General features: G+C 38.3%; 2 pseudogenes, besides 2 other annotated features; one reads left to right on the plus strand and one right to left on the minus strand.

Moving 5' to 3' along the window:
- LDHAL6CP (lactate dehydrogenase A like 6C, pseudogene) lies at positions 242 to 1,869 on the plus strand (annotated as a pseudogene).
- Positions 21,616 to 22,117: an enhancer, noted in NCBI's record as "H3K4me1 hESC enhancer chr12:63418609-63419110 (GRCh37/hg19 assembly coordinates)". NCBI's record gives its function as "activates a minimal SCP1, AML or CMV promoter by ChIP-STARR-seq in naive H9 embryonic stem cells {active_cell/tissue: H9 hESC(naive)}" and the evidence as "EXISTENCE:reporter gene assay evidence [ECO:0000049][PMID:30033119]".
- Positions 42,102 to 42,302: a silencer, noted in NCBI's record as "peak1754 fragment used in MPRA reporter construct". NCBI's record gives its function as "represses an SCP1 promoter by STARR-seq MPRAs in K562 erythroleukemia cells {active_cell/tissue: K562}" and the evidence as "EXISTENCE:reporter gene assay evidence [ECO:0000049][PMID:32103011]".
- RSL24D1P5 (ribosomal L24 domain containing 1 pseudogene 5) lies at positions 51,862 to 52,599 on the minus strand (annotated as a pseudogene).

Below are 72,089 nucleotides of genomic sequence, written 5' to 3' on the forward strand. Positions count from 1 at the left end.
CTTGACATTCATACTAAAAATAGAAAACACTAGTAATTCCAGGGATCTGGGTTAGTCTCTTAAGCATGTCAACTATTGATGAGAATACTCTTTGTAAAACTAACTCCAGAAATCACTTGCTAGAGAAGCAGCCCTTCATTGCCTTAGTCTGAGCACCCACGGAAAGCACGTGTTGGAGGCGCTGGCAAGGGCCGCGCAGCCGCAGTAGAGGGCCAGGGGGCGGGTGGTGCGCACCCGCCACAGAGGGCTGAAGGTGCTGCCCACGGCTTTCTTGGCGTCTCGACGTTTTGGTCAGCGGCTTTTTTCCATTCTTTCCCTCCACTTCTTGAGTGAGCAGCCATGAGTTGGACTGTACCTGTTGTGTGGGCCAGCCAGAGAGTGAGCTCGGCAGGAGCGAATTTTCTGTGCCTGGGGATGGCCCTGTGTCCCCGTCAGGCAGCGTGCATGCCACTCATGGGCACCTGGCTCTTCACCTCCGTGAGCAAGATGGCGACTGTGAAGAGTGAGCTTATTGAGTGCTTCACTTCCGAGGAGCCCTTTCATCACAGAAAGGTCTCCATCACAGGAACTGGATCAGTGGGCATGGCCTGCGCTACCAGCATCTTATTAAAAGGCTTGAGTGATGAACTTGCCTTTGTGGATCTTGATGAAGGCAAACTGAAAGGTGAGACAATGGATCTTCAACATGACAGCCCTTTCATGAAAATGTCAAATATTGTTTGTAGCAAAGATTACCTTGTCACAGCAAACCCCCATCTAGTGATTATCACAGCAGGTGCACGCCGAGAAAAGGGAGAAATGCGCTTTAATTTAGTCCGGCAAAATGTGGCCATCTTCAAGTTAATGATTTCCAGTATTGTCCAGCAGAGCCCCCTCTGCAAACTAATTATTGTTTCCAATCCAGTAGATATCTTAACTTACGTAGCCTGGAAGTTGAGTGCATTTCCCAAAAACCGTGTTATTGGAAGCGGCTGTAATCTGGATACTGTTCGTTTTCAATTCTTCATTGGACAAAAGCTTGGTATCCACTCTGAAAGCTGCCGTGGATGGATCCTCGGAGAGCATGGAGACTCAAGTGTTCCTGTGTGGAGTGGAATGAACATAGCTGGTGTCCTTTTGAAGGATCTGAACTCTGATATAGGAACTGATAAAGATCCTGAGAAATGGAAAAATGTCCACAAAGAAGTGATTGCTAGTGCCTATGAGATTATTGAAATGAAAAGTTCTACTTCGTGGGCCATTGGCCTATCTGGAGCTGATTTAACAGAAAGTATTTTGAAGAATCTTAGGAGAAAACATCCAGTTTCCACCATAATTAAGGGCCTCTACGGAATAAATGAAGAAGTCTTCCTCAGTATTCCTTCTTTGGAGAGAAGGGTATTACCAACCTTATAAAGAGAAAGCTGACCCCTGAAGAGGAGGCCCATCTGAAAAAGAGTGCAAAAACACTTTGGGAAATTCAGAAGGAGCTTGAGACTTAAAGTTGTCTAAAACTACCATTCCGAAATTATTGAAGAGATCATAGATACAGGATTATATATCAAAATTTTCAATAAACTTGAATTCCTGAAAGATGGAAACAGGAAAGTGGGTAGAGTGACTTTCCTTTTTATTTAGTCTTCCAGCTCTTTTATTTAGCATCCAGGTGCTGGATGATACTTATTTACAATTCCTAAAGAAAGTGTTTTTGGTAATGCTGATATAGCAGTACTTACCTTGTTATATATATGTAGTTGGCATTTGGTTCCTAAAAAGTAGGATGTAGGTATTTACTGTGTTTGAGAAATTCTGATTCTTTTCACTAGATATATGCTATTTATTCTTGCTGGCTTATACCTATGTTCATTTATATGCTGTAAAAAAGTGGTAATTTACAATGTAAAAATAAAAGTATGCATATACAAAAAAAAGAAGACATTTATGCGGCCAACAAACATGAAAAAAGCTCATTATCACTGGTCATTACAGAAATGCAAATCAAAACCACAATGAGATACCATCTCATGCCAGTTAGAATGGCAATCACTAAAAAGTCAGGAAACAACAGATGCTGGAGAGAATGTGGAGAAATAGGAACATATTTACACTACTGGTGGGAGTGTAAATTAGTTCAACCACTGTGGAAGACAGTGCGGTGATTCCTCAAGGATCTAGAACCAGAAATATCATTTGACCCAGCAATCCCATTACTGGGTATATACCCAATGGATTATAAATCATTGTACTATAAAGACACATGCTTTCTCTTTTTTCTAACTTGCTCTTCAGACTTAATGCTCAGTATTACCTTCCTCACTATGAGTTTGTCTCCCCTAGAAGATAGTCTATGTATTCCATTTGGCTGTGGATCTGATTCTGCTTGGGGCATGTATTTCTCTTGAATACTTGAATACCATGGGACCCACCCATGTTTTCTGGGACTCAGGCATAAGGCAATCACCTCAATTTTCTATGTCCATGTAATGACTCTTGTGCTGGTGTTATCTAACATGTTAACTAGATTGTAGTTGTAGTTCTCTGCATGTAAGGATCAATGCTTTTTTTTCTGCTGATTCCCCAACAACCTTATATAATGTTGAGTTCCTATAAGATGCTTAGAAACTAGTTGTTAATTTGTACATTCCCACTTTTTGGATCTTTACCAAGCTTATCTTTTGTTGGAGGATTTTGTAAAAACAAAAAGGGGAAGAGTAGACACTGCTGAAGGAAAGAACTTAAAAGTCAGGAACTGCCTTGGTTTCCCCTTTTATTTTCTTCCTCTTGCTTTTGTTATCTCCTCTTTCTAATATAGCAATATGAGTGTATGGCTACCACATATATTTGTTTAAATTTAACTTAAAATATCCATTCTAGATAATCTGCCTTTAGCCCTTTTCTATCAGGGTACTATATTTTATCATTAATTAATTCCTTATAATTAACTTCATTTATTTCTTATTAATCTCATAATGGACAAGGAGTACCAGTGCCTGGTTGAATAAAGAGGGGAATCACTTTGTTGTCAGAACAGAAACTCATTCAAACCAGCTCAGGTCAGAAACAAAAAGTGGGGAATGTATTGAATGTCTGATGGTATCTCTAATAACTGTAGAGTAATAATTATAGAGATCTGTCATTTGGTACTGGATCCAGGACCCAGAAAATTTGAATCCAAGGTTATTTGCTTTGTTTTTTTCAGAAGAGTTGATCTCTTGGCTCTGCTCCTATTGGTACATCAACTTTATTTTTCCTGGGTCTTACTGTAGATTATCTTACTGTGCTCCGGCCCGCACATGTTGGTCCCAGCCTCTGCGTTTCCAGATCTCCTAACTCAAACACTCATCAGAAATTAAGTGCAGTCTAGTTTCTGTGTTCCAATTCTAAATTCCAAGAAGAGATTCTGATTGTCCAGCTTTGCTAAGATACAGACCCCCCATCCTGTCAGCAGGGGTTAGGGTGTAGAAGAGTCATGTCCTACAAACATGGGTACAAATATGGGCATCAGCACGGGGGAGGTGCTTACCCCTGAAAGTCCCTAAGTGTTGGCGTGAACAGTTTCGCAATATATACTGGCTGATTTTACTATGGCAGGCTCACAAAGTTTATACAGAATAGACCTTTCCAATCTCCTTGATTTCTTTGTTTTGAAATGTGGCTGATGTCTGAATACAGTATCCAACAAAATAATTAAAGTGCTGTTTGGAGATTTAGCTTGAAGGGCAATCACTTTTTAACTGAATACGTTTCTTAGATCTTGATTTAACTGTCTTTTTTTGGGGTGAAAATTTGTTTGATCTTGTCTTATCATTAGAAAAGATACAGCATGGGAATTCTATGCATTCCTGTAAAGTTCAAACACATTTCCTTTTGTTGACAGGTAGTAATTTGTATGAGGCAGGCAAAGGAAGAATGGCTTCAAACAAATGATTCAAGTTCAGAAATATGCAAATAAATGGATTTTCTAATTGTTTTTTCTTTTTTTCTTTTTTTAAACTTTTACCTTAAGTCTGTTCATTAGTTGTGATTGCTTTGTAACAAGAATCTGGAGGGCATCTAAGGACATCATCACTGATCTGGGGAAACAGGACCTGCTTTGGGGAATTGATCTTACAAGATCAAGGCAGCACTGTCCAACATAAATGTAATGTGAGCCACATATGAAACTTGAAATTTTCTGGTAGCCACGTTAAAAAGTTGGTAAAATAAATCAATAAATTAATTTTAATAATTTTACTGAAACTGATATATTCAAAATATTATTTCAGCATGTGATCAATATAAAAATTATTAATATTTCACACTCTTTTTATATTAAGTCTTTGAAATCTGGTGTGTATTGTACACTTAGAGCACAACTCAATTCAGATGTTAATTTTTCAGTGATTAAAGCGAAATGCAGACCTACCAAAACACGACATTTGTGTTTAATAGAAAAATATTTTACACTGCTTCAGTTTTTTTATTTTAATGCGTTTACATAAAATAAATTCAATTTGTCAATCTGCAGTAACTTCATTGCAAATGATCAGTAGCATTTAGTGATTTCCTATTAAATAATCTCATAGCGGACAGTGGCTTGTGGCCATTGTATTGGATAGCACAGTTTTAGAGAATGGGATTCACGAGATTTGAGACCAGAGTTTATCTTTCACCAGTGAAGCTTAACCTAAGAGGGAATTTTGTTATGAATTGGCGTCCACTGTGTCGCTGCTCAAGTGGGCAGGGTCACCACTTTGCAGCCCTGAAACTTGTCTGTCTCTTGCTCCGGGGCAGACTTTCTTGCAGTCTTGTTCTGCTGGCAATAGTCTTAATGCCTTAATGCTTTAATGACATTACATGAGCTTGGCACAAGTTGCAAACTTGGAGATTATTGTGTTAAAAACTGAAAACTACTGTAGCTAAAGGACTTGCTTTATTTCGATTAACCCTGTGTTTTCTAAGCTTAGTTGACCACAAGTCTCTTTTAAAAGAATAACATTAAGTTACTGCAGGAGACCAAAAATATGTCAAAAATATGCATGAAGACTCTGTAGGAGACCAAAATATGCCACCCCAAAATATTTGTTTGGCATGAAGCTTATTTTGAGCGGATTAATTTGAGAGACTGCAGACACAGGGGAAGCTCCGAAAACAGAGTAGAAGTTGTCCTTTCATAAGGGAAATTTATATTTGTAAAGGAAATCTCTATTAGTAAGGATGTCACTCTATCTCTACCAAGAAAAGGAAGACTGAATTGCTGGAGACTCATCAATGAAGAAGGCACTGACTTAAATCTGCATAACTACCCTTAACCTTTGATATGGTTTGGCTGTGACCCCACCCAAATCTCATCTTGAATTGTAGCTCCCGCAATTCCCATGTGTCATGGGAGGGACCCCATGGGAGACAATTGCATCATGGGGGCAGATCTTTCCCATGCAGTTCTCACGGTAGTGAATAAGTCTCACGAGATCTGATAGTTTTATAAATGGGAGTTCCCCTGCACAAGTTCTCTTGCCCACTGCTATGTAAGAAGTCCCTTTGTTCTTCCTTCATCTTCTGCCGTGATTGTGAGGTCTCTCCAGCCATGTGGAACTGTGAGTCCCTTAAACCTCTTTCCTTTATAAATTACCTAGTCTCGGGTATGTCTTTATTAGCAGCATAAGAACAGATTAATACACCCTTGTTTACTTTGCTTTTCTGGGCATCTCTCCATAACTACCCTTTTCCCACACCGTCCTTTCTTTGTTTCAGCAGATGACGGTACTTAAGCCTGAACTCAAAACCATGCCTTTGAGATTTACTTATTTCTTTGGGTTATCTCCCAGGTATATATGAGGTATACATGTTATTAAACTTCTGTTTATTTTTCTAATTAATCTGTCTTTTGTTACAGGGATCCATCCCAACTAACAACTATGAAGGGTAGAGATAAAATTACTTTTCCTCCCCTACATTACATACTACTGAGGTGTTCTGAAACACACACTATCAGAAATACTGCCTGGTTGGCTAGAGAGTGCTTGATTCTGAGACCTGCTCTTTTGACCATGCTTGACTTCAACATGTCCTTGAATGTACCATTCTGTACTTATCTGTAGAGGACATCTGTTATTTTTGCCTGAACATATCTGTTCCCTGTTTTCTGGTATCAGAATCCTCCTTTCCATGGGGAATTCATTCTACATGGGTTGGATGTGACATTTGTCACCTCTTCCTAGCTACAGAGTTGGGTCCATGGTGTGGAGATTGTTATTATGCATACTCCCTTTTTTTACCTGGGCACATAGCTAGACTATATTTTCCCAATTCCCTTGCATTTAGCATTGGCCATGTGACTAAGGTTGGACCAATGGACAGTGAGCAAAATTAATGTATACAAATTCTAGGCTGAGGCCTGAAGACAACAGAAATGGTTCGTTGGTGCTCTATTTTCTTTCCCAGAAGCTGGAGCATGAATTTGCTTTCCTCCAGGTTCAACCACACAGACACTAGGGGCTGATAGGAAAACAAAGTAGAAGAAATCTAGATTTCCGAATGACTCCATGGAGCAGAGCCCTTACTATTATGGAATATAACCTCAGGTTATAATATGTGAGAGAAGTATGCCTCTATTTTCTTGAAGCCATTGAATTACTATTTTTAAAAGTTTCTTTGCTATGGAAGCATAGCCTTATTCTGGAAAATATAGTACATGCACTGTTATAATCCCACTTCTGCTGGCCATGATGAATGTTCCAGGAACTGGACCTAACCCAGATCAAAGTCATTCTTTGTATGTTTATGCCAAAGCTAGCTGAATTCTTCCTTTTTGTAGTTAACTTGTGGAATGTATATTCACACTATCTTTTTCTTTTTCTTTTTTTAACCACTGGGAGATGGCTGGCTTGAGAATGAAGCCACTTCTCTTAGAGAAACAGTTTCAGGAAATGGTGAGAAACAGGACCTCCAGATCCAGCTGTGCTTCAAATGGGACTCATCATTGGACTTGATAATTGAATGAAATAGTTACCAGTTTTGCTTAACTTAACCTTAATTGGATTAATGTTACTTGCCATAAGTCTGGAAAAATACCCTACATGTTTCCTTCTTATTCTAACACTGTCCTTTGCCATTAGGCCACTTGCTGGTGCCATGCTCTTTCTTGGTTGCCGGAGCAAATTAAGGCAGAGTTTGCTCATCCTGCACTGAAGATTCAGGAGACCCAGTTGCTCTTTGGGTAAAGGAGGAGGTGAAATAAACGTAGGACATGCTATCATGAGAGCTCTGCCCATACTAGAGGAAGAGCCAGAAACTATCTACCTCATTGGCTTAGAGAATTAAGCTTCTTTTCAGCCTTCTTCATTTCTCTTCCTCTCTGTAGATATAGGAGGAATGCTAAGATAGACAAGGGAGCTTCCTGGACCAAAGGAGAAATCACTACTTCCTAGATGAACAAGGTCCCATTTAGAGTAGAAATGACTTTATTAGTCGAGGAAGCACAATTACCATGAGTATATGGAATAAAAGACCTTACACAATTGTGGGAAGAGCTGGGGAAGCAAGGGTCCAGAAGGAGTTGGAGATCAGAATTAAAGGAATAATCAATCTTCCTGAAACCCTGGTGCAGGTGGACAAGACAGGATGTACAGAGCAGTCAAGGACATCCTGTTCCTGAAGTGGGAACACAAAGGGAAAGTTCATGGGGAAGTCTATGGGAAGGTGTTGATTTTATGTAGCTACCTCCTCATTGGGTCTGTAGCTGGGCTTCTGGTGGTGGGCATGGGGCCTCTGGTAAGCAGTAGTGCCAGCGGTCATGAAGAAGAGTTGGACAGGGAGCAGAGGAGAATGTGAGCAGACTGGATCGTCTGATGCAGATGGGCACCTCTGCATCAGTCTGTCATGCTATGTGACTGCAAAGACCTTTGGAAAATAATAGCTGCTACTTTATTTCTGTCTCCCAAATCCTAAGTTCTTTTAGTCAATGGTAACCTGGAAGCATATAGAGCAGGAAATTTGGAAAATGTAGTTTGTAGCTTGATCAAATTGGCTTTAGAAAAACCCAGCACAAGGTCCATCCCTGGGTGGTGATACCAAGGCAAATCATGAGTGATCTGTCAACATGGTGCAGTTGGCACAACTCACTCTTGGAAAGTGATTCAGGCTGCTACGTCAGGTCAGTGCTTTCTCTGTAGCATCTGACTCTTTCGTTCTTTATATAGATCATGTTTAAACTGTTCCCACCACAGAGGGGTTCCTGACCCTGCCCATCACCCTGTTTCTTCCCTGCCATTGGATTGTCAAGGCTTCACATCTGGTTGCTTCCTGTTATTCCTACCAAATTGTTCAGTGGTGATACTTGCCCAAGCCCTAACATACTCCCGTTGCTTGTAATTATTCAATGTGAACCTAGGCAGGCTTGGAAGGCCCAAGACTCTTGCCAGGCTGGGTTCCTGGCTCAGCCCCATCCGCTTCCACAGCCACCTCTGGTTCAATTGCCTTAACTTCTGGGGAGGCCAGTCTTGGTCTTCCTTTGGTGACATCGAAACCCCAAAACTATTATTGTGATTTTTTGTAGTCAGCAGACTTCTTCTCACTTGACTAAAGGTTTTTCTGTGTTTTAATATGAACCAAATGGATTGATTTGGGGAAATATTTGGATCTGAGGAAAGCATATGGATTTAGTGCCAACAGACTTGCTTTCATAAGCATATTGTGTTAGATAAACAAAAACAAATAAAAAACAAATGAGCAAAATGCTTGCAACAATACTGGGGGGGGGGGGCGGTGTCTGGCCCTAGACACACCTGTAGGGTAACTGCACCTGATAACAATAATTTAAGCATACCCTTAGAATTACTCTCTATGGCAGATGCACCTGAAAGTGTTTTCTAAGCTAGATAATCTGGTAGTGGCCAACCCAGAGATTCATCCCTTATCTATGATAAACATCTGAGCCCCATCCCATCCCATGGAACATGGGCCATACAGGAGATTGAAGCCCTGAGTTTTCAGTTAAATGAAGAATGCCAGGTGGAGGTCGTTGGGGGGGGTGTTAAGTGAAAATGCTATAAACTGCATGATGTTTACAGGCAGTTGCAGTTTTCCTGACCAGCCTGTTGCCACTGGACCCTCTCCCCTATATGTTAGCATCTGATAAAGCCGCATGTCTCGTTTACTAGCTCTGGGTCTCTTCTTTGGCCTCTTGAGCCTGGTGGCTTCCCTATTGAGGTTAGGGGTTTGATACAATATCACCCTTCAGGTTAGGATATGAATGAGAATTCAGAGGTGGGATTAGCTTTCTGACAGCAGAGGTCCAGCTGGGAAGGCAAGGAGTGACATACTGCTAGTCTGCCTAGAAGTTTGTACCTTCCCCACACACAGTTTACTCAACCTAGATAATGACTGGATTTGAATCATAATCTAGCCTTTATTTGCATTGTCATTTTGGACACCTCATTTAATCTGAATCTCAGTTTCTTCACTTATTTAAAAAATGGAATGAAGATTTCCTGCCTTACAATGTTGTTGTAAGCATTAGATATTAGAACTAAAGCTTCTAAAGTGCAGGACACAGTAGTTTGTGATGAATAAATGGAAACTCTTACTGCACTATTAAATTCTAGACCCTAGCCCCTAGCATGGTCATTACTGAAGCTTTGTTACTAAGTTTAAGCAAACTTCCAAAGAGCTACAGCAAGAGGAGTCTGTCAACTACAAGTCCTGGCAGTTCTCTTGATTATACAAGCTTGTTCTTATTGAATGTTCAGGGTCTAGATAGGAAGAAATTGCCCTAGTGGAACAAACCTAGGAGAGATTTAAAGCTCCATTTTGACATGAACTCTTGTAACCTCACCTAAGCGAATAAACCAAAATTTAAGGACTGAAGGTGGTTGAATCTGGGGCCTGGGGTCTTCTCATCAACAGATAGCAACCAAAATCATAGTGTTTCTCTCTACATTTAGAATGCCTGAACAGATTAACCCCTAATGACTTAATGACACTCCAGTACCAGCCCTGGATGGTTAGCTTTTGAATTTCTTACCAGTAATTTGCTTAAGCCAGTTTTCTGAACCTCTATTAATAGCGGCTGAACACAAATGCCACCTGCAAGATGCGGGGATCCTATTCTTAATTCTCCTGTAGAAGCTTTCTGGAGCCGAATTCTCCCATGTGTTAGAAATGTCTTTGCAATTTAGGCAACATTTGGATCCTGGAGGCTCAGAAGGAACCAGATGCTTGTAGTTGTCTGTCCATACCTATGTGAAACTTTGAGCATCTCTACTCTGTGTGCAAATGCGAGGGTGAGCTGACACTGCCTTTAGAATAAAAAAACCAGTGCCACCGACAAAAGCAGACTTCTTACCATGGCCTGGAGAAGCTCAGTCAGCATTTTTGGGCATTGTCTAACTCAGAACCATGTGCCTACAGACATTTGACAATTTCTATAAAAGGGTGATGGCAGCATAGCTTTTATTAATGTCTTTTATTACCTCTTGGTCTCATTGTCATTGAATTTTAAACTGTTAACCTTTGTGATTCATATTTAATGAATATTACTATGAACTTGGTGGTCTCACATACTTCTTTTGTGTTTTTTGTAACAATCCTGGGGGGTAGGTCATAATTATTGTAATAGCCAACACACACACATGCACACATAATATTTACTATGTGCCAGGCATAGTTCTAAGCATTTTATTAATTCATATACTCCATATAACACCCCTATGAGGTAGTTCTTAATAATATCATCATTGTCATCCACACTTTTTAGGCAAGGAAATTAAAGTATGGAGGTAAGTAGCTTGTCTAAGATCACAAGCCAGTAAGTGGTAGTACTTGAGTTCAGACCCAGGCAGTCTGGCTCCAGGGTTCATAGTCTAATTATTATACATACTGCCTGCAAGTTTTAGATGAAAAGCCAAGACACAGAGAGTGAGTGAATCATCCAAGTTTCCACTGCTGTTAATAAGAAGAACCATTATTTCAACTCAGGTTTTTGGATTCTTAAGGCTCATATCCTTTCTCACTATTCCATATTTTTTCCATTGGCTACAGGGTATGACCTTGGACAAGTCACTTGATTTGCTTCATTTTTCACCTATAAAATGGAGGGTAATAATGCTTACTTCACTTAGTTGTTCTATGGATTAAATATAATTGGATAAAGCCATGTTTAACTCAGTCCCTGGCACATCATAAATGCTCGGTAAATATTGACTTATTAACAGATAGATTCCCTAGAAAGGCTCTTTATTCTCAGTACTTGATAAGACTAGACTTACTATGAACATGTTATCCTTGGTAAGTAGAATATACATAAAGCAAAGTTGATGGTTTTACATCATTTCTTCCCTAAACCTCAATAACTGTGTTTATATTTGATCAGCTCTAGAACCAAGTGTTGTGTCCATGGAAATGCTTCTTGTTGGGGCAAAGAAGTTATTGTGTAGATCCTTAAAAACCCATTCTAGTTAAGTTTCTTTTTAAAAATTTTAGATATTCATGATCCGTGTCTAATTGCTGTCTTAAAATAGCATGCTTTTATTTCCATATCAAAATTTTAAGGTGAGTTAATGCGAGAACATTGTTTTCTCATTCTAAAATAAGGTCTGATGACCTGATTTGATCTGTTTTCCTATTGTTTGTTGATGCTTTTATTGACAGAATTAATGAAAATTACAAGGTTAAGTCATAAGGTTCTTTCTTTTTTCCTCTGAATAAAATTGTGATGACTTTTATTGTCAGACTTTTTAAAGATATGATGGATCATGGTGTAAATATGCCCTAGATAATAGTACTCTGGAAAGTAAAAGGTCTAGATGGTGAAAGGTAAGAGCCAAGATTATTATGTACTCAACGTGGATAAGATATTTTTGTAATGTAGTTAATTGGAAATGAATCAATAGAGTAAGAATGTTAGTGTTTTTTGGAGCATGGTGTCCATTACAATGTGTATCTGGGATTACATGCAATATCTTTTGCATATCTAGGCCCATTTCTGTTCACTCCCACTACCATTTTCACATCCCAACTCTTACCCGTGCTAGGACATTAACATGTCAAACCTCATCATTTAGATAACATTAGGCTCCCACTCAAATATATTAATTGATTATCCATTGCCTTCAAGATGACAACCAGGCTACTTAGTCTGACATCAAGGTGTGCCGTCTTTGTGAGCATTTTGCAAGATAATATAAATTGAGATCATGAAGATCTCCATGATAGAGATCATGGTTCTTGCCCTCAAAACAGAGTTTACCTTTGGAGGGGGAGACAGATAAGCAAAACATCATTCACAGTGCAATATGGTGAAGGTGTAATAGAAGTGAGCTGAGGATGCTGGGGAAGTTCACAGAAGGGCACCAACTTTTCCAGCTTACCTCCCACTACTTCTTTATTCAAGTCGTCTGTGCTAGACTGATTTATTTTTAATTCTCCTAAATATCATGCATATTCCCATCTCTGTAACTTAGATCATATTGGTTTTTTCATGCTTAATCTCATTTTCTGCTTATTCATTCAACCAACATGTATTGAAAGTACACTGCATGCTGGAAAATGAACTATTCACTCTGGTAAGTGAAGCCGAGAAGCACAGTCCTACCCTTATGAAGCTGACAGTGTTGCCTTCTCAGTCTCTCCTGCTGCCTCCAATCCATCTTCTCTGACTACTCAGCCTGTGATTTCTTTCTTCTTATTCTTTTTTTAAAATTCTTTCTTCTTATTCTTTTTTTTTGAGACGGGGGTCTCATTCTGAAGCTTAGGCTGGAGTACGGTGGCATAATCATGGCTCACTGCAGTCTTGACCTCCCCGGGCTCAGCTCAGGTAATCCTCCCACCTCAGCCTCCTGAGCAGCAGGAACTACAAGCACATGCCACCAAACCTGGCTGTTTTTTTTTTTTTTTCGTAGTTTTTGTAGAGATAGGGTTTTGCCATATTGCCCAGGCTGGTCTCGAACTCTTGGGCTCAACTGAGCCACCTACCTTGGCCTCCTAAAGTGCTAAGATTACAGGCATAAGCCACTGCACCCAACCAATCTCTTTCTTCTTGAGCTCCAGCAAACTTATATCTGTCACATGTAAGAACTTATAAATTATCAGAGGATCAATCAGCACTTAGTGGTTGGTTAATTTATCACGTTGATGCAAATATCATGGAAAAATAATCATTTTAGATTGTTTTAAAACTTGTGCTGTTATTCCTTTAGTTGAATAATGGTTGGTAATGCCTGAGACTCAGTCTTCTCATCTGTTAAATGAGCAGAATAAATGAGAAATTTAAGTTCTCTTCCAAGTATGCAGTTATAGTTTTTTTTCAATCCAAAACTTTGGTATGAATTTAATATACTAGGCTGGATGTGTTTACATTTTATTTCTAATGCTCATGGGTATCTAGAGGAAGAAAAGGAGTCCAAGGTGGAAAGACAAGAGGGAAGCAGTTGAAGGAGAAAAGAAAAGGAGAAGAAGCAAGAGGAAGCAACCAGGAAGAGGGCTGGGGATGTTCTGAAATATGGGCAAAGATCTTTCTTTGCAGAAAATATTCCCCATTAAGGGTTTCTTTCTTCCCACTCCCCAGTCAAATCTTGTAAACAATTTCTATTTGTTATTAGCCCTTTGTGTAAAATTCTATATTGAAAAGCAATGGCTGGACTGTGCAGTGAAAATTGTATGACTGACCTCCTAATCCTTTCAATATATTTCTTAAATAGATGAGTAAAAGAAATTTTTAAAAAAGGCCCAGACTATATCTTTATAAATATATTTTAATAAAGTTCAATGTTAAAACCTCCAAAAACAAACAATATACCCCGGATTCTCATGTATTTCTGATATCATAGTCAAAGGGTCATGAATGAACTCCATTTTTTTCCTTGGATATATTGCTTTAGACTGGGTGTACTGGGTAACTCACATTATTGTAACAATTACTTTATTGAGTACCTACTGTATGCTGGGCAAAATGTTTATAATAGACAAATGGAAGGTAGTTCCCACTGTCAAAGAGTTTACAATTATTGGGGGTACCTGTTGGTAGTGAGAAAATTTATAAGACATACATTTCTACATTTATTTTAAATTTATTCATGCTTATATCTGTATGTAGATGCATGTACCCACCTAGACATACACAGTTATTCATTTATAACATTCTAGTATGTATATACATACATATACAAGCATGGGAAAAATTTTCTTCTATATGCCTATGCAAAAAGGAAACTTTAAACATACAAGAGATTACATCTCTGAGAAAAGTTCCAAAAGTTATACATGATATTGTCTGTGATTCTACATTATTTTGGGTCATGACGCCAGCTGAAAGTCTAAGGAAAGCTGTGGAAGCTCTTCTAAGAAAATACCCAATGATGTGAAATTTTAGAAACCTCAGGCATAAGAAAAGGCAGACTTTCCTATAGAAAATTTTGAAATTTCAGGATATTGTTCCATCCAACAACTTGACGCCAACTTTTAAACATCAAAATGCCTACAAATGCCAGTTAAAGTACAAATGGAAAAACCTATATTCTGCACAGTTCAAAACTCTCTGTAGTGAATTCAAGTGAATGTAAACAGCCAGTGAATTAATCATTCACAGGCTTATTTGAATATCATATCATCATCTTTTAAAATTATTAATACATTAATCTTATTTTTCCATATAGCGAATCAGGCGAGCAGTCATGGGTAGACTCTTACAGTTATTGTTGAAAAGGTTTTTCCTTAGGGGATGGATAACATCCCTTGATGGTGTTTTGGGAAGCTGATCTGCTGGCTATTTTGCTGCCTTCTTTTCCATAAGTTTTCCTCTATGAGATCTAAGCCCTAGAAGTCAGATTGTTAGTCCTTTTGTTTTTCTAGCAGCAACTGCTTCCTTGAACTGTCATTTCAGTGCCAGCAGTGTAATTTTGATCTTTGATGTTATGCAAAACATATCAGCCTTTTAAATTGCCTGATCCAAATCTCATTTGCCATGCGTTTTCCACCCTTTGATCCGTCTCTGCATTGCTGTTTATCAATATCAAAAAGACAGCTGAAAAGTGGGCAAATTCAAAGGTACCCAGCATTGCTTTTGGCCTGGAATCTATAAAATCAAGTCTTTCACAGGTCTGGTGTGTTTTCTGTAACTGGACAGCATGCATCACAAGAGCACGACTCTCTATTTTGTTTACTGAGTCATGTAAAGGATTGAATGAAGTTTGTCTTGAAAATAATGGGTAACTTTCCCCTCTAACCATAGCACACAGCCACTTAGTCATCCACATGAGATCCTTTTCAAAATATCACTGCATCACTTTCCTTCTTAACAATGATGCCAGTTTCAATTTTACATTATATTTTGTGACTATTTAATAGCTGTCTTCCCTGTTGTATTGTAAGCACCGCAAGTCAGCAAATACATCTAGCTGACTCATCTTTCTATCCCTAGTAGCTAACACGGTACCTGGCATATAGTCGGTGATAATTAGTATGTTTTGGATGAATTTAACCTCACCCAAATATTTTGGGAGTCTCTCCTCTAGAATTGTCTTTGGAGTCAGTTTCCCAGCAATGAAGAGAAAATGGATTTCTCAATTTGCTTTGAAGATCATGAAAGCGTTGTCTCTTGACAACGCGAAGTTACCTGGCACTGCTGTGCTGATTTTGACCCAGACCCCAGAAAGGGACCTCTGGGCAGGCCGATGGCTGAGGATAAATAAGCTTTGGTGAAATGCTCATCACACAGGCTGCATTTATCTGGGGTTGCCTACCTGCTGTCATTGCTGGAAAAGCTTTAAGTGGATACAATTAGCTGAGAACTGTAAATATGCATTGCTGAAAGTTTAGGACTCAAGTTTTAAGTGAGTTAATAATAACTGAGATGGTTTAACGTGAGTGGATGATGTTAATGGTAATTATGGTGGTGGAAGGGAGCTAAATTTACAAAGAACTGTAACTGTCTCTTTTATATATTTATGTAATGTTTTAGTTTCTTTTTTACACCAGGGTTATTATTTACTTTAATGATTGCAAAAATGTATACAACAAATATTTTAAGTATCATAAGGGAAATGGTTTCCCTGTCAAGAATTACCAATTAAAAAATGTCAAGAATATAGTGTAGAATGGAATGAATTTGTAATAACATAGATACAGGTACTTAAAATGATTGAGCTGATAATATAATCACCTAGAATTACTTTCTTTTGAAAGTAATACATAAAATTATATAGTTCAGAGAGGACTCAGAGCCAGGATGCTTTCAGATGTCACTGCTTAACAGCTGTATAACTCTGTGCAAGTTACTGAAATTTATATGCCTCAGTTTCCTCATCTGTAAAACAAAGATAGTCATAGTTCTTTCCTCATAGAATGCAAAGGACATAAATGGGGCCTTACACACTGTAATGCTACATCATTTTTATTGTTGTTATTTTATATAATGACAATCTACATACACATTGTGAGAGATTTCAAAATGTTAGTGCCTTATCTATCAGAGCTTGTGGCTCAAATAAACAATTTATAGTTCAGAAAATAATGACATTTTGCCCTATATTTACAAAGTTTCTCCTTCCTCTCAATAACATTCACCCTTTATTAAGCAGCACTTAAATATATTTGTTTAATTGTGGTGTCTGCAAACACTGGGCAAACGGATGGTATAGGGGTTGGCCATATGCTCAGAGGAAAACATGATGATCTGGCGTGAAGATGATGACAGTGATGATGACAATGATGATGTTGGAGGTTATGTGCCTGCTCTACTACTTGCATACTAGCTGTGTGACCTTGGGCAGATATTCAACCTCTCTGAATCCTCTTTCTCATCTCTGAGATCAAGATATTCTATACTTCACCTAATAACTGTGGAATGATGTATGTGAAAGTGCTTTATGAACTTTTTTGGATTAGATGGAGTACTCTAGTTCCATCTCAGGAGCCATGTGCCACTCACTCACATTTCCCTATGCCCTTTCCCCCCGTTTCCTTCTCTTTTCCTGCCCTAACCCTTTCCTCCCTCTCTGTATTCTCTTTGAAGTTGTTTATTTATTTCAGCACTTAAGGTAAAGGCATGCAGTCATCCATTAGTGTAGTTTGTCCCCAGATTTCTTCCCCACTGGGCCTGTCACTAGTTTAAGGCACTGAAAGCCAGGGAGGAGAGAAACAGTTTAAAAATTCATTGAAACACAGCTTAAAGCAAGACAACCTACATGACTGTAACTGTGAAATAATCACAGGAAAGAGAGTAACTTCTTTACCTGCTTGAAGGAATAGTGTTCTCTTTAAGTGAAAGCAATATGCAAAAGCAGATCTCCTAGAGTGACACACACCTGCAATGCTGGCTTTAGTTTCAGCAGTCAGTAAACATTTATCCAACAGTAACACTGGTACCAGGCAGGAAGATCTAAAAGATGAAACTAAGTCATTTGCTTTCAGGATCCTATATTCAGGTATAAAACTTAGAGAAACAAATGCATGTTTAGTAGGAAGATATGTTATTAGCATATCAACATACACATACACCCCAGTAATTATATAAATTTATTGTGTTTGAATAACAAACCAATGGGATACTTTAGAGAGTCTTCTGAGTGCTGTAAACATTGTTTGACTTCTTAAAGTGCTGGTTTTTTTAGCATGCAGGTACATATTACAAGTAATAATTGAAGTCAAATGCAGAAAAATGTTTAAAAATAGGAAATACAAACTTTGAAAACTTAATGTAGTTTAAATCGGCACAACTGAGTCATTAGGATTGCTCAGACTGTATTCCCCAAATAGCCCCCTTCACATGTTCTTAAAAAGAAGTTATATAAAATAATGGCCTTTGCTTTTTTAAGCCTCTAGCTGCACTTACTGTTCAAACATAAAGGCCCTGCATTTTTGGAATAAGTCATCACAAATGAGACACGTATAGCTTAAGGTCACACACACACTTGCCACACACTTTCAGAATTCTAAAATCCACTAAAGACCTAGAAGCAATGTCTCATCGGATGTTTCCAACTTAAAGGGCCTGTGAGTTTCATTCCATTGTAAAGCATGAGCCATATTACATGGATCACTAGTTTTGCTTTTTAGTTTATCACATGGCTCGTATTTCTCTCTGCATCTTATGCATCAGCCTTAGCGACTGAAATGACCTGGGGCCCAAGAAAGCTCAAGATGCCACTTGTGGCTTGTCCCGTGGGTCCCGTGGTTTTGTGAGTTCCCTTTAACAGACTATCTTCCTCTTTTCAGTGAATATTTTGGAAATGTTTCATTTAGTAAAGTGAAAATCCTTGTCAGAATCAGCACAGATTAAAATCCGGGCTAAGAGGGCATAAAGAAATGCTTTCTGGTCAGGGAAACTGGCTATATAAGAGGCTGTGTTCGTGAAAAGAAGAAATGGTAGAAAACTTCCCTCAAATGGTAATGGGAAATGGGTCAAGTCCTACAGGTATTGTTTTAATTCACTGCTCCGTGAGAACCACAAACAGCTGGTTAAAGATTGAGCCCACCAACACTGTTAGAAAAGCAACTATGGTTGGATTTTCTTTCCTGCTCAGCTGGGCTATTATTATGAAAAATAAGGAGAACCATTAATGCAAAGTTTAGCTACCAAGAAACCCTCAGGAGGAGGGAGGGAGGGAAGGAGGGAAGGGGGGGGAGAGAGAGAGAGAGAGAGAGAGAGAGAGAGAGAGAGAGAGCGCGCCAGTGCCAGCGCCCTCCATGGATCAAAATATAAAGGATAGAGTAAAAACAGCTACTTCCTAAAATTTTAGCATCACCGAGCTTCTAGTGCCATGTTCTCTTTTCTCCGTGAGTGAATTGGCCAGTTATGACACGTTGCTATCATTGCCAGTGTTGCCTTTTTCTGGGCCTAGGAATCTAGTCTGGCTTCTCATGTTTTTTGCTTCTTGCCTCTTATTTTCTTTTAGTGTGTATCTGTTTTATTGCTTGTGAACATTTTCATCAGAGGAGAAAAGAAGGAGATGGAGGTAAAAGTCAAAATTTGTTAATTTTTTTCCTTGTTAGTAGCACTTACAAATGTTTGAAGGGAAGGAGGTAATAACGATAACTAAAATAAGGCTTTTTTCAATTGTATCTGAAAATTATTTGGCAAACTATTTCCCTATTAGCATGGATAACTGCAAACTAGCGTATCACTATTAAATAATACATTTAGGTTTAATATTTGAACATAGTTGTCTAAAATCTTATTGCTCTCAGCTTTCTTATAACAAAGCTATTGACATTTGTTGTGGAGCCAAGCAGTGATTGGAGGTGGGATGCCAAGCTGTGACTGCATATCAGGCAATGTTTGTTCAACACATTGGGCCAGTATTCCTTGCCATTCACTGAGAAGGGCTTCCTTACATGAAATTGGCGTGTCCTAGTCATGGTTTTGTGACATCTGAGAGTACTTATCACTTCAAGGGATTATGCAATCCTGAAAATAGTTTCCAAAAAAATTTAATTTAACCTTATTTTTGTAAATATGACCTATGTCTTATAATACTCCCCCACTTCCTATTTGACAAGGAGAGAAAGAAGGCTGTCATGATGTGAACTCAATTTTATTTTTTCTTTTACAGAAACCATTTATCGAAGACTTACCATGTACCCTGCATTATATGTACATGAGAGATACAGTAACAATCCTAGATACAATCCTAGGAGGAAGTTGGGAACCACAAATTGACAGATTGTTTTTCTGCATAATAGAAGCAAAGTAAAGGGAAATAATATTGCATTTCTTATACCTGGGCCCACACTCTCGAACTTTTACTTGCTACAAATATTTCAAGGTGACCCCTGAACGGTGCCAGTGGATAGTAAGCTAGACAATATCTGATTCCATTGGTTCCAATCAAATATAAATAAAAGTAGATATATGTCATACTTTACATACAAAGATGAGGTGGTTAATTTATCACTAAAAGTGGCTTGGAGTTAGTAGGGTTCCTGGTTCCTGGGAAAAATACCCTTTATGGCTTAAGCTCCATCAAACAGAAACCATTCTATAAAGCTACTTGCCTTACCTTTGCCATTAGATTGCTCTCCAAATTAGTTAAAACTTTTAAGCCTATTTACAAAGCTGTCTGATGCAATCCGATTATGACACAGCTTGAATTTCAGTGCCAATTATATGTTTGGGATAAAAAGATGAGATTGGCTTATAACTATATATTTTTGAAAGATAGGTGTGTGATTTGTGCCTGGGAATCCAAGACCTTAAATACCTAACTGGTCTTGATGAAAGTCAGAGAAATACTAGCTACCCCATAATAGAGGTCTTTCCAGGGCAGCCTGGAGCAGTAGAGCACAGATTCTGAAACTACGACTGCTGTTGTACCTGCTCAGACTTGCTGAAAGAAGAGCTACTCTTCCTCTGACAAAATGAGGACTGATGGGTTCTTCTCAGTTTCCTTGGAGACCCACAGGGTGCTGGAGCAACTCCTTCTCCCATTCTACCATGTGTGGGTACTGCTATTGTACTATTAGTCAGGGGGTGAGAAACCTAACCCTTTACCCCCAGCTGCTAAATTTTTTCTTCTTTCTTCCTAAGTCCGGAGAGGACAAGAGGCAGCCCCAAAGCTTGCTTTTGTTTTGCCTGTACCTTGGGGATCCACACTCTTTCTAAGGCCCGTTTTTACAGAAAGAGGGATGTGCTTCTGTTCTCACTCTAGAACTCAGATCTACACACGTAGACTTTGAATTGTTTCTCCAGTAGTGGCCATGGGCTATATCCATATTATTATTGTTTAAATGTGTCACCCGCAGTTCATGTGTTGGAAACCTAATCCCCAACTTAACAGTATTGAGAGGCAGGACACTTAAGAGGTGATTAAGTCATGAGGGCTCTGCTCTCATGAATGGATGAATGCTGTTATCTTGGGAATGGGTTAATCATCATAGGAATGGGTTCCTGATAAAATAATGAGTTTGACCCCCATCTGTCTTGCTCTCTCTCATGCTCTTTCACCATGTGAAGCCTTCCATCATGTTATGACTCAGCAAGAAGGCCCTTGCCAGATGCAGGTGCTTTGACCTTGAACTTCTCAGCCTCCAGAACTGTGAGAAATAAATTACTTTTCTTTATAAATTACTCAGTCTGTGGTATTCTATTATGGCAACACAGAATGGACTAAGACACATTCACACACACATTTATTTACTTATTTTCCATGTGAACCATAGATTGTATTTACAAGATTGTTGGCTTGGGTTGAGACTTCAATCTTTTGCCAGTGAACAAAACAAAGCTACCTGGAATATGGTTTATAAGGATGAGTACAGGATTTGGAGCCATGCCAGCATAAACTTGAGCTCACCCTCTACCATTTTCCAGATCTGTGACCCTTGATAGGTTTCTTAATTTGGATCTTGATTTCTCCATAGGTAAAATGGACATAATACTACTCATATTATGAATTTATTTAGAGTACTTAACACAGCACCTAGCATATAGCAAGTGCTTAATAAATACCAGCTCTAATAAACAAATATGCCCAGAAAGTTAGAGGTACCAAACTATAATAAACACTCCATGTCTAGGGACATGGTAAGAAAAAGAAAGACTCTAAGCTGGAGAAATACCATATTTTTTGCATTATTTCTAAATAAAATCGTACGAGGCAGCCCTGGAGAGAGGGCAGAATGGGGAACTGTGGCTGTTAGGATTAGTTGAGAGTTAGGGGTAAGCAAGTTAAGCTCTTACACAGGGCCTGTCATATAAGGCTTACTCCTTTTTTGAAAATCTGGAAGGACAGTAAGAATGTTTAAATGGATTGGGCTGGAATGTGTGTACATACATGCATGGGTGTATGTGAAGCTAAAATGAATTGTCTAATATTCTGATTGCTTTACATATTTTAATACATCCAACCTTCATTTAAAGAAGAAGAACAACAAAAAGACCTTTTCAACATTAACATCCTCAAAGAGAGGGAGCTGGGATACAAATCCATAATGGTAGGGACTTGAGCTCACATAAGCCCTGTGTTATGTGGCTTCTTGCCCCAGTGTTTTGCCTTAGTAACTTGGAAGCTTCCAAACTCTATTTGTCAGCTGGGCCCTACTTACCCAGCAAAATGAATACCAAGCTGAGAATTTGGCCTGCACTTCAGTTATGCAAATTCAGAGGACACAAATGACCCATCCATGCCATGCAACTCTACTAGGGCCCTTGGTTGCTTTTGCTCTGGAAGCCAGTGACATCATTTGCTAGACATACTGCATAACATGGGAAGACCTCAAACACAAAGCAAGTTACAGACCTATTTTCTGCCTGGGAGATGCACAGGGGCCCCTCCTCCCTCACTCATATTTTTATCAGCTGGTGGAAGCTGCATTCATTTTCTCCACAGATGAATAAAATCTATTGAATCTCAACTCCTGTGTGTTTTATATGGAAATAACTGAGGTACTCGGCTTTCTTTGAAAAGTTTCTGGTTGCGGTATCTACAATCTCTTCTCTTTCAATTACTGAATAGCCTATGTCTGACCTGTATTTTTTCTCAAAACCAAGCCCTGTTTGCCAGCTTCCATTTATGCAAAAAATGCACCAATACTCCAATTTCAGTTGGGGGAAAAAAGGTAGATGGGCACAGCTATTCATGAAACAAACATTTTTATTTCATTTTTAGCATGCACCTTGGTGCTACAGTTTAGTAACAAGAAGTCTCACTGTGAAAATAATGATCTTATGTGAAGGAAAATGTTATTAGTTGACCATGTTGCAGCTAAATTCCTGTGGTGCATTTTTCATTGAGAGAAGACTCTGAAGTCAAACCCTGGCCCGCTATGTACCAGTACATGACTTTGGGTGTGTAGGGGCAGAAAGGTATGATACCTTTTCTCACCCATCGTAAGGGTCCACGTCCACAGCTGACACTTTTATAATGAAAGACTGGTTAGCAAGAGAAAAGCATAACAGATTTATTTAATCAAAGTTTTATGTAACACAGGAGGCTTCAGAAATAAAGACCCAAAGACTCGGAGGAAAAATTATTTATTTTTATGTTTTGGTTTGATGAAGAATGGGCAGCCATGTAGAAATGTGATTGGACAAAAAGGTATGATCTAATAGATCATAGCTGAACGAGGAAACCCAGCAAGGCCTGTCTGTTCAGATTCTTCTGGGCCTCTGTATAACATTCTTCCCTCCCAGGTATGGGACAGGACCCCCATGGCATAAGGGTCTTCAAAAGAGAAGAGATAGGGGAGAGAGTGACCTTTCTAGGTTTAATGGCTTGCTTTGGGAGAGAGAGGTTCTAGTTTCTATGATACACCATGTGGAAGAGGAATTCTGCATTCTGTGACTCACATCAGGGGAGAAAAAGGGGTGGGTGATAGGAGGGCAAGAGAAACTGCTTCCGAGGTCCTTCTAATGTCCTTCAGTTCAAAGTACTCTGCACGCCAAGGTGCCATGTTTTGGGATATTGCTTGCTGAGTCCCAACAGGTGAGATTCAACTATTAAGTTCCAGTTTCCCCATTTGTAAAATGGAGTCTTAATGTAAAATGGAAGAGTGTTCTTCATGCGTAAGATTCAAGTGAGGATTTAACAAGATCCTCCATGTACATAATTTAACATGATTTCAGGCACACGTAGGTGCTTGAGAGACTTTTAATGTTATGATTAATCTTTTGAGAAAAATTACAAAAAAATTCTGGTTCTATCTCTTTCTCAGTTATATCTACTATAGGTGCTTTGGGAGGCTTAGTTTATGTTTCCCTCTTCAGACATCTCTTGTTGATAAGGTGTTCTGATTCCAAATTATAGCCCCATTCATTATTGAAAATGTGGTTTCTCTGTGGGCTATGTACCATAATTGCTAAACAGGACCCTTTGTAACTATGATAACATGATGAGTTAAATTTTCTGATTGCCAGGAAAGAATTTATTTTGTGTGTAGCCATGTAGCTTAAAACTTTTCTGAGATATAGCAGTTTCTTTTTATTTTTTAACATGTATAGTATACCTAAACGGTTGCAGAGAACACAAGTTTGAGTCACACAGACTTTAATTTAAATCCTGTGCCCACAATTTACCAGTCATGTGACTTCAGGTGGGAAGCTGCTCTGATCCTTAGTCTCTTTACAAAATAGGAAATAAAAACCAATTACTCAGTTTTCACATTGAACCTTTAGGAGATTTTTAGTATTCTGTAGTACCTAATTTTGAACATCAGCCCTCACTGCAAAATATTAAGAAATAAACTTAGAAGGTTTTGGAGATTATATGCATGCCTGAAATTTTTGCATTTCAAAATAACTGTTGTCACTGCAGGTATTTTTCATAGTAATTCCCAGAAGCCAGAGGTTTTTACTATAAAATGAGAATGACAGAGAAAAGAGTGGAATGGCTGAATTCAATGGTGGTATATGTGTAACATTTAAGAAACTGCCAAATTTTCCAAGTGAGTGTTCAAATTGCATTACTGCGCTGACATAATTTGGCATATTTTAATTGTATAGATCCACTCTTTATTGCCATCGCCAAAATTCTGTATCTTAAGCTTTGTTCTGCATTTTGCAATTGTTCTAAGAGTCTGTTTCTCAGACACACACCCACGCGCGTGCACACACACACAAACACACACGCACGCACGCACGCAAGCAGGCAAGCAATACCTCTTGAGTATGTCTTCCCTTGATTGTTCACTTCACTACCGCTCAGCCTGACTAAACAACGTATTGGATTTAGCCAATGAGTATAGTTAACTATTTTTGCTTATGTGATTAGCTTCCATTTCAAAGTCAGCCTTAGAGCAGAGAACAAAATCTCCTTCTGGACAAACAAACAAAACTGCCAATAAATCTGCATGAAAGTGGAAGATGACCTGAAGCAGCTTGGTCTTAAGTGACCCTTACAGAATACTAGAGAAGGAGCTATCTTTTCAAGGAGAAAAAAGCCCAAAACAACAAAAGGATCATCCCTTTCTTCAAGGAGAAAATACATACTAAAAACACACTTCACCATTTTAGAAATGCCTGCATAACTTTAATTGTCAGCTCCTCAGGAAAAAAACCTTGTTTGTAAACTCTTCAGGGAGACAGGAAAAAATAATGCTGTACTGGCAAGCAATCCGTCCGAAACATTAATCACAGAATGCAACACTTATGTTTTGAGAAATGCTTGTTGGTTTAGATAATAATAATAAATATACTAGTTTTACCCATAGTTCTTCATATTACTACTGCCCCTTATGATAAGAAGGCTTTTGGCTGGAGAAAAAAAGTTAAAAGGGAAGATACAAATCAAACATCTGCAAATATGTAAGAACCTTTTCAAAGCTTTCTTTCTTTTAAATCAATCTTCACGGTAGATTTGTTACAACATAAAAGAGAGAACCACAGGGAAATAACAGAGAAGGAAAAAAAATGTTTTTAAAGGATTAGCAAAACTGATATTCTCATTTTCTCACTTCACCTTTAGCTTGATCTTTATCCGTAGTTCTGTTGAAAAGGATAATTGTTTTGTATCACTTTAAAAACCCACAATTTTCCCTAAGCCAACAGTAATATATGCTAATAAAAATTACCTTGTTAATAAGGGGATTTAGAATTACCAAAAATCTTCTGTTCTTATCCAGGAACAAAAAGATGCCTAACTTTTTTTTATTTAGCATCTTTTAAAAAGTGGTTTATTATAGAAATAATATGTAATGATACAGTAATACAATTGCACAAGATTTGTCCACAATATAAACTACCTTTAAAAATGTCCTTGGTGTGTATTTTGGGGATGGTGACTAATTATTCCTCTCACCTATTGCAGGCCATTTGCTCTTCATCAGCAGGGATAATAGAATGCCCATAAGTTGAACATGTGATTTGGGTTGTCTGTGTGTGGGATAAGTTTGACCTGACCTGGTGTATTAGTCCATTCTCAAACTGCTAATAAAGACATACCTGAGACTGGGTAATTAATAAAGGAAAGGTTTAATTGACTCACAGGTCAGCATGGCTGTGGAAGCATACATATCCTTCTTCACATGGCAGCAGCAAGAAGTGCCCAGCAAAAGGGGGAAAAGCCTCTTACAAAACTATCAGATCTCATGAGAACTCACTCACTCTCACAAGAAGAGCATGAGGGTAAACATCCCATGATTAAATTATCAATGCCTCCCACAGAGTCCCTTCTATGACATGTGGGGATTATGGGAACTACAATTCAAGATGAGATTTGTGTGGGGACAGAGGCAAACCATATCATTCTGCCCCTGGCCCCTCCCAAATCTCATGTCCTCACATTTCAAAACACAATCATGCCTTTCCAACAGCCCCCAAGGTCTTTTTTTTTTTTTTCTTTTGCTGACAGGGTGTCCCTCTGTTGCCCAGGCTGGAATGCAGTGATGTGATGTTGGCTCACTGCAACCTTCACCTCCCAGGTTCAAATGATTCTCCTGCCTCAGCCTCTAGGAGGCACACACCAACACACCTGGCTAATTTTTGTATTTTTGGTAGAGATGGGGTTTCACCATGTTGACCAGGCTGGTATCAAACTTCTGACCTCATGTGGTCCTCCTGCCTCGGCCTCCCAAAGTGCTGGGATTACAAGTGTGAGCCACCATTCCCAGCCCCAAAATCTTAACTCATTCCAGCACTAACTCAAAAGTCCAAGTCCAAAGTCTCATCTGAGACAAGGCAAGTCCCTTCCTCTTATGAACCTGAAACATCAAAAGCAAATTAGGTACTTCCTAGATACAATGGGGGTACAAGGATTGTGTAAATACATCCGTTCCAAATGGGAGAAGTTGGCCAAAACAAAGGGGCTACTGGTCCCATGCAAGTCTGAATTTCAATAGGGCAGTCATTAAATGTTAAAGTTCCAAAATGACCTCCTTTGACTCCATGTCTCATGTCCAGGGTACGCTTGCATAGCTATCTTGGATAGCTCTGCTCTTGTGGTTTTGCAGGTTACAGACCCCCTCCTGGCTGGTCCTCGGCTTTAGTGATGAGTTTTTTTATTATGAATTTAATATTTTTCCTTGTTATAGGTCTATTCATATTTTTTATTTCTTCTTGAGTGAGTTTCAGTAGTTCATGTCTTTCTGGAAATACTTCTCATTAGGTTATTTAAATTTAGGGCATACGGTTTATGAATTTATTTAAACACAATTTTTAATAAAGAGATCATTTATTTTTATTTTTTCTTTTTTGTGAGGATTTTTATTAGTATGTTTCCTTTTAAAATTTTTTTTATTATACTTTAAGTTTTAGGGTACATGTGTACAATGTGCAGGTTTGTTACATATGTATACATGTGCCATGTTGGTGTGCTACACCCATTAATTCATCATTTACATTAGGTATATCTCCTAATGCTATCCCTCCCCCATCCCCCACCTCATGACAGGCCCTGGTGTGTGATGCTCCCCTTCCTGTGTCCATGTGTTCTCACTGTTCAATTCCCACCTGTGAGTGAGAACATGCGGTGTTTGGTTTTTTGTCCTTGCGATAGTTTGCTCAGAATGATGGTTTCCAGCTTCATTCATGTACCTACAAAGGACATGAACTCATCTTTTTTATGGCTGCATAGTATTCCATGGTGTATATGTGCCACATTTTCTTAATCCAGTCTATCATTGATGGACATTTGGGTTGGTTCCAAGTCTTTGCTATTGTGAATAGTGCTGCAATAAACATACGTGTGCATGTGTCTTTATAGCAGCATGATTTATAGTCCTTTGGGTATATACCCAGTAATGGGATGGCTGGGTCAAATGGTATTTCTAGTTCTAGATCCTTCAGGAATCGCCACACCGTTTTCCACAATGGTTGAACTAGTTTACAGTCCCACCAACAGTGTAAAAGTGTTCCTATTTCTCCACGTCCTCTCCAGCACCTGTTGTTTCCTGACTTTTTAATGATTGCCATTCTAACTAGTGTGAGATGGTATCTCATTGTGGTTTTGATTTGCATTTCTCTGATGGCCAGTGATGATGAGCATTTCTTCATGTGTCTGTTGGCCATTCATATCCTTCAACCACTTTTTGATGAGGTTGTTTTTTTCTTGTAAATTTGTTTAAGTTCTTTGTAGATTCTGGATATTAGCCCTTTGTCAGATGAGTAGATTGCAAAAGTTTTCTCCCATTCTGTAGGTTGCCTGTTCACTCTGATGGTAGTTTCTTTTGCTGTGCAGAAGCTCTTTAGTTTAATTAGATCCCATCTGTCAATTTTGGCTTTTGTTGCCATTGCTTTTGGTGTTTTAGACATGAAGTCCTTGCCCATACCTATGTCCTGAATGGTATTGCCTAGGTTTTCTTCCAGGGTTTTTATGGTTTTAGGTCTAACATTTAAGTCTTTGGTCCATCTTGAATTAATTTTTATATAAGGTGTAAGGAAGGGATCCAGTTTCAGCTTTCTACATATGGCTAGCCAGTTTTCCCAGCACCATTTATTAAATAAAACCTTTCCCCATTTCTTGTTTTTGTCAGGTTTGTCAAAGATCAAATGGTTGTAGATGTGTGGTATTATTTCTGGGGGCTCTGTTCCATTCCATTGGTCTATATGTCTGTTTTGGTACCAGTACCATGCTGTTTTGGTTACTGCAACCTTGTAGTATTGCTTGAAGTCAGGTAGTGTGATGCCTCCAGCTTTGTTCTTTTTGCTTAGGATTGACTTGGCAATGTGGGCTCTTTTTTGGTTCCATACGAACTTTAAAGTATTTTTTTTCCAATTCTGTGAAGAAAGTCATTGGTAGCTTGATGGGGATGGCATTGAATCTATAAATTACCTTGGGCAGTATGGCCATTTTCACGATATTGATTCTTCCTACCCATGAGCACAGAATGTTCTTCCATTTGTTTGTATCCTCTTTTATTTTGTTGAGCAGTGGTTTGTAGTTCTCCTTGAAGAGGTCCTTCACATCCCTTGTAAGTTTTATTCCTAGGTATTTTATTCTCTTTGAAGCAATTGTGAATGGGAGTTCACTCATGATCTGGCTCTCTGTCTGTTATTGGTGTATAAGAATGCTTGTGATTTTTACACATTGATTTTGGATCCTGAGACTTTGCTGAAGTTGCTTATGAGCTTAAGGAGATCTTGGGCTGAGACGATGGGGTTTTCTAAATATACAACCATGTCATCTGCAAACAGGGACAATTTGACTTCCTCTTTTCCTAATTGAATATCCTTTATTTCTTTCTCTTGCCTGATTGCCCTGGCCAGAACTTCCAACACTATGTTGAATAGGAGTGGTGAGAGAGGGCATCCCTGTTTTGTGCCAGTTTTCAAAGGGAATGCTGCCAGTTTTTGCCCATTCAGTATGATATTGGCTGTGGGTTTATCATAAATAGCTCTTATTATTTTGAGATAAGTTCCATCAATACCTAGTTTATTGAGAGTTTTTAGCATGAAGCGTTGTTGAATTTTGTCAAAGGCCTTTTCTGCGTCTATTGAGATAATCATGTGGTTTTTGTCTTTGGTTCTGTTTATATGCTGGATTACATTTATTGATTTGCGTATGTTGAACCAGCCTTGCATCCCAGGGATGAAGCCCACTTGATCATGGTGGATAAGCTTTTTGATGTGCTGCTGAATTCGGTTTGCCAGTATTTTATTGAGGATTTTTGCATTGATGTTCATCAGGGATATTGGTCTAAAATTCTCTTTTTTTGTTGTGTCTCTGCCAGGCTTTGGTATCAGGATGATGCTGGCCTCATAAAATGAGTTAGGGAGGATTCCCTCTTTTTCTATTGATTGGAATAGTTTCAGAAGGAATGGTACCAGCTCCTCCTTGTACCTCTGGTAGAATTTGGCTGTGAATCCATCTGGTCCTGGACTTTTTTTGGTTCGTAGGATATTAATTATTGCCTCAATTTCAGAGCCTGTTATTAGTCTATTCAGGGATTCAACTTCTTCCTGGTTTAGTCTTGGGAGGGTGTATGTGTCCAGGAATTTATCCATTTCTTCTGGATTTTCTAGTTTATTTGCATAGAGGTGTTTGTAGTATTCTCTGATGGTAGTTTGTATTTCTGTGGTATAGGTGGTGATGTCCCCTTTATCATTTTTTATTGCATCTATTTGATTCTTCTCTCTTTTCTTCTTTATTAGTTTTGTTAGTGGTCTATCCATTTTGTTGATCATTTCAAAAAACCAGCTTCTGGATTCATTGATTTTTTGAAAGGTTTTTTTGTGTCTCTATTTCCTTCAGTTCTGCTCTGATCTTAGTTATTTCTTGCCTTCTGCTAGCTTTTGAATGTGTTTGCTCTTGCTTCTCTAGTTCTTTTAATTGTGATGTTAGGGTGTCAATTTTAGATCTTTCCTGCCTTCTCTTGTGGGCATTTAGTGCTATAAATTTCCCTCTACACACTACTTTAAATGTGTCCCAGAGATTCTGGCATGTTGTGTCTTTGTTCTCATTGGTTTCAAAGAACATCTTTATTTCTGCCTTCATTTCGTTATGTAGCCAGTAGTCATTCAGGAGCAGGTTGTTCAGTTTCCATGTAGTTGAGCGGTTTTGAGTGAGTTTCTTAAACCTGAGTTTTAATTTATTAGAACTCTAACTATTAATGTGGAGGTTACATTGCCAGAGGGAGTGTAAAACATGGCTAACTAATTGAAAAAACTGTTGGTCAGTTTCTTATAAAGTTAAATATACACCTATACTATGACCTAGGAATTCCACCTCTAAATATCTTCTCAAGAGAAATAAATACATATGTCCACACAAAGACTTGCATATCATCAATGTGTATAGCAGCTTTAAGCATAATAGCAATAAACGGAAACAACCCAAATGTTATTCAAAACGTGAATAAACAAATTATGGTATATCCATGCAATGGAATACTACTCAGTAATACAAATGGACAAATTGATCAGTGTAGCAACATGGGTAAATTTCCACATGAAACAAAAAAAGAAAAGGTTTACACAGAAAAAAATACATACAATTTCACTTATATGAAGTTCAAGAACAAGTACCACTAAAACTATAGTGCTGAAAATCAGAACCATAGTAACCTTTGTTGTGGGGATTCATTGGAAGACTCACAAGGGAAGCTTCTGGGGTGACGGTAATGTTCTATATCTTAGTAGGGGTGTATACACTTGCCCAAAGACATCTAATTGTGTATTTAAGATCTGTACTTTTCATAATAAGTACAATATAACTTAATTTAAAAAGAAAAAAAAGGCTCAGCTGTGAACCTTTCTACTTTTTCTAGTTTCTTCTATAATTTCAATCTTGAGAAAGCTCATAAAACTATACCTTAACAAAAGAAAAGGTACATATTCTTGGTTGGGAAGACAATACCATAGGAATATCACCTCTCCTACAAATAATATTAAATTTAATATATTTTCTATGAAAATGTCAAGAAGGAGTTTTGTTGTGGCTATTTGACTTTGATTTTGAAATTTGATAAAATGTATTCAAACTTTAGGAGGAAAGTGTAAAAAGAAAACCAGTAAGGGAGACTTTAAGAAATATTAGAACATACCATAAAGTCATAAAGTTATAATCAAAACAATATGACACTAGCATAGAAACTGACGAACAGATCAGTGACACCAACTAGAATATATTTCCCATCATCCCTTGTCATTGAGTGGCCACGCATCTGAGCTCTGGCTTATGAAACAAGCACAGAAACATTGTACACCACCTTCAGACTTGTCCCATTAAAGTCTTATATACCTGATTCTCCATGCACTTTTCCACTTCTGGCTAACTAGTTGGAATAGTGATGACTACCAGGGCCACCCTAGAAGCCTTGTATTGAAGACAGAGAGCCCACAAGATGAAAGAAATCAGGTTCCCAAATCGCTGTTTGGAAGAAGCAAGCTAGAAGACCTTCCTGCCCAGAAATACCTACACTAGTTTAGCAAATAATCTTTTATTATGTTAGGCCGCCGAGATTTGGAGGGACTTATATGTTACAGTGGTTAGTTATAAAGATCCAAATTTGTAGAATAAAGCATAGATTATAAAATTATTTTAGCTAGATAACTGTCGAACCATTAAGAACAAATAAAATTAGGCTCTTTATCATAAATAATAATGAGTTGCAGATAGACTAAAGAGTTGTTTTTTAAGAAATAAAACAAATCTTGTTAAAGCTCTTTGTGAATACGTATATGAACAAGCAGTTACCTTTTAATCAAGATTAAAAATTCTAAGTTGTTAGGTTGGTGCAAGAGTAATTGCAGTGTTTGCCATTAAAAGTAATTACTGGTGCATCAACCTGTATTTTATTTAAAATGTAATATAAGCCATTTAAAATATTAATATAAACATATTTAAAGCTACAATGTTACAAAGGATGAGATTTTAGAGACTAAGTCATAAAAGGCACGGCAACGTCCTCTCCTCTACCTCTCAGATCACTCACTCTGGGAGAAGTTAGCTGCGATGTGGTGAGCAACCCTAGAGAGAGGCACAAGTGGTAAGGAACTAAAGCCTCCTGACTACAGTTAGTGGTATACATGCATACAAGCAAGTAACAATCATTCTTCTAAGAGCTTGTCATATATTAGTTCATTTAATTCTCATAACTCTTTGAGGTAGGTTTTATGATCTTCATTTTACAGATGAGGAAACTGAGTCACAGGAAATTTACAAAACTTTTTCAAAGTCACACAGGTTGTAAGTGATGGTACTGGGATGAGAAGAATATTGCCTCTTATGTCCATGCTCTTAATTAGACACATTAGTAGGTTATTAACATGAGTTGGAGATAGGGGTAGAAGCCTGGAGAGCTGAAAGACTGGTTGAACAAAGAAAACAGGATTATAACATCATCACAGTTATGCACTTGTAAAATTATTATATACATATAAAGCCATTTGTAATAATAAGAAAGTGAAATTCTATGAGTGAATATATATGAAATTTTTAATTGGCTTAGCTTATACAAAGAGTAAGTTGTCTTAATTATAATGAATTCACTGTAGTTTCTATTTTTATTCAATTTTACTCATTCAACAAGTATTTAGTCAGCACCTACTATATGTCAGAACAAATAGTGTGCATATTTGTATTACGTGCTGAGGGAAACAGCAGGAAGGCATAGCTTCTCAACTCAAGGGGCTGTCAGTAGTAGAAGATGGAAATCAGCAAATTTGCCATATAATTAAATTATGTGACCCTCCTCACACCTGTAATTCCAACAGGACAGACATAATTAGTTTTCAAGTAGCACTTAAAAATAATAATTAAGTGTATGCTGATATCTGCAAATCAACTATGCCAACCAACCACCTATGCTAACAAAACAACTATGCTAACCATTCTCAATTCCTCCTAGCCAACTATTTCATGTGTCTAGGCTAAAATAATATAGATGTACCTAGCATTACCTCATAGACTCAAGTGATCATAAAACCTGAACCAAAAAGCAATAAAAATGAGAAGTAAATAATATTTGATTTGTAGGTCTTTTTATTTCAAAAATTCAGTGTATAATCAAGGCTTTGGACATAGCAAAAGAAAGTCATATATATCTTTTGATCTAGGATTTGTTAGAGTAGTTTAGATTTATATGCTGATACTGAGTCCATAAATGCATAAATCCCTGCTGATTCCATCTGGATGAGACCTTTGGCAGTGTCATCTGTCAGCGTTCACACAGAGATTGGTTGGGCTTCCTTTCAGAAGCAGTCTTCAAATTACTTTATATATTGAAGCCTATTATACTAACAAAGTATTTGCCAAATTAGTGTCACAGAATACTAAATGCTGATTTTGCAATACTCCTCTCAATTAGAATCCCTGTGTGGAAGCCAGGCTACACCAAGCAAGGAAGCATTTGATTATTAGAAACTCACTGGAACAAACTGTGCCTATATTCATTCCTATTTCATAAACTACCTTAAAAATAGGCATGGAATAATGCCTTAATATACTTTCACAGAAAAAAAAAAAACTAAGGCAAAATAAGGTCATTAAGTGCTTCACTGCAGAACAGGCATAAAAGAAACAGGAGAGAGACTGCAGCCCACTGAGCAGGGCATTTTCTGTCTTCCATTTTACATGAAATAACTCTGGAGAATCTTGCACAAGAGCCAACCAAAGAAGGAAGGCGTAGACCCTTCCTCTGAATCAGCACCTCATGCAGTAACTGGCTTGTAATTCTCAATTTTCATGAATGAATGAATGAATGGCTCTCCAACTGCATCTTCTACCACTCACTCTGTTTCTCCTTATGATTCTGCCACACTCAGGGACTTTGCACTTGCAGAACTCCCCACCAGGAATCTGTCTCCAATTTTCCTCCAGGTCTCTACTCTTATTTCACTTTTTAAAGATCCTTTCCTGATCACCCTAACCAAAGGAACTTCACACCCCCGACTCACCATCTTTCCTTCACCTTGTTCTGTTTCCCTTAGCAGCAGGCATCATTCTCTGATAGTGTCTTTGTCATTTATTTTTTACTTGTTAATTGCCTGATTCCCTTTCTGCAGAAGGACAGCTTGGTGAGGGCAGAAGAACCTTGGCTGGTTGAGTCACTGCTATATTCCTAGTGTTTAGAGCTATGCCTGGCACATATTAGGCACTCAACTAATATTTGTTGAATGAACAAATGAGAGAGAGACAGAAAAAAGCTAGAGACAGAATGCTAATACAGAAAGACTGTAAATGTTCATTCTAGCTTAAGTTCTTAAGTTGGATACTCCCAATGGAGTTTCCTTAACATCCACAGAAATATCTAGTACACTTTCAAAAGTCTTCCTTTTCAGCAGATTATTTCATGACTGAATCGTGATGGGTCTTTCTACTTGATTCACAACATTGCAAGGCCAGCAGTGGCTTTTGGCTCCAGTGCATGATCTTTAATTTCCTGTCTAATCTATGGCAAGGTTTAAAAACCAAAAGATGAGAGAGAGCCACTCATCAAATTAATAGTGCCAGTTTTATTTCCCTGATGTCTCTAGTGCATTCATGCTGGGGACAAGCCACTTAGACATCTCATTACTTTAATTTCCTCTTCTTTCAACTGTGGGATTAACTAATATGGTTATTAAGAGGATTAATGAGATGACGTTTTTATAATGCTGAAGGTGCTATATACATTTTTTTAAAACATAATTAAAATGCTATTTCCTTCTCGTCTCTCTCTTTCTCTTTCTTTTTCTGTTTCCAACGCAGAGCCCAGGGTTTCATCTCCTTCCTCCCACAAATTACAGAAAATCACTGCCATTGTGTAATTGCAGTTTAAACAGGCTTTGGAGGTATATGTCTGTTTTGTAAAGCACAGCTCTTCCCGCTTCTGGCGCCAAATCTGATGACTATAATGAGATGTTGATAAACACGATAATGATAATGGCTCTGACAGCTTTATTCCTGAAGATGTCATTATCTGTGGGAACCATCAGACACCTAGGCCATACCTTAGTCATGGAAGCTGAGTGGATTCTAACCATTAAAGCTGCAATTATACAACCACTCCCGATGACGTTGCCCTTTTCATTATTTTTATCATTTGGGGAATCATCCAAGTCTTACATAAAAATATTTTTAACTCTGTCTGCCGAAGCACGCCTCTGTGGATCTTACACTTAATCTCTGCTGCCTTCACATCATGTTGCTTACTTATCAGGACAAGGAAGGTTATGTGCCAAAGAGTTTACCGTTTGCTAAAAATTCTGATAATCTTTGTGTTACCACTCAGAGTAGCTACATGCAGGCAAGGCATCCACTTTCCACAAGTGGGATTGTCAACAAAGATGCGAAGACAACATTTGCTGCCAGTGAGCTGTGGGAAAGCTGATAGGTACCCTGAGTGCTGGAGCCTGAACTTTCTCGGACACATTATAGAAGAGCAGTAAGCTTATCACCAACCTCCAGTAGGACAAGGTTGGGTTGTCTGTCTGCTGGTGTATCCTAGAACCTGACTTGCAGAATGCTGAACATCCGCTCTAGTTCCCCAGCATGTACACCTCTGAATCTTAGCTTCTTGAACACATCAAGTATCTTCCTGATTCAGGGGCTTCAAATATGTTTATTCTGTCTGCCTAGAACTCTATTCTCCCAAATTTTTGAAAATTTAATTTCTGCTCATTGTTCTGGTGTATATACAACTTCCTCAGGGGAAGCCTCTCTGATCACCCAAACTAGATCAACATATTAGTAAGTCTTGACTGCAAACAACAGAATACTCAACTAAAGTTGTCTTTAACACTGAGGACTTACGTTTCCTCACCTAACAAGAAGTCCATATGCAGACAGTTCTGGATTGACTCAGAGGTTCAAAGTTATGTTAGAGCCCTGGGTCTGCTTTTTGCCATTTTCATGGCTTTCCTTCATAATCACAAGAAGGCTACAACTGCTCCAGGCATCAGGTCCTCATGTAACAATAGGTAAAGTAGAAAAGAAGGGAAGGATTTTCTCTTCATGTTTCTCTCTTTATCAGGGAGGAAAATCTTTTCCAAAAGTGTCCCTGTATCTCGCAGACTTACACTCAAATAACACTGGACAGGATTTAGCCACATGTCCATACCCCATACCTACTGGGAAAGTCAGGATCTGGCAGTTTTAGTCTCTAAAGAAGGTAAATTTTGTGGGCAAGGGAGAAGAGATGTTGAGTAGGCAATCAGCAACACCGAGCAAAATAGGCTCTTTCATTTATGTGTTCTCATAGCATCCTGTACCTTTCTTTTGTACCTCTTATAACAATTGTTCTTATGTAATTATCTGTGCTCAACTGTAAACTCCATGAGGACAGAGTCTGTGGCCTACTTGTTCATCATTGACCTCATTTCCTAACACAATGCCTGGCCCCATGTCCACCTACATAATTTGTGGGACCCACACAAAATAACAATGAAGAGCTCCTTGCTTCAAAAAGCAGGAAAGTGTATTACAATATAAAGTGATTCCTTTCCACATTCGCTCTCTTGACTTACTATGGTGCATTTGCTACTTAATATTGTCCTAAGAAAAGTTTAAATTGTAAACTTTTAGCATAAGTTTTTGTCATTTATCTCTATGTTGTATATTGCCAGATCTAAATGTAAGTATACGTGCATTTAACTTGTGTGGAATCATCAAAATTACAGTTTGGATTTTGTAGCTCACACTTACATGTGTATATTCTCAACAGAATAGTACAAATGCTGCACAAAACCAACTCAACTGTTTTAGTTCATTTCTTTATATATATATATTCAATCTATCAATGCTATCTAATGAGTATGGAATGATTGAAAGGAAAAGAAACTCTCCCTTCCTATATCATTATTTGTGGTGCAACAAAACTAAGAAAGAATATTGATAGGGTTCCTTGATTGTCTGCTTCTTAGAATACCAATGCTTCCTTTTTGTGTTTGAAGCAAATTCTGGATTGAATGGAAAGTGCTGTCCCTTGGGGTCATCAGCACCACCACATACTCAGTCCTAGACATAACACACTTACCTTGTACTTATTTTGAGTCTCACTAAACTCCTACATATCATGGGTGTACTGGAATTTGAATACTCATGGGCATCACAAATGCTATAGGAAAATGGAGAAGCAAGAAATGAGGTAGACACACATGTTGTGTATGTCCCCTCTGCTCAGTCATATGATCTGTTGTCCCATTAGACTTCATTTATACAACATACGTTCAACCATAAAATGATAAAGAAATTCAAGATGGTGACAACAACGTGTTAAACCAACCACAGGGCCTTTCTGAGCATGGGACCCTCTATGACTACACACATTCTATGTCCATGAAGCTGGACTTGTCTCACCTATCCCTACATACTCAATAGTATTTGATGGGTGAATAAGTGAATGAACGAATACATCTCTTTGCTCTGTTTTCTAAAGAATTTCATATGTTTCTGACATGTCCTCTGAATTCACTGCTCAGGTTCTTAAATCCTTTTCCTAATCATTGCACGAAGTTCAGGTAGAAGGCACACTAGGCTCTTGGTAGTTCAGGAATGAAGGAAGGGTGAAATGCTCAAAGAATGGGCCAGAGAGGAGTCCTCTGGTCCTTAAAGATGGAGTCAACAGTCCATGATATAGGGCCCACAGGATGATGGGAAACTTGAAGTATTAGATAGGGTTCCCCAGAAAAACAGAACCAATAGGTATATTTATAATACCAGTAGGTATATTTATAATAGTTAACGCCCATAATAATATATTTATTATGGGCGTTAACTCATGCAACTTTGGAAGTTGGAAAGTCCTACAATCTGCCATCTGGAAGCTAGAGAACCAGGAAAACCAGAGGTGTAATTCAGTCTGAGTCTGAAGTCCTGGAAACTAGGGGAGCCAATGGTATAATTCTAAGTTGAGAAGGCCTGAGAAGTGGGGAAACAGAGAGAAGCTGGGGAGACCATTAGTGTAACTCCCAGACCCTGAACACCCCTGAACCAGGAGCTCCGATGTCCAAGGGCAGGAGAAGATAGATATTTCAGCTCAAGAAAAGACAGTAAATTCATCCTGCCCCTGTCTTTTTGTTCTATCTTGGGCCTTCAATGAATGGCATGATACTCACATTGGTGAAGGTGATCTCTTTACTCAGTCCACTAGTTCAAATGCTAATGTCTTCTGGAAACATACTCACAGACACACCCAGCAATAATGTTTTACCAGCTATCTGGACATCCCTTAGCCCAGAAAAGTTGACACATAAATTAACCATCACACTTGGGTTGGGGCACCTGGGCCTCAACGTCTGTAGGGGTTTAATTTCAGCACAATAGGAGACCTGAAGCAGGGCCAACCAACTGCACAACTAGTGCCAACTGTGTCAACCATAGTGTGAATGATGCTCCTGGTGTTGTGAAGCAGTGGCCTGGGCTGGGCATTGTGGTTCTCTGTTATCAGAACCACAAAATTAACAGAGAACAAGAAAAGATCTATACAAGACTGGACTCCAGCCAAGTGGACTAATGTTTTAAGTAGAACTCCAATCCATACAGGAACTGCCATCTTAAACTTCAGATTGATACCAAAATCCGAGTATAAGAGCTTGGATTCATTGCATAGTGATAATTTAGTAAGAACACAGGTAATCCATACAAAGTTACATACAAATAAAAAAATAGTAAGTGTGGGAGTTATAAACATTTCATATAGAGAGGTTTTATCTCCCCAACAAGAGTGTAAAATTCTCAAGGGCAAGAAATATTTGGTTCTGGCTTCTTAGACAGAGTCAGCTAAATTTTCATACTGGTTTATTTATGCAGCTTTAAGCAAGCTATTAAGCCTCACTGAGGCTTTCTTCTTATCTATAAAGTGAGAACAATAACACCTACCTCACAGGATTAATGTGATTGCTAACTGTAAACCACCTAGCACAGTGTCTGCCATATGATAATTCTCAAAAAAAAAGAAAAGGACATGGTCATTATTATTGTTTTAGTTTTCATATTCTCCAAGACACTTGTTGGCTTGACCACTTCAAAGCCTCATATTATGAAATCCTTAGAGAAAGTCTAGGCCAGAATATTTATTTTAATATCAAAAGGAAACACTAACGGCCATTATTCTGTTCAAAAACTTCCAACCGTACCACATTTTTGCAAAATTAATTCCTTGCCTCAACATTCAAACCATATAGAATATTGCCCCAATTTATCCTCATATTCTTACCTTTTCATAGTCCCTGTCCCAGTCAGTCTTGACTATCTTCTGCTCTCCTATGTATTACTCATGTCTTCCTGCCTTTGTTCATGCTACCAAGATGTTCAAACTTACCCTATTCACCACTCCCCAAGTGCTTCACGAAATTGGTCTTCATCCTCTAGACCTGCCTGTAATCTCTACTTCTGTAGTGACTCACTTTTGCCTTTCCTATTTGATCCAGATGACTAACATACATGTTCATTTTTTAAAATAAATAAATTGGATTTGTGTCTTTTCCTAAGGTTTGAATTAGATACTTCCCTAACTTTCTGCTTATGAAAATATTCCTTCTTTTCAAACTGTCTACAATTCTGCATTCATTACTTTCAGAAGTACTAGAACCTTTTATTCTTTCTGCTTTGTGTAAAAAACTACTTCAGACTGTGGACGTCTACATCGCCCCTGAAGTACAGTACTCACAAGGTATTCTTAGGCTTCAACATGTTTGAGAATTAACAAACTTTCCACATTTGAAAAGGAGGAATTTCTTTCCACAAAAATATTAATCCACTAAGAGGGATCAAGTGGTGTTTTAAATTTCTAAGTATTTCTACGAAAGTTATATTTCACTATGTTTTCCAAATACCGAATTGTATTTCACACAGTCATCAGTGTACAAACATACTCCTAATCTCCTAATTTTTTTTAAAAAAAAACAAACTACCTTGACTGTAAACTTATTGGAAGAGTTATTTCTAGTTAAGATCTCTACCTCCATATACCTAACCTACTCCAAATACGCTTCAATCCACATCATATCTCAAAGATTGTTCTGCTATGACCTCCATGTTGCTAACTCTATAGGTCACTTCTTTCTCCTCTTTCAGCAAGAATCAACACAATTGCCTGCTCCATCCTTCTTGAAATGTCTCCCTTTTTTGGCTTTCATGACATCAGACTTTTTTGGTTCTCTTTTTACCTCACTGAGCTGATAATTCCTCTTCTCCTAAACTCTAAATGTTGGAGTGAACTAGGGCTATGTCCAAAACCCAGTCAGATCTCATCTATATAAGAGGCAAATCAAATCTTGGTTGTGAAATTTAAGTCCTTGAACCTGTACATCCATGGCCAACTTGACATCTTCAATTAGATGTTGCAGAAATAACATGGTCAAAACAAGTCCTGACTCACAGCTCTCCCTGGTCTTATTTTCCACCAGCCTTACCCATCCCAGCAAGAGGTACCACCATCCACCTAATTCCTCAAACCAAAAATGTACAACTTAACTTAAACCTTTATCTACTTTACTCCCCATCTCCATTCCATCTATTGGTCTTGTCATCTCTATCACTTATAATTGTTCATTTCTCCACTTACCCATTTCACCACATCCCTAGTATAAGCCACCATCCCTTCACACCTGTTCTTACAGCAACATCTCCCCGACGGGGATTCCTTCTTCCTTTCTTGTACCTTGCTACAGAATATTCTTCACAATATTTTCTTTTAAAAACATGTGATCTTTTAAAATGTACTTCAGTGTGTGATCTTATAAAAATGTATCTAAGATTGAGTCACCCCCAAATCTTATCCTACCTGAGAATCTCTGGGTGGCTTTTAATCACATTTAAAATAAAACCTGAACTCTTACAATAGTTGGCAAAGCCCTCCATAATTCAGCCCTGCTTATGTCTCTGATCTTATCTCTTACCACTCTTCCCTTGCCCACTCCACTCCAGCCATAGAATTAGTTTTCAAACACACTGAGATTATTCCAACTCAAAGGCCTTTGCACTAGCATTTTCCTCTGCTGAAATATTCTTCCAATTGTTCTTTGTATAATGGTATACTGCTTCTCATTTAACTCTCGAGTTTCATCTCCTCCTAGAGACACTTGATGACCACTCAATCTACAGGAGCTCCTGCTGACTCATATCTTTCCATCCCATCACCCTAATAGTTATCATATCCAACACTTCTTTCTTTCTTTTCCTTCCTACATTCTTTCCTTTCTTTCTCTATCCAATTTTTATACTCTTGCTCAAATCCTGTCTCAGAATGTGCGATGGTTTGAATATGTCCCTCAAAGTTCATGTGTCAGAAACTTAATCCTCAATGCAGTGTTGAGAGGTGGGTCCTTCAAGAGGTGATTAGGTCATGAGGGCTCTGCCCTCATGAATGGATTAAGGCTGATGGGTTTCTGATAAAAGGGTGAGTTTGACCCCATTTCTCTCACATGCATGTGCCCACTTGCTTTTCTGCCTCCTGCTATGGCATGATGCAGCAAGAAGGCCCTCATCACATGTGGGCTCCTCAACCTTAGATCCAGACTTAAGAAATAAATCTCTGTTCATGATGAATTACTCAGTCTCAAGTCAATAGCAGCACAAAATAGACTAAGACAGAAAGTTCCCTGTGAGCAAGGGTCCTTGTATGTCTTGATCACTACTACATGTATGGCCCATAAACTGTCCCCGACACATAGAGGGTCAGTATTACTATGTTTATGATCCTACACACACACACACAGACACACACACACACACACACACACACACACACACCCCTTACTGGACTATCAGGGTATCCAGGACTTGTGATTCTGCTATTATGGTGCAGGAACTGACAAGTGAAGATAAGAATTCAGAACTCAGGCCTGTAGTTACCAGCCTGATGGGCAGTGGCTCTGAGCCATGTTAAGTTTATGAAGAATCCAGCAAGGGAAAGAAATACATGATCACAGTCTTCAGGAATGCAATGGAATGATTTTTTTTTTTTCCCCGAAACAGCCCTAGGGGCTGCCCTCCAAAGAAAGCAAGAAATCGTGATACTAGGGACATTCCACTCTCTGGGTGGTGAGGCGAGTGTCTGAATCTCTCTTTCACCCACTCACCCCCACCTGAGGCCTAGGTTATTTCTATATTAAAGTCAGCAGCTCTGACCATTACCAACCTGCTTTGTATTCCTCATTCTCCTCATGATTGTTTTTTCAACAAAACTTCAATAAAGTAGTATAAGAGAAAAGGAATGTATTCCCAGTCAAGCAATGACTGGAAAGAATTCAGAAATACCAAGAGACAAGCAGGCAGGCAATTTCAGAAAACACAAAACCAGGAAAAATGATGAAGAAAAATATATCCACTTGAATGTAGATTAAAAAAAAAAAAGAACTCTTCAAACCCCATTAAACCTTAGATCTTTAAAAATGTTCCCTTAGACTTGACCAGTATTTGAGGACATCAATCAAATCTTCTCTTTAACTCCTGAAGAAAAGAAACACATCACTTCTCTTAAAAGAAGCTTTCTGGGTATGGATTGATATCTTTCAGAAAATAGACGGGTAAGGCTCAGATCTGCTCTTTGATTTTCACTCACCCAAGGGACGTTTTCTGAAATGTTTTATTTATACGGGGAGCATTTACCAAATGCTCCCATGGGGTGGGAGACTAGTTTTAAAAAAATATTAAACACTTGGAAACCAATTAAGGCAATGTTGCCAGTTTCCCAATCTTTTTTCTTTTTAGGCAGAGTCTCACTCTGTCGCCTAGGCTGGAGTACACTGCTGTGGTCACAGCTCACTGCAGCCTCAACCTGCCACCACAGCCTTCCAAGTAGCTAAGACCACAGGTGCACACCACCACGCCTGGGTAATTTTTGTATTTTGCCATGCTGCTAAGCCTCGTCTCAAACTCCTGTACTCAAGTGATCCACCCTTCTTGGCCTCCCAAAGTGCTGGGATTGCAGGCATGAGCCACTATGCCCAGCCTCTGTTTTTCTTTTTCTTTTTTTTCTTTTTAGAGACGGAGTCTCGCTCTGTCGCCCAGGCTGGAGTGCAGTGGCGCAATCTCGGCTCACTGCAACCTCCGCCTCCCAAGTTCAACCAATTCTCCTGCCTCAGCCTCCCGAGTAGCTGGGACTACAGGCGCCCACTGCCACGCCTGGCTAATTTTTTTTTGTATTTTAGTAGAGACGGGGTTTCACTCCAATATTTTAAAGTTGATAAATAGTAAATAAGAGAAACTGATAAATACATAAAATATTACTTCCTATAGTTTCTTTTTTACAAAATGCAAATGCTCTGACATTTTACCTGTATGTTTCCCCATAAATTAATTTACTTAAAATATGCTTCTAGAAAAAGGCAGTATTTTACCAAAATGAGGAATAAAACAACATAGTATATTTATGAATATACTTGTACATTTCCATCCTCTATAATTTAAGAGTCATTAAAATAAGCACCGTAAATATAAGAAATGATATTCAATTGTTTAATAAAAAACACAAAGGGGTCTCAATATATGGTATTGAACAGCTAGTTTGACAACAAGGAGATTTTTTCAGTATCTGTTCATTGTGTTTTATGGATATTCCTCTTCCACTATTTACTTATATTCATAATATTTATATATTATTTTATAAGTAATATTATATTATTTTATAAGTAATATTATATTACTTATATTTCTATCACCTCTAATTGATAATTGTATATATTCTGAAAAATAAGACCAAATATTTAAGTACTAATATTAAGTTATTATTTTGCTCAGAATCCTCAATATTCAAAATGTTATTTAGCATATTTACATTCACCAGTGGGAAAAAACGAATATTTGATTTGGATAGTCTTTTATTTATTTTGCTTGTTTGCTTTTTCTCTTATGACAGATGGTTTTAACACAGAGGGAATAAAAACAGGATTCTTGTTTATCAAGGGATCATCTGTTTCTGGTGTGTAGTCCTCACCTGTAAAGCACAATCCAATGTTGCAGCATCACAGCTTGTTGTTGTAAAAATATGAGTTCTGATGTGGTCTCCTGACACCATGTACAACTACACTTTGTGCTGCACTGGGTCATATTTTTAGTTACTATGTCAAGACTCACTTATGTGTGCCCTACTGATCCGTCTCACCAGGTGGGTGGCCAACAGTGTTAACAGTAGATACCAGAAAGCAAAGCTCACTCCTAAAATACCCAACAAGTATTTTTTCAAAATTATTTAACTTATGTGTTTATCATTTGCCAAAACCAGTCAATTGCCTTCCCTCTGTTTGAGTCAAAGCCAAAGGAACATATTCAAAGATTCCCCCACAAGAGCAATGATAACATAATGATCAAGCCCAAAGTTAGTAAGGAAAATCAAGACTGGGCATTGGTGGCTCACGCCTGTAATCCCAGCACTTTGGGAGGCTGTGGTGAGTGGGTCATCTGAGGTCAGGATTTTGAGACCAGTCTGGCCACCATGGTGAAACCCCGTCTCTACTAAAAATACAAAAATTAGCTGGATGTGGTGGCGGGTGCCTGTAGTCCCAACTACTCGGGAAGCTGAGGCACAAGAATTGCTTGAATCTGGGAGGCAGAGGTTGCAGTGAGCTGAGATTGTGCCACTGCACTCCAGCCTGGGTGACAGAGTGAGATAAGTGATTTTTGTAGTTTTTTAATAAAATTTTAATTTTGGAATGTTTTAGATTTTCAGAAAAGTTGCAAAGATAGCACAGAGGGGTTTTGTGTAACCTGTATCCAGTTTCCCCATTGTTAACATCCTTCATTAATGTGGCACATTTGTCACAACTAATAAACTAGTATTACTAAATTGCTATTAAGTCTGTATTTTATTCAGATTTCTTTTGTTTTATCCTAATGCCCTTTTTCTTTTTTAAGATCCTATCTGGGATATCTCACTAACATTAAGTTGTTGTGTCTCCTTAAACTTTTTTTTTTTTTTTTTTTTTTTGAGATGGAATTTAATTGCCCAGGCTGGAGTGCAATGGCATGAAATTGGCTCACTGCAACCTCCGTCTCCTGGGTTTAAGCTCTTCTCCTGCCTCAGCCTCCCAAGTAGCTGGGATTATAGGCAACCACCACCACACCCAGCTTTTTTTTTTTTTTTTTGGATTTTTAGTAGAGACAGGGTTTCAGTAGAGACCAGGCTGTTCTCGAACTCCTGACCTCAGGGGATCTCCTCATCTTGGCCCCTCAAAATGCTGGGATTACAGGCATGAGCCACTGAGCTCGGCCGTTAAACTCCTCTTGACTGTGACATTTTCTCGAACTTTCCTTGTTTTTGATGGCCTTGACAGTTTTGAGGAGTACTGGTCAGGTATTTTGGAGACTGTTCCTCCATTTGGTTTTGTCTTAAGTTTTTCTCATGATTAAACATGGTTTATGGGTTTGAGGGGGGAAGACCATAGAGTTACAGTGCCACTTTTATCACATCATCCCGTCATCATGACTTGTCACTGTAGATGTTAACCTTGATTCACTGGTTGAGGTAGTGTTTTACAGATTTCTCCACTGTAAAGCTACTTTTTTCCCTCCTTTACACAATTGGCTCTGGAAGGAAGTTATCATGTGCAGGCCATACTTAAGGAGGGAAGAGTTATGCTCTACCTCTTTGAGAAAGGGATATCAATAAGTTATTTGGCATTCTTTTGCACAGATTTTTTTGTTTTCCTCATATTTATTCTATATTCAATTATTTATTCATATGATTATCGACTCATGGATATTTATAGTATGCTTTGGGTTATAATCTAATACAATGGTATCCATTTTGTTGTCAAATTATTCCAGCTGGGCCTTTAGAAGCTCTTCCTGTTGGCTCCTGTGTCCTTTTGACATGTAATCCTTGTTTTGTTTTTTGAGCAATTCCTTAATTTCTGGTGCTACAAGATGCTCCAGGTTCATATTTTATACTTCTTGTCCCAGCCCTAGAATCAACCATTTATCCAAGGGAGCGCTGGTTCCTTTTAGGGAGAATTATAACGGAATGTTTTATATTTTAAATCAGGCCTAAACCTTGATTTTTTCTCACTAACTTTGGGCAGAGAAATTCCATTTGATTTACATGGCTTATTAAGACTCACAAAACTTTGGGTCAAATGCCAAAGGTTTAGACCTAGCTAAAACCATGAAGTAAGGTCAAGTGTGTGTTCAGCCCCCAAGCTTCATTCCTCTTCTCCCAATATGGTACCTCAGTCCTCCCCACACCTTGTCTTTAAAGTCCTTTTCCTAAGAAATCCCTAATTCCACTTCCATAATCAAGACTGTCTTCCAAGCATAACATTCTGCCCCCTTTCTCATTCTTACCTACACAAAAGTCCTGAGACTCCGTCTACCTTCCCAACTGCTGTCCCTCAGAGCATTGGAAGCCTTTATGCGTATGCCCAAGAAACACATTGCACATCTAAGTTTAGACAGTGAGGCTGATAAGGAGAAAAAATGATTTGAGAGTCAAGGAATCTTAAAACATAACGTACAGTAGGCCAGGCGTGGTAGCTCACGCCTGTAATCCCAGCACTTTGGGAGGCCGAGGCGGGCGGATCATGAGGTCAGGAGATCGAGACCATCCTGGCTAACATGGTGAAACCCTGTCTCCACTAAAAATACAAAAAATTAGCCAGGCGTTGTGGCAGGCGCCTGTAGTCCCAGCTACTCGGGAGGCTGAGGCAGGAGAATGGTGTGAACCCAGGAGGTGGAGCTTGCAGTCAGCTGAGATCGTGCCACTGCACTCCAGCCTGAGTGACAGAGCAAGACTCTGTCTCAAAAAAAAAAAGAAACCCCAAAAAACCATAACGTACAGCAGTCAATTTCTATCCACTGGGCCAGTCCTGGCTTCTGGTGAGAGGGTAGCCCTCAGTGCCCCATCACCTTGAGAATTCAGAACTAGTTTTCAGGGAAATAAGGTATTCCCAGATTTCACATACAGTTCTGGAATTTATACCATTCTGATTATGTGTTTGTACCATTAACAGTGTCAGCAACCATTTATTTATTTACTAAGTACCAGCCACTGAATTGGGTGTCATACTGGAACAAATTACGAAGTTCCCCAAATTCTCTTTGCCCAGCTTTCTTCCTGGGTATTTGGTTGCTCACTCAAAAGAGGGTCCAGCCTCATCTCTTGACACAGCCAGGTATCAATCTCCCCCGAGGTAGGGCTGAGTTCTGATAAGGGTGTGGCAGCCCCAGTGGCAAGACCCAACCTCATCAGATCCATGGAGGTGCTGGTTTCTCACACCACTTTCAGGTTCAGAAGGTTCATGACAGGATATGGGATCTGCCTTCCCCAGTAACAGCCTAGAAGGACCTGGTGACACAACTAAAAGTGCACAGGAGTTAATGCGGATTGAAGGTTTACTAATGAGAGGCAGAAAACCACAGAGAGCCAGTAGACAAATCCCTCTTCCTTCCTTCCCTTGATGGACAATTCTGCCCACCTGCAGGTGCTCTGTACAACCAGCTGTTTTCTCCTGAAGCTATGGCCACATTGATTACACACCATCTATATTTTCCTTCCCTCCTTCTTTTCCCCATTTATCCTTTTTCTTTACTTTCTCTGTCCTGGGATTGTATCCTCCAATAAATTGTTAGTATATAAGCTTGTCTCAGGCTCTAATTCATAGGGAATCTGGGCTAAGTACCCTACATATTATTCTTTCTCATCGTCATGTCCACCCTGGAAATATAATATTATTATCTTCATTCTACAGTGAGGAAACAGCCTCAGAGAGGTGTGCTTGCCCAAATTCACACAACTCGCAAGCAAAGAGCTGGAATGTGAATCTAGGTCTTTTTGACTCTAAAAACTCTACTCCTAACCACCACGGTATATACTGTCTCTTGCCATGTGTTTTTGAAACAGGTTTTTAGCCTAGTAAAGTGTTCACAGAAGGCTGGTACCCAAGGAGTTAAAAGGCCTTATAATAGATAAAATTTCTAAGCACTTACAATATATCAGGAATTCTTTAAAAACCTGTGTATTAACTCATTGAATCTTCACATTAATCTTATGAAGGAACTATTATTATACCTGCTTTATATATGAGGCACAGAGAAGTTTTATAACTTGCCAAGGGTCTTTCAGCTACTGTGTGGCGTGACGGTGGCTGGGCTTAGTCAGTCAGTCTGCGGAGGTCATGCTCTCACATGCTTCTCCAGAAAGAGTGAAGGGAATCATAATGGTGAAAGAACAGCAACCCACCAGCAGCACCCTCGTTTGTATCTCTGGGCATTCCAGGGAGTAGGACAAATAGCACTGACACAGTGCCCTGTAGATCAGTCCTTGGGTGGATTACTACAAGCTGTACCTGGAAGTAAGTGTTTCTGGTGTGTCTGCCATAGATAAAAGAAGGTTTGGGGTAAAAAAGGAATTTCAGAAGAAGAGGCATATTTTTTTAAAGGGTGGAGGTAAATTCATGGTACACATAAGCTTGGCTTGTGTAAATCATTTGAAGACAGTAAACTGTGCTAAAAGGAACTATGGAATAACAGGATAAACATGTAAGAGCAGCACTAAGGGTGAACTTGTGGAGAGTTATCCTAACTGTAGGGGATTCTGAACTTCAACTTGATTTTTAAAAATAATTACACGGAAACGCTTCTATAAGGGAAGTTAGGGAATCCAAAAGATTCTTCAACATGAGAAAGTCTGCAGTTACACAGGGTCATAGACTGTAGAGCTGGAAGAGACCATGGAACTGTCTTACAGAAGGCTGTATAGACAGTAAGTAGTTAAGGGTTCATGCTTTGGAATGGAGTCAGAGAGCCTGCTTTGATTCATGATCCCACAATTTCAGCTCTATGAACCTGCCCAAACAATTCATCTCCCTCAGTCTTTTATTCTTTTTCTATATAAATGATTTAATTATAGGTATTACATAGGTATAGGGTGACATGAGAGTTAAGTTAATGTACATAATGTGCTTAATAATGTCTACCATAAAGTAGTCCATAAATGTTAACTATTATTATCTAGCCATCAATGAAGTATATGAGGCCTGTAGAGGTCATGTGATTTCTCCAAGCAACTGGTTAAAATTCAGGACCTTGACTCTGGGTTTCTGTTTCTAGACTGTGGGATATACAAAGATTTGTTAAAACAAAGTCCCTAAACTTAAGGAGCTAGAGAATGAGTATGGTATACAAGAAAGGGTAAAGACTTTTGTGATTAAACACTAGGATAAAACTCTGGACTTGTTCCCTGTCGCTATCTTATCTGGGCCAGGTATTTGGACTTTTTGTAGTTTCAGCTTCTTCCTTGATAAAATCCATTTATGATGTTACTGTATATCTCATGTACCTATTTAACAATAAATTCCAGGGGCTTTATGTAGTAAGGCCTAAAGCATAGGATGAAAGAGAAAGGGGAAGCAATAAATTATCAGTATGTTGCAGGTATCAATGAGACATTCATTGTTCCATCATTAGTCTTGCATTTATCTATGCTGGCAGGGCCTTCCTAAAGAATGCAGATGGCCTGGTTTAACTCATCCAGTGTGGGCCAGTCATGCCCAAGGTCATTGCAGTTGGAAAGAAACTAAATTGCTGGTGTCTTCTAAGACCTTTGGGATATTATTAAAGACAGAAATTCTAAAATTAAAGTTTTTTTTAATTATGAAAAACTTTACACATATGCCAAAATAGAGAGCCTTGAATTCATCATTCAGATGCAACAATCATAAATTTTTGTTTCACCTGTACTCCCACTATACTAGATTAAATCCTGGATCATATATAACAACATTGAATTTTAGTGGTGTTCAGAAAACAGGGTTGATATGGTTTGGCTGTGTTTCCACCCAAATCTCACCTTGAATTGTAATAATCCCCACATGTCAAGGATGGGGCCAGGTGGAAGATAATTGAATTATGGGGTGGTTTCCCCCATACTGTTCTCACGGTAGTGACTAAGTCTCTCAAGATCTGATGGTTTTATAAATGGGAGTTCCCCTGTTCAAGCTTTCTTGCCTGCCACCATGTAAGATGTGACTTTGCTCCTCCTTTGCCTTCCACCATGATTGTGAGGCCTCCCTAGCCATGTGGAACTGTGAGTAAATTAAACCTCTTTCCTTTATAAATTTCCCAGTCTCAGGTATGTCTTTATTAGCAGCATGAGAATAGACTAACACAAGGGTTCAGGGGCAGCATTCCATACCTCCCTCCTGGTACCAGGCCAGGGAGTTTCCCCAGTTGTACAACCCAAGGGATGGTGATGGTTACATTGTTGATCACCTCTGAGAAGCTCCTTCTTCTCTGGTCCCTTCAGAACCAAAGTCTACCTCTCCTTCAGTGCTATAATTGAGGTTTTCATGACACTCTGAGGCACAGTAATTTTTCTGAAACTGGCTAGGATCCACGTCTACTTCCTTATGTACCCAAAGCATTCACTCTCTCCAACTCAAACCTGGGAACTGGGATAAAGTGTTCCTCTCTTGGATAGCCATCTAGGTCACTGGTCTCCCTGCTTCTCTTCTGGCCTTCCTTCTTCCCCCTTTCCCTTTTAAAGAGTGGGTGAGTGGAAAGGTGGGGTTGCTAATGAAGAGAAGACCTGCTCTATTACATGAAGCCTGTCCCAAATATCCTATCAATCCTGGAGTTCACAGAATGTCCACTCTATCAGAAGAGTCTCCTCAGCTATGTTCTACCTTTGAATCTATCATATCTTTCCTCAGTGGCAAGGAGTTCAGGACCTAGTATCTCTGCAAATGGAGTGGGAAATATGAGGAGAAGGGGAAAAATTAATATTTCAAAAATGTTGTCCTGCCAAAGATGGGTTTAAAATTCTGTGACAGAAAGAAAGCCAGCATAGCAATGTTCAGAGCCCTGCAAGATACAGGTGGTAATACAGGGACATGTAGTCCGAAGCAGACAGACCGAGATTGTAATGTTGTTTTACAATTCAAGGCATTTTGTGTCACTCCCTTAGTTTCCTCGTCTGTATAATGGGGATGCTAACACCTACTTAAATGTGTGATTTTTTTTTTTTTACTTTGAAAATGGTTTTATTTTACCTGCAAATAATGAACAGATGTTCTACTCATAAATTCTACTTTCCAAAAAACAATTAGAAGCTTTCTAAAAGAAAACCACACAATACATTTTAAAAGGCACTGGGATTCCTCTGCTTCTCAGTCATTGCTAGGCCAGAAAAATGAAGTCTGTTCTACCAGGAATCACAAGTTAGAACTGAGTATTCTCCAAAGTGGAAATGATAGGGTATAGCGCCATTTCGGGCAGAGACTATTCAGCTCTCATTTACAACATCCACAATTACCTATCAGAATGGCTAAACCAGGTAACCAGGTCAAAACAGTCCAGTATAATTAGGCCCCATCAAACAATGCCATTATGCTGTTCTAAGATGCTAATAAACCAAAACAGGAAATACTGAAGTCAAAATAAAAGATATTCAACTCTGTCATACAAATTGTTTGTTCCTTGTATCCCCCTGATTCTATAACATTAATAAATGAAATATTTTACTGCAAATAATATTTTATTTTATATCTCGCTAGCCATGCATTTTTGTCATTAGTCACTGTATAAATGCTGCCTTGTGACATTATCCAAATGGCATGACCATTTTACGCCCACAATTCACTTTTATAGTTATAAATGGAATTTTCATGATTTACATAACTACATCTATCAGTGAAGATTTAACATTGAGATGCAATCTAACATTTATAATAACTGATGTTTTATAGACAGTAACGTAGGAAATATACATTTTAATCACTTTTCATTTAAGTGACCTTATGTAAAAAAACCAATAATTTAGCAGTTCCAAATCTCTGAAGGACATTTTCAAGTGTACATATAGAAATAGTTACAGTGAGATTTTTAAGAAGCATCTTCCATGTCCACATCCTGTTGTCATTGCTGTACCATTTTCTCTTCCATCTGCTTTCTTTGCCTGCCAGACGGGCTCCGATAAGATGGATGTTTTGCTTGACTTCTTCGATATATCCTGAACTTTCTGTAGCTCTATTTTTCTTCAATCTGTTCATTGTAAAGTTAGCTTGGCGTTTCTGTTTGATCTCTTCAACTCTCTTCATTGCATCAATAGTTTTATTCCGTAGCTCTCACTGGTATTTGATAGGTTCATTTCTACATTTTTCATATTTAAATGAATTATCCACTGTAAGCTTTTCACCAGCTGCTTTCTGGAATGCTGTAGCCCACATGACCTTGTGAGAATTGCGCTTCTTTTTAAAGTTTTAATGACATTTAAATTTACAAAATCTGAACACCCTGCAATAGTTGTGGACGAACATCATGCCGTGGCCAGGGTGGATGGGCCCCAGATAGAAATAACACTTCTCCATACACATGTTGAACCCGTATGGATCCCCACTGACCAAACACCAAGCTTGAGAGGTGGGAAATGTGTGATTTTTTAGGAGACAAAATGATGTGCTAATCTTAGTGCTTGTTACACCTAAATAACATTAGGTATTATTATTATTGCTATCACTCATTTTCTTATTGAAAATGAGAATGAATTCTCACTAATGTCATAAGGGAATATTTCTTAGGGAAGGCGAGCTCAAATTGGGTTTTGAAGGGTGTGTACATCTTCTGTAGGTAAGTATGGGGGTATATTGCAGTGAGAGCATTCTGGGTAAAACAAATATGTTCCACAGGGACAATAACCAAATATCTTTCTTTTATCACACAAAGCTATCAGCTACTAAAAATATCAACTAAAGAAAGAATGAGTTTTTTTTCATATAACTAGATCCCCCACTTCTTACAAACAAAATGCATGGTTTCCAGAAAATATTTAGAAAACTTAGACAAACTAAATGAAGAAAATTAAAACTACTCAAAATGTCATCTTCAAGATATAATTGTTATTAAAATTTTAAATTTTTAATTGTGGCAAAACATACATAACATAAAATAAAATTTACCACCTTAACCATTTTAAGGGTGCAGTTTAGCAGCATTAAGTACGTTTGTATTGTTCTGCACATAATCTCTAAAAACTCTTTTCATCTTGCAAAATTGAAACTCTGTACCCATTGAACAACAAGTCTCCACTCCGCAGTCCCTCCAGCCCCTGGCAATCACCATTCTACTTCCTGTATCTGTGATTTTGATGATTCTAGGTACTTCGTATAAGTGGCCTCATATGGTGCTTGTGTTTTTGTGACTGGCATATTTCACTTATAATTGATTTCTTACTAGTTTTGTTACCTGTTTTTGTATGGAAATGTTTAGATCTGCCATTGTTTATTTAATCATTTCCCCACAGTAGGACAGTTAGGGGCTTACATTAAAAAACATTATAAATAACCTTGCAACTATTATCCTTATTGTAAATCTTTAGGCCCCTTCATTGTCAGCTCTTTAGGATAAGTTTTTAGACATCCATTTGCTGGGTTATAGGGTATGCTCACTTAGTCTCTTGATAAATACTGCCACCTTTTCCCTAAGAAATGTAGCAGCAATTTTGATTCCTACCAGTGTTGTGAGTGCTGATTTCCATGTCTCTTTTACTTTTCATTTTTTAACCACTTAAATTGGAACTATTTTTGATCCTTCATCAGTCATTGCTTAAAGCCCAGTGAAGTGCAGACTTCACAAGGGATATACCATACACCCACTGTAGCCCAAAGGGCTAAGAAATCAAACTGAGAACTTCATGCTTCAAGAAGTTCAGGGCAGTTAACTTAATCCTGCTTAACCACCAAATCCTAGGTTCCTGGCTTAGGATTCTCTCAGTCTTTGAACGTACAGAAAATCCTGTTATTTAGTGGCCTAAGGATATAGCTTGCATTGACTGAATCTACTCTGTCATCGTTCCTCAAATTAATTCCTAACAATACTGTTGTTAGAAAAACTCAGCAAAGAATTTAATTCAAGTGAAAATGCCAACATGAGAGAAAATCATGTCTAACCCAACATATCATACCAACCAAAAAGAACCAGTCTACAAATAACTTTCTCAAAGTTTGATCTGGGAAGGTACTTCATTAGGAAAAGCAGTATATGTGCACAATAATAACCTATGGTTAGATTTTTTTTTACTGTGTCATGATATAATAATATTTCCAAACACACATACAGACACTGAATTTTCTTGGTCAAATGTCAAGTGCAAATTTATCACATAAGGAGGGTTTGCTCATTATGGTATTTCCTAAATAATCAGTTTTAGAGATTTAGCAAGTAATAAGAAATTAGTAAGCTTGAAGAGCAACAAAAACATTGCATCTGGAGATTAGATTGAATGGAGCACATTGTTGAGCAAGCTTAACAATGTAGAAGATACTGGAAGTGTCCAAAAACATTTGTTAGAGGGAAATATCAACTAATATCTAACTTACACTTGTTTTATAATGCACGCACATGGGCACATGCACATTAAAAAGTAAAGACATGAGGAAAACATTGGAACAGTATTGGTTAAGATACCATTTCCTTTCCAATCTGTACCATGAGTTTCTCTAAGGGCAGGCATGAATTAAGTTTTGGGGTTTGATAGTTCTGAGCAGTGATTCCATCTTCTGTCATAACTGGTGATTTCATTCCCTTTGGCTTGTGTCTGTCTGTAAAACCTTATTTATGAAATTCCACTTGACTTTTCTCCTATCTTCTTCTTTTTATTGTTTGTCACGTGAAGACAGATCCACTGGTGTCAGCACCCCTGACTTATGGTGAAAGCTGAGTGTAGGCAAATCCTGGCTTGGGGCATGATGGTGAGAGCAGGGGTGATTGGGGACTGGAGAAGAAACTTTGAGCATGTATTCTCAACTAGGGCAATCTTGCCCCCAGTGGGGCGAAACTTGGTTGATGAAACTAGGAGGCAAAAATACCTCATTCTTTATGCATAGGCACAGATATACAGTATATCTATTGTATTAAAATATTATGAGAGTGATGATTAGTAAAAAATGTCTAAAAGGCTGGTGGGAGGTGGAGGCCGTAATGAAGAAAGGTTAAGAGGTAGTGACTGAGAGGAAAAGTAGTTCTTCACAAGGCACTCAGCTGCCTAGAAATGACCCAATTTAAGAACCTCTGTTCTTAAAAAGGGAAATATTCATTTTTAAAGGATATTTCCAATGATAGTCCTTTGGAGTGGAGGTTATAGAATAAGTTTCTCTCATTTTCTTTTCTACATCTACCTTTCTAGGATTTCCAGCACAGAGTACAGCACAGGATAAAGGTCTGAATCAGAAATGACAGCCTGCTTATATTTGTGAAAAGTTAAATTAGGCTTTGAAATGATGACCAGCATCATTGTTGATGAGACGACAATGTAGATTCATTGGCATCTATTACATGTTAGGTACTTTGTCTATGGTTACCACCTTAGTTAACATAACCACCCTGCAGAATAGGTATATTATCCCCAGCTAAGCAGCAATTATGTGCCGAACCAGAATGTGAACCCAGGTCTGTGTGACTCTCAAGGAGATACACTTTCCACTGGACCACACCATTCCTCATGAAGCAAACAGTTCAGATGAAGGGTCCCTGGAAAGCCCTCTTGTTCCTTACAGAAGGTTTTTGCTTCTCTGGAGTTTTGACCTTGGATGCTCCTTTAGGTGCTGTATCACTCATATAACTCACACTCTTCTTGCCCTTCAGGTTGTAATCTTAGCCTGTCTTAAAATGGCTCAAATGCAAATGTCTTCACTTTTTTCATTATCACTTATCTTTAATGAGATGCACTTAAGTTCCTAAATGAGGGTCCTTCCATTCTACTTGAATGAACTGTATCACAGAATAACCAGCATTACCACCCAAGCCAAAAGCCTGCTTTCCCAGAAGCCTGTCACTGTAGATGGGCAGCCCTTATGGTTGATAATCTGTATCTTTCCTTTTAAGCCCTCAGATGCTGTTTGGAAATATGCAGTTATGTTCTCCTCTATCATGTTGGTTTTCCAAGGATCCTTCTTCCTATTTCCTTCTCGCTCATAAAAACATTTGGGCCAGGCGCGGTGGCTCACGCCTGTAATCCCAGCACTTTGGGAGGCTGAGGTGGGCAGATCATGAGATCAGAAGTTCGAGACCAGCCTGGCCAACATGGTGAAAACCCGTCTCTACTAAAGATACAAAAAAATTAGCCAGGCGTGGTGGTGCGCACCTGTAATCCCAGCTACTTGGGAGGCTGAGGCAGGAGAATCACTTGAACTCGGGAGGTGGAGGTTGCAGTGAGCCGAGATCACGCCACTGCACTCCAGCCTGGTGACAGAGCAAGACTCCATCTCAAAATAAATAAATAAATAAATAAAAATAGTATATTTTTTGGTTATACGTCCGATTATATTGATTAACCACAAACCAAACATAAATATTCTCATTCAACAAGAAAGGTTTTTGGCTTTCAGCTTGATGTAATGACTGTGCAGGGGAATTTAACACATTCTTTATGCCACGAGGCCCTTTAAAACTTATTATTTTAAGAACTGTTCCTTTAAAATGATGCTGTATTTGGCTCTTTTATTCTGTTACTTTCTGCCCAATAAATACTCCACAGTTTTCGTTTTTCTCCATGTCATTACTACTCTGTTAGCTGAGCCTTGCACTTGTGGCATAAATTTTATTTTTCCAAAATGAAATGTCAGAAGGTTAAGAGATCAAGCAATCAGCTGCTACATCCCTTTTATAACATGTTTTCTTCTATTTAAGAGGCAATATTCTAGCCATCCTAAGATGCAAGAAGACTACATTTTCCATCTTCTTCAACCCTTGTTTCCATTATTTTTTAGATAGGGTAGCCTCATAGCTATCAAGGTTTAAGTGGTAGCTCTGACAGTGGAGGTAGCTAGAGGCTGTTCTGTGAGAATATTTATGTACAATAGAAGACTCTTACTCTCCTCCCATCCTTTTTTATATGATGAGAAGATAGTTTTCCTGGATATCACAACATTTTGTTATTTTAGAGAGAAATGGGAATTTCATAAATATAAATAGATTTTCTTTAAAGCACAGTGCTTTGATTCACAAACTGTATAATAAAATAATTATGAACTGTGTAAAAGTATGCCACTTAAAATTTACTTTCCCATAGCTATAGAAGGAAAAGGTGGTTTAATTAAATGACAATACCAGAAATTTTTTTTCAAAATGTATTGAAAAACAAGGGATATCATGGATCATATGAGATTAAAAAATAGGCTGGATCTGATTCCAGAATTCAAGTTTATCTTCTTCCAGAACAAGTGTTCTTTGACACAAAATGACAACAAAAACAACCCTCCCACCATCCACCAAACAAAAACAAAAGCGATAACAACCAATGTGGGCGGTAGTTTCCTTATAGATACGGTGCATATTTTTCAGTTCTATATTACAAATTTCATCTTATTTCACCTTGACCTTATGCATTTACAGATGACCCTGCAATAGATTATATTCAGTGAGTTTGTGCTTTTTCTTAGCATAGAAGAAAATGGTAAGAAAAATGCTGTAATTTACAAACTACTGATATGGTTATCCTGTTTCCTTTTGTCTAACGGATGCTGTGTCTTCTTCTTTCTTACACACAGACTTGTAGAGTTTTGAAGCTGAATTGGATCTATTTTTGTAGACGAGCAAATCAAGGCTCAGTGAATTAAAGTTACACACTTAGTCTAGCAAAAGAACTGGTAGATGGGGAGCCTGAGCCAGAAAAGTGTGGAGGTCAGCGGAAGAAGACATTTTTCTGTGCTGAGAGAGAAACATCCAAGCAAGAATTCAGGATGTTTAAGATGTGTTTAGAAGATGATTGAAACTCAACATGCATGATTTGGTTTCCGTTTTCTGAGAGAAATGAATATTTATGTCCAATATTATTGTACAAAACCGGTATCTGCCCAGGAGTCCGACCCAGATTAAAATCCTAGCTCTGTCTCTTCTTGTGTACCTGCAAGCAAATGGATACATCTAATTTTCAGTTTTCTCATCAGTAAAATGAGGATAAGTTATATTCCATAGGATTACAGTGAGAATGCAATATAATGTGTGAAGTACTTTGCATTACAAATGGCCCATAGTACATGCTTAACGAGTGACTTTTCATTATCCTTACTTCTCTGGTCTTGGCTGTACATAGGAAGACTGTATGGAATTATGCCCAACCCTATAGCATTATCATGGGAAAAATAAGTGACCCACATGTGTAATCTGAAGAGTTAGGTCAGAGAATAAAAGAATAAAGAGGGAGCGTCTTGAACCTAGAGAAAGTGAAGTGCTCTGCAATGTTCCCGTGGTTAGACTTTGATGTAATTTAATTTGTTTAAATAGGGTAGATTTCTAATAAAGGACAGAAGTATTAGATAAACAAACAGGAAAAGAAGAAATCTTTCTGATCATCATGGTGTTATATATTTAAAGAAGTTAAAGCAACATTATTTTAATTGGAAAGGGGTATGTTAATAGGAACAGAAGGGAGAGCATTCATTAAAAAAAAATTTTGACAACCTCAATTCAATAACTTGTAATAGCATAGTGGTGGTTAAGATTAAGGACTTGGAATCAGACAGATGTGGGTTCACACCCCAGCTCCCCACATGCTGTGCAACCTGGGCAGGCAAGTAACCTCTAAAACTTGGTATCTGTATAATGGTAATATGTATGAGGTTGAATCACATGAAATTACCACTTTCGTAAGTCAAAACCAGTCAAATACTGGATAATTCATATGATTCAACCTAGCTGTGAGAATAAAAAGATAATGTAACTAAAGTTATTACCACAATCACAGGCACTAAATGCTCCATACGTGGCAGTTATTGTTATGTTAATGTGTCCAACACCTGGAGAAAAAAATTACATCACAATTCCTCCATACAATGAAGTAAGATAAAAACAGTTAAAATCATGACTGTGAAGAATAATTAAGGGTATAAAACTATAATCATAATAAAAATGCTAAATTAAAAAAATGAAGATCTAATACTATATATACAATTTCATCCAACTTGTAAAACATATATGCAAGTCTATTTGTTTCTATAGAAAGCTGTCTGGAAGAAAATATATTAAAATGTTAAACACAACCCTTGATAAATGATATTAATAAAAATTATATAAGAATTATATTATTTTCTTTCCCTAGTTTCTTCTCTTTTTCTATAAACTCAGACTACCTTCATAATCAGTAAAAGTATGTACTTTTTCATTCTACCCCTCAAAGTACAAAAAGCTAACAAGAGTTCTTGCCATGTATAGGAATAACACCCTATTTGATAAATGCCATTTTGTTACCACTTTAAAATTTAAAAATAAACATCTTAGGTATTGATTTCTTTTGAGTTCTAATTTCCTTCTGCATAGTGTTTTTGTGTATGTTGTGTATGGCCCAGGGTTAAAGAAAAAACTAAAACATGAGATGTCAAGGCAGAGTTACAGAAACAAAAATTTAGGCTGTTAAGACTAGGGGAAAAGGTGTAGAATTTAAGAATGTGTCGTAGTCCAGCCAGACTGCTATAACAAATTACCGTAGACTGGGTGGCTTTTAAACAAACAAACAAAATTCATTTCTCACAGTACTGGAGGCTGGGAAGTATAAGATCAAGTTGCTGGCTGGTAAGGACCTGTTTTCTGGCTCACAAATGTCCGTCTCCCACTGTGTCCTCACAGAGCAGAAGTGGTAAGATAGCTCTCTTGGGTCTCATTTCTAAGGGCACTAATCCCATTCATGAGGGCTCTACCCTCATGATCTAATCACCTCCCAAAGGCCTCACCTACTGACACCGTCACCTTGGGGTGAGGATTTCAACATATGAATTTTGGTGGGGACAAACATTCAGTCCACTGCAGAATGGTAATTATTTAGGTATGGAACTATCAGGCATCAAGAAAGACTTTTTGACTATTTGTATATTCTTCAAGAATTTTCCTTTCCCAGTTTTGCGTAGCCTCTCTGCAATTCTGCCTTTGGGGAAACTTTAAAGATGAGACCTAGCATAGCTCCTGAAGGAGACAATTTTAGGAAACTCCTTTGGATGTAGCTTCCAATGGATGTGTCTTAAACCAAAATCTACCCTCTCATAAGTACATCATGAAAAAGCATAGAGGATGCTTTATAAAATACTTTGTGTTTATAAAATACTTTGTTTATAAAATACTTGTGTTTATAAAATACTTTGACAAATCTCACCTCACTATGATCTTGTGAGATGAACAGGGCATGAATTATCTTATCCATCTTGCAGAATAGAAAAGAAGATGGGAGGGTAAGTGAACTAATTGTCTTGTCTCCCACAACTAGAACACAGTAAGGATTAGAATGAAGACTTCTGCTTCCCAAACCTAGGCTTATGTGCCTCTGCTGTGCAGGGCTTTTTAAAGATATGTTTTAGGGTATGTATCTTATAATACAAATAAGAAATCTTGTAATATAAAATAAGAACACAGGCCGGGCGTGGTGGCTTATGCCTGTAATCCCAGCACTTTGGGAGGCCCAGGTGGGCAGATCACCTGAGATCGGGATTTCGAGACCAGCCTGACCAACATGGAGAAATCCCATCTCTACTAAAAATACAAAATTAGCTGGGTGTAGTGGCACATGCCTGTAATCCCAGCTACTTGGGAGGCTGAGGCAGGAGAGTCGTTTGAACCCGGGAGGCAGAAGTTGCGATGAGCCAAGATCGCGCCATTGCACTCCAGCCTGGGCAACAACAGCGAAACTCCATCTCAAAACAAAACAAAACAAACAAAACACAGAGAAAAGGGAAAGTAAAAAATGAAAAAAAAAAAAGAACAAAGAATAAATGAAAATTGTAATGCCTGATTACTTTTTATGTCACTTCCTGTCTCTGAGAACATAGTAGTTTGAGGCTGTAAAATTAATACAAATACCCAGATCCTGATCAGTGGCTGATGTATAAGCATGGAATGTTTGGTTCTTAAAACCGCTTGAGGAAAGAGCTTATTGTGTAATTATAGCTGTGCTTCCTGTCTAATACTGTTATAGGCACAGATGTGGAAGCTTTTTCCTTCAGACACTAAGTACAGAATTGAGTTTTAGGAAAGAACATGCACCCATATTGTGAAAACACCTTACTCTCAGAGTGAGTATTCTCAGCACTAACCCTTTCCAAGCAATTTCAGCCCTTCTGGAGAAATTGTTAAATATTAGAGATAGCACGGGACAGCTGGTCAGGAAACCTAAGTTCTTGCCAACTAGAATCCATGAGACAAATAAAGAGACAAGTGATGGCAACTCACGTGGCCCGTTTCCTTTTCTGTAAAGTAAGGGGTTTGAATTAGGCTAGTAGTTCTTGACTGAGGTGCATGACATATAGCATAGCATTTTACGAATGCTGGTGTCTGATCCAACCTCCAGAGATCCTGACTTTATTGGTCTAAGTAAATTTCTCCAAGTGATGGCGATGCCAGACAGGTTTAAGAACCACTGGGTTAGGTGACCTCTGAAATGCCTCTAGCTCTCAGATTCTGTGTTATTTTGGTTCTATTTTTCCTTCCAAGAGCAAACCAGGGAGGGGATACAATATTCCACCTCCCGCTTTCCTCCTCTCTTAGTATAACTTGCTGACTTGTAATCGGGGTAGTGATTTTCAAATTTTAGTGGTGAATAGTAAATAGCTAGTTAAAATGCAGATTACTAGGCTCCACTCCATGAAATTCTGATGTGGTAGACCTGGGGCATTGCCCAGATATCTATATTTTTCACAAGAATCCACATGATTCTGAGGCATTGATTGAGAACCAAATTTTGAAAAACACTGTCAAAGGCATGATTTGTAACCTCATGGATATAATTTTGCCTGGGGAATCTTTGGGATCCTGATTTACTCTAGAATACAACTTTGGCTAAATTGAGAAGTAGGTGCAGTGACTCGAAGACCCAAACCTCATAGCTCAGAGCCCCGCTCTTCATTTACGTTTCAACCAGGTAGCTAGGGTGCTGGCTTCCATCAAAACTTGCTCTGAATAAGTAACAATAAGAAGATTAGAATCCAGAGTAGAAAATAGTTTCTATAAACAAATAGAAACATAAAAAATGATAATGAAAAACTGGGCAAAAGACATGAACATGCAACTCAGAAGAACGAACCCAGTGATGAATATGCATTCACCATATAGGGGAAATAAAAATCAATAAAAAACCAAGGTATCATTTTTCACCAATCAAATTGGCATGCATTTCAAAAGTTTGGTAGTGTCAAGTGATTACTAGGGAAACTAGTGCTTATACAGTCATGGTGTAATACAAACTGGATGAGCCAGTTTAGAAGGTAATTGGGTAGTGCTCTTAATTAAATATGCTCTTATTCTTTGATGCTAAAAATATAATTTTACTTCTCAGTATTAACCTGAGAAATACTGGAACATAAACAAAAATAAATATGGTCAAGAATGATTTTAAAACAGAAAAATGATAACCATGTATACGTCCATAAAGGAGAAAGTGTCCAAATAAATTGTGGAAAAATCTTAGTAAATATTACACAAGAATGAGAAGAAATGAGGTAGATCTGTATGGACTAGCTTGGCAGATCACCGAGACTTATTGCTGAGTGTGAAACCTAGTTACAGAATGGTATTCATTGTGATAACTTGTCTCCAGAGTGGCACCATTAATCCTTTCCCTTGTCATTTCCCCCATCAAGAGGTTACATCTATTTCTATCCTTCCCTTGAATCTGGGCTTGTTTCAATGAATTCCTGGACCAGAAAAGTGTGGCAGAAGTCATTCTGGGTCTTAAGAAGCTTTGCAGGTTCCACCTGGGTCTCTTGGAACACATTATTGCAACTCTTGCTCTAGGGGGAAGTCATCTGCTCTGTAAGAAGTTCTGTTGTCCTGAGAATGTCATGTGGAGAGGAGATGACAGCCAACCTTGGCTGTTCCAGCCATTTATGTCACCCCAGCCCAGGCAACAGGCATGTGAGTGAGGCTGCATCCTGGACATTATGGTCCCAGCAGATGCCATGTAGAGGATAGCCAAGGTCCTGGACATATGGCCCCAGTCAATCAATCGCAGCCATCCTTATCCTTTTGAACCACCCAGCTGAAGTTCCAGACATTGTGGAGCAGCCACACTGTTCCTACTGTGCCTTGCCCTAATTTTTGACTCACAGAATTGTGAGCATAAGAAATGTCAGGCTTTTTACAGCAGTAAGTTTTTGTGTGGTTTGTTATGCACCAATAGATAAACAGAACACTCACAGTAATACCATTGTGTTTTAGAAAAAATACTAAAAAATATAAGATACCATCTGTATTTGTGTCTATTTATGTATATATACAATCTAAAAGGACAGACACTAAAATGATGACAATATTTACATCTGGGTCAGAGAGGAAGTCAAGCAGGAATGAACATGGTGGTCCTTAAAAGGGACTTTAACCTTACATAGAGTCATGATTCTGTCAGGAAGAGAGACACTACTGGGTTGATTCAAGCAGGAGGGGTTTGATTTCAGGTAGGTGTTTACAAAAGGGACAGGAGTAGCGAAGGTCAGAGAAAGCTGACACTAGTGTTTAATTGTGCCACTGATTCAGCAAGTTGCAGGAAAAAACCTGACACTAGTGTTTAGGTGTGCCACTGATTCAGCGAGTTGCAGGAAACCCCCCCAGCCTGCTTGGATGGGGAACGTCTGGAGGCTGCTGCAGAGCCTCCCAGCTGCGGGAACCTGGACACCTGCCCTCACTGCTGAGGAGCAAGGATCTGAGTTCCTTCTCCCTTCTGCTTTCAAGCCTGGGCTGACTGCCTCCTATTGATGAAATTTAACCCACTAATTGTGGAGGTTTAGGGTTTTTTTTTTTAGAGCCCAGTGGAAGCCCATAGGGAGGCGGGCTCACAGTAGCTGCCTTACTCCTTTCTTCCTTCATTTGTAGTGTGTCGAGACACATGACAGATGACATGTTCCCAGTACAGTGGATGTATGCATTATTTTATCTACTTTAACAAAAACAATCTTTTTCAATGGACCAGTGGCTTAAAAGGATTCCTACAAAGCAACTATAATACTAATAGTGCAAGCATAGCTGATCTGTGAGAAAATGGTAGCGCTGACACTTTTTTACTCGAACTTTTTTACTAGAACTTTTTCCTCCAAATTATGAAATTCAAAACAATGACAATCTAATCTTATATTAAAAAATTTAAAATTATTAAACACACTATTTGAAATATAGGGGAATGCACAGATTATAACATATTTCTCTGGAGTTACTTTTTCTAACTATTATACCCATTAAAACCAAGAGTCCGAGCATCCAAGTAAATTCAACAAAGATTTAGACCTTTAAATTACAGTAAGCCAAGAAAAAATAATAGGAAAACAAGAAAGGTGTTTTTGAGGCATTAAAAGAAGATACACAATTATATAAAATATTTTTATCACATCTTTAGCTCTTTTAAAATTCTATTCTTGTATGTTTCAAAATGTTCCTACTTATTTATAAGTAAATTATGAACATGGACATAAATGTTCAATCATACTGAAATCACAAAATATTATAATGCAGCAATCAAAAATATTTCTGTGCCATTATAAAGGAAATAAAATATATAATTATTTAAATACATTTAAATTTCATCTTCGTTTCATAATATCCATTTTCTATTTTCAGTCAATATTAACACATATACATATTTGTAATTTATAAAAAGTATCTGTATATTAGGGATGAGTGCTTGTGTGTTTCTGTTGCTGGAGTACAAAATCAACTTGTTTGAAGATCTATTCTAGTCCATGAAAATGCCTGGCTGTGGCCTAGAATATAATAGGTGGGTTTCTTTGATGTTGTTTAGGCTTCATTTAAATGCAAGTAGGCCTTTCTCCAGGTTGCAGTGGATGCCCACCATTGTGCTCGTGTGTGTGTGTGTGTGTGTGTGTGTGTGTGTGTGTGTGTGTGTGTGTGTGTGTTCTACAGAGTGTACAGGAAGGCTAAAAAAACCAGACAAATTCAATTTAGTTATTTGGTTAGCAAATTCAATTTTCTGATTAACTGTACTCAAGTCATGGTGAAGGGATAGAGAAGACACTGGATTGCTGCCTCAAAGGAGGTTACAATGTCACTGTCATTGGGCCAAAAGACATAAATAAGCACATGTGTGGTATAATAAAGATATAAAGTATCTTTATTATAAGTATGTGTTTAGTCTAGAGAAGGTAAATATATTGAAAGCTATGGGTCAGAAACTAGACTCAGGCTAGTTACACAGTGTTGTGTGTTGCTTTCCTAGTCTATGAAGATAATAACACCTCCCTATACACCTCACAGATCACTGCGAAATTAAAATAACTAAAAGTTGAGAACCTAATGTAACATATACAAATAACAGGAATTATATTTTAGCTTAGAAATCTACATTCTTTTAAAAGCTTTAGTTTGTTTTTTTTCTTTTTTCCTGCAAATGGAAATGATGATGGTTGGCTCCCTGTTTCAAATCTAGGCTTACTCTATTGGAGCTTTTGGAGACCTTAAATTTTAAGCTATTTCTATGTAAGATGGGGGGCAGTGAGGGATGTCTTCTACTCATGAGCTGAGCACATTAGGTTTCTTTTGAGAATTGTTATTCTTTTACTTCTTTAAAGATTGAGGGAAAACTCTCCTAATAATGCATGTTAATTAATTTATAACTCTTCTTGTTTTAGAAAAAGTTTTCAAAAGGAAAATACTGAATAAGCTGGGGTTTACTGACCTCTGATGGCCGGACTTAAAATTGCTACTTTTATCAGGCTTCTTAAGATGACAATGTAAAGCTCTTTCTGGAAACTGCCCAAGTCTAGGTTGTAAGGCAGTCAAGAATCACCAGACAAGAAGAGGGAGACCACAGGATGTCAACTAGTCAAACTTTCTTTTCTCAAGCAGGATTTATTTAGTTAATTTTAGGCTGAGGCTTTGTTAAATCGATGGTAATTTATTGAAAACACTTCAGTGTGTAAGTCAGAGTATTTCTGACCAGAAATCCCAACTCCATAAGTGGTTAATTAGCATTTAAAAGACTATCCAGAAATCCACACTAGAGAAATGGCTGACTACAGCATTTCAAATATTGCTATCTAAATCTGCAATAGAGTTTGTTAATTAGCATAGTGATATTTAACAGTATTTCTTTGGCGATCTGAAAGCTTCTGAGACATGTAGTTGGCTGGAAATATTGTACAGGCATCTTAGCTCTTACGTGAATAGGGTGTAAGAATCTGACAATAAATGTTTGTACATGGAGCAGAATTAAGTCTAAGCCTTGCTTTCATTATAGTGTACCTGGTAGCAAAGATATAAGGGAGGAGATAATAGCTCTCACCTACTTCTAATATTTGGAGGCGTCCAGAGTCACCAAAGAGAAACTGACTATGGTGAAGTGGTTAGATTGGCTTAGGTCAATTGTAACAAGCCATCCATCATGTTCCTAAAACTTTACAGAAGAAATGATTACAGAAGCTGATTTGTAGCATTTCCCTATGTTTTATACCTTATTTCATCAGCATATTCCTCCTAATTTTTACCCCAAATCACATGTGTTATAATTTAAGCATAGTTCCATTGAATACAGATAAGGAGAGAAATGAACTATCCCCAGCCAATATTATATTTTTCTGGTAGAATTAGCTTAAAAAATACATCCATGGCCAAAGACACTTGAATAGTAGTTAAGAAGATGACATTGCTTTTGCATGGCTAAATATAGCTGGGAAGTTGTTCAGATGTCCTAGGGGACACTACTGTTAGCCTAAACTGCAGTCGTCATTTTGGTACACAAGAAGCTTGTACTATGTCTGTCACTGTTCTGTCAATTTACTAGAAGGGAAATAGCAATAATAAACTTGACATTATTTTATAAAAAAATTTGTTTCATATAAATAAGTACATACTTAAAACTGGATTTATATCATATTTTCAAAAAAAATAGACTCATACTGCTTTGAAACCAGGGTCCAGTACTAACAAGTTGATCTTGAAGGCCTTTTAAGATTAGATCTCAAGGGATCTCATGACCTCACCTCCACGCCTTTCCCCTAATTTTGTCTTCTCTGCCTTAGCCTCCCTAATTTAACTTAGCAAAGTCACATGAGGTTCTTACAATGTCTTCAAGCGAGGCAGGAGTAACCACAGCAAAGAGAGGAGAGACCACTTCTGTTGCCATGCCAAGCTGCTTTTGAGGAAGCCCCCAGTAATCCCCACCTCCTGGTATTTACACCCTCTCCTTGTGTGTGGGCTGGGCCTAGTGACTCACTTATAATAAATAAAATATGGAAAAAGTGATGGAATGTCATTTCTGAGATTAGGTTAAAAAGAGATTGTGACTTCTGTCTTGGACATCCTCTCTGGCTCTTTCGCTCCCTTGTTCTAGGGGAAGCCAGCTGCCATGTTGTGAGTTTCCTTTGGGAGAGATCCATGTAGCAAGAAACTGATTATATCTGATTAACAGACGGTGAAGACCCAAGGCCTGCCAATAGCCTTGTGAGTTGGGAAGTGAATCCTTCACCAGCTGAAACTTGAGATGACTATAGCCCCAGCTACAGCTTGATGGCCACCTTGCAAGAGACCCTGAGTCAGAAGCACCCAGCTATGCTGGGCCCAGATTCCCAACCCTCAGAAACCACGAGATAATGAGTGCTTGTTGTTTCAAGCCACAGAGTTTTGGGGTAATTTGTTGTGCATCAGTAAATAACTAATGCAACTGCTAAAGGAGACTTAGGAAGTTTGGGGAGTTCCAAGTGCTCAGAGTCATCTAAATCCAGCCAGCGATCCTATTCCAGTTCTTCAGCTTTAGTTTTCCCAATCAATCTCTTTATATTTCACGGAAAGAGCCTAATGAGCCTCCAAGTTAAACTGAAATTCTAATTCTGTACCCTTCAGGATCATATGCTGATTGATTTTTGGGTACACAGCCCTATGGTTATAAAAGATTTGTTGAGACCAGTCAAAGGAGGAGATCTCTGGTTTTCTGACCATGTTTTAAAATGAAAATGAAAAACCTTAGCTTGTTGTCTTCTTTCTAAGCTCTTTAGGATGGTTGTTGTATTCCCCATTTCCACTTTAATTGCTAGATAATCTGGTAAAGCCATGCTGGCAATAGGCACTTCATCCTAAGGAACCACAGGTGATATAATTTAAGCAACCATCTTGCAAACTTATGGACTACAGATGTCTCATTTTTCATGGTATCCAGACAATCCCTGTCTTCCAATCCAATGAGATCTGACAACTAATTCCACATTTCTATCCTTGAGAGTCTAGTCCTTGCAACTGCTTCTGGTAAACCCTGTGTTTAGTGCAGGCAACAGTAATCAGCCTAGGTATTTACAGCAGGTAAATACCTGCTGTAACAGTAATCAGCTTAGGTATTTACAGAAAGAGATTAAGACAGGATATAAGGTACTTAAAAATTATTGGAAAGTCTGAGGAAATGGAAGCCAGGAGGCACTGCTGGAACTATTGAGTTCAAGAACAGACTGGGCTATGCATTGCTTGACTTAGTCATTCATATATGCAACACATGTTGATTGAATATCTGTTAAGAGCCAGGTACCCAGGTATTCTAGGCCCTAGGTGAATACAACTGAAAAGTCCTGTAATCTCATGGAGTTTATATTATAAATACAGCTATAGCTGCTTTATAGGTTGATGTGAAATTAAAGAGCAGAGGTTTGGAGGGGTTCCTTAAGATTGGGTATTCATGGAGGTCGCTTTTGAGAGGGTGATATTTGATAAAATTTCTGATCAACGAGAAAGAGCCAGCCATGTGAAGATTTACTGGAAGGGCATTCCAGGCAAACAGAGCACTTGGTGCAAAACTATAAAGTAGGAATGAGCTTGCCATATTCCAGAACAGAAAGGATACTGTCTCAGTAGGCAAGGGGCAGGGAGGAAAGTCAAGGGTTTGACAAGGAATACAACATGTTGAGCTTTGAAGTTCATCCTAAAGTGTTTGAGTTTTGTTCTAAGTGTAGAGGGACATGTTGGAGGGCTTTAACAAGGGGAATGACATGATCTGATTAACGCTTAGAGACAATTCTGGCTCACCTGAGCTCTTATGTCATTTTTAAAGTACCCGCATTTGTACTTGTTCTCATTGCTTAAAGAGTGTTACTTTAGCTACTGTAGTTTAAATAGTGATGTATTAGTACGTTATTTTCTTCTATGAGAACAACTCTGATAAGCTTCCTGTTTTTAGACTCATATGTGTTCTGTTTGGTCAATTTTGCTTATAACATTTCCAAAACTGTGTTGTTTCTACTGTTTGCTTTGTGCAAGTATTTTATAATGGCTCTTGGCAAAAAGCAATGTCTTTTGCTGATACATGGTGTTTGAATTTAGGACTGGAGACTGTAGTAGTTAGTTGTCTAAGATCTCTAGCAAATGCTTAATACAAATTTCAATGAAACTGCAACGAGGTGGGGTTTCTATTTAGCATCTGCTATTAAAATCCAGAGTCCACTAAGAAAACCTTTGAAGTGACTTTACAATAAACTTTACTAAATGATTTCAGAATTTGATAATTCATCATCAATAACCATCAATAGTTAATTGATTATATTTGAAAATCAGTTTCTTAATTATTACCTTCCCTTCCAATTACACGTGTACATACAATTTTGACAATTTTAATTGATTTAACTCACTACTTCAATATCAATTCTTTAGTTATTTCAAATGTCTTATCATAATGGAATTTGGGTACTTGACACACATTTTTGAGTACGTACTGCTGTATTCCAGGCATTTTGCTAAAAACAAGACAAAGTCTCTCATGAAACTTACACTCTAATGGAAAGAATAGTTACTCAAGAATATTAGGTTGGTGCAAAAGTAATTGCAGTTTTTGCCATTTTTTTTTTTTTTTAAAGTAATGGCAATTACTTTTTTTTTTTTTTAACCAACCTAACAATTAACTCTAATGGTTGAGCATCATATTGGGGAACCTGACGTGGTCCCAGGGCTCCTCTGAGGAAGAGATATTTACCCTGAGACCTGAACAAGACTCACTGGCCTCATGAAGAGGAGTGTGGAGAGTGTCCATGCAGTGGAGACCCAATGGTGAGAAGTCAGAAGCCCAAAAGCATGAAGCTCTTGAAGGACTGAAAGAAGACTGGGTAGTGGTGCAAGGCAGTGTGATTTATTTGATGTCCTTTAGGAACAGAAAAACTTTTTTTGGCATTTATTTTAAAATTGGTATGCAGCTGGGTGTGGTGGCTCATGTCTGTAATCCCAGCACTTTGGGAGGCCGAAGCAGGTGGATCACTTGAGGTCAGGAGTTCGAGACCAGCCTGCCCAACATAGCAAAACCCAGTCTCTACTAAAAATACAAAAATTAGCCAGGCGTGGTAGTGGGCACCTGTAATCCCAGCTATTCGGAGGCTGAGGCAGGAGAATTGCTTGAACCCAGGAGGCAGAGGTTGCAGTGAGCCAAGATCGTACCACTGCATTCCAGCCTGGGCAGCAGAGCGAGATGCCATCTCAAAAAAAAAAAAAAAAAATTGTACGCAGTTTGCTAAATTTAGCATTTGAAAATTCAGTTTTTCTATTAATGTTATGATCAACTTAAAAATCTTATTATTCAACATATAAGTCTGATGAATTTAAACTACTACTTTAGAGAGGCTTTTAAATACTTTAAATAAACACCACCAATTTATATTTATTTTTTAAGTTCAGGGGTAAAAGTGCAGGTTTGTTACATAGGTGAATTTGTGTCATGGGGATTTGTTGTACGGATTATTTCATCACCTAGGTATTAATGCTAGTATCCATTAGTTATTTTTCCTGATCCTCTCCCTCCTCCCACCCTCCACCCTCCAAAAGGCCCCAGTGTGTGTTGTCCCCCTCTATGTGTCCGTGAATTCTTATCATTCAGCTCCCACTTATAAGTAAGAACATGTGGTATTTGGTATTCTGTTCCTGTGTTAGTTTGCTAAGGATAATGGCCTCTAGTTCCATCTGTGTTCCTGCAAAAAACATGATCTCGTTTTTTATGGCTGCATAGTATTCCACGGTATATATCCTGTCTATCATGGATGGGTATTTAGGTTAATTCCATGTCTTTGCTATTGTGAATAGTGCTGCAATGAGGAATACATGTGCATGTGTCTTTATAGTACAATGATTTATATTCCTTTGGGTATATACTCAGTAATGGAATTGAGAGAGTAGAATGGTACTTAAACAAATTTACAAGAAAAAAAAACAAACGGCTCCATTAAGAAGTGGGCAAAGGACATGAACAGAAACTTTTCAAAAGAAGACATACATGCAGCTAAGAATCATATGAAGAAAAACTCAACATCACTGATCGTTAGAGAAATGCAAATCAAAACCACAATGTGATACCATCTCACACCAGTCAGAATGGCTATTACTAAAAAGTTAGAAAATAACAGATGCTGGCAAGGTTGTGGAGAAAAAGGAATGCTTATACACTGTTGGTGAGAGTATAAATTAGTTCAGCCATTGTGGAAGACAGTGTGGCAATTCCTCAAAGGCCTAAAGACTGAAATACCCTAAATTATTGAACTGCAGTTATAAATTTCATTTATTCCATGTTGCCCTGTAAGTAACATAACCGCATATCTCAACAATGGAAACCTGCTTAGGAATTTAACTATTTCTTGACAAAGTAAGCTCACAGATAAAGGTGAATCTCAAATTCACCTTAAATTTCCAAAACTGTCTAAAACTTAGCCTAATGGTCATTGTTCAACTAAAATTATAAATCTAAAATTAATGATTCAACCATAGATTTTATATAGAAATTCCAGGTTGTGGTTGGTCAATAGTTGGCCCATTTTCTTCCTTGCTCTGTGCCTGAGGAAGCTGCCTGGCATGGTCTACATCATTAGGCGGCCACGTCCTCTGGCTTCTGGTTAGGTTTGACTAATGGAGTGTACCTGTTGGAGAGCAGCTCTAGAGAGAAGAATAAGGTCTGAGTACATATTTCCCCAGATAGAGCTCTCT

This window comes from Homo sapiens, chromosome 12 (genome assembly GCF_000001405.40).
Source record: "Homo sapiens chromosome 12, GRCh38.p14 Primary Assembly".
Lineage (NCBI taxonomy): Eukaryota > Metazoa > Chordata > Mammalia > Primates > Hominidae > Homo > Homo sapiens.